The 56,958-nt window shown below is 37.8% G+C and overlaps 1 protein-coding gene and 3 long non-coding RNA genes across 4 annotated transcripts; 1 reads left to right on the top strand and 3 right to left on the bottom strand.

The window, feature by feature from the left end:
* Nucleotides 1-23,403: 23,403 nt before the first annotated feature.
* On the bottom strand, nucleotides 23,404-25,232 carry LOC118480572. The gene is made up of 2 exons (XR_004863334.1): nucleotides 23,898-25,232; nucleotides 23,404-23,723 (listed from the first exon to the last, which is right to left on the bottom strand). It is a non-coding gene; the product is annotated as an uncharacterized LOC118480572 (long non-coding RNA).
* Nucleotides 25,233-27,846: 2,614 nt separating this feature from the next.
* On the bottom strand, nucleotides 27,847-28,943 carry LOC118480571. Its single transcript, XR_004863333.1, has 3 exons — nucleotides 28,537-28,943; nucleotides 28,031-28,328; nucleotides 27,847-27,903 (listed from the first exon to the last, which is right to left on the bottom strand). It is a non-coding gene; the product is annotated as an uncharacterized LOC118480571 (long non-coding RNA).
* Nucleotides 28,944-39,560: 10,617 nt separating this feature from the next.
* LOC110867924 (probable LRR receptor-like serine/threonine-protein kinase At1g56140) lies at nucleotides 39,561-46,276 on the bottom strand. Its single transcript, XM_022116983.2, has 5 exons — nucleotides 45,960-46,276; nucleotides 45,635-45,840; nucleotides 40,267-40,292; nucleotides 40,016-40,169; nucleotides 39,561-39,898 (listed from the first exon to the last, which is right to left on the bottom strand). Exons 1-5 carry the CDS (start codon nucleotides 45,991-45,993, stop codon nucleotides 39,629-39,631), a joined length of 690 nt encoding a protein of 229 aa, XP_021972675.2. The 5' UTR covers nucleotides 45,994-46,276; the 3' UTR covers nucleotides 39,561-39,628.
* A 6,264-nt stretch (nucleotides 46,277-52,540) lies between these two features.
* LOC110867926 lies at nucleotides 52,541-53,131 on the top strand. The gene is made up of 3 exons (XR_002552017.2): nucleotides 52,541-52,569; nucleotides 52,779-52,832; nucleotides 52,913-53,131. It is a non-coding gene; the product is annotated as an uncharacterized LOC110867926 (long non-coding RNA).
* The last annotated feature ends 3,827 nt before the right edge of the window (nucleotides 53,132-56,958 follow it).

Raw genomic sequence — 56,958 nt, 5'->3', positions numbered from 1 at the left:
GGGACTTAATGAGATGATACAAATACACATGTAATAAATCCCCCATCCTTGGGAAGGAAATTAAATTACCAAGTATATACAAGGAACGGTTGTCTAACTGTTTCCCCAAAAATGTAAACTATAAAGCTAAGGCACGGCCGTCCGTCTAATAGAATTAGCACATGTAGGTCGTTGCACAGCAGTTGGATATTTGGAGTACTTGGTATAGCGACGCACTGACTGTGAGTTCATGTCCCCCTTTTCTCTTAACTGTTTTCAGTTTTCTAAACTGCGGGGGTGAAATACATATTACAATGGTTATGATTACTTTATACATGGTATGGTTAGCGTAAGGAGGGTTACTTTTAGATCATGTGAATGGGTAGGCGGAAACTTGAGGTCATTAATCCTCAGGATAGGACCGAGGGGCAGGAGCGGTAGATCTATTTGGGTGTAGCGAGCCCAGTCCCAGGTCCAGTATAACGGACCTTGGGATGACTTTGTTCCCGACGCATAAATTTGCTAGGTTTGAGCCTTCCTACTTGCATTTCACACATATCAATGGCCTTGCAAACCATTGGTGATCTCTTTTTCCTTATTTGCTACATACCAGGATTTTGATAAATACAAAGGTTTATTTACTCACTTTCGCATGAACTCGCTCAACATTATTGTTGATTTTTCAACTTACATGTATTTCAGGGAATTAAAGATCTGGCACGGTATGGCATGTTTTCCGCTGCATTAGTCACCGAGGTCATCCAGGGTTTGGGGAATGTGACTCTTTCCTGGACAAGTCACAGTCCTCGAATCATGTTATGTTGTGTTATGTTTAGGGTTGTAATGTTTGTGGGACAAGTTTATGGTTGATAGGGTGTTAACCCGTTAAGACAATGTTTTGATATTTTTATTTTAATGGATGATCTTGCATATTTTTAATTCATATAGCTTTGTTATGATTAAGCTATGGTATTAAGAAGTCACACCAAATTAACCACGCTTCCGCAAAGCCAGGGTGTGACAGCTTGGTATCAGAGCTCTGATCATAGCGAACTAGGATTCCTTCTTGAGTCTAGACTATGATCACTAGGGCTCTCACGAAAACATTTTTACTGCATACCACTTAAGTCCAGAACCAAAACCTTTTTATAAACAAATGTTGAGCGCATTTTATTTATTATTTTTAGGCTCAGTCTGAGAGGCTGAGGCTCGGTCTGGGAGGCCGAGGCTCGATCTAATGGATCGAGGTAGTTGTCTAGTGGGACTAGAGAGTCAGTCTGGGAGGCTGGGAGAATTGACTAGTGGGACTAGGGAGTCAGTCTGGGAGGCTGGGAGAATTTGCTAGTGGGATTAGGGAGTCAGTCTGGGAGGCTGGGAAAAATTGGCTAGTGGGACTAGGAAGGACAGTCTGGGAGGCTGGGATGCTAGTGGGACTAGGAGGATTATGTGATTATTATTTGGTAACTTATGTGATTACCTGATTTACTGATTATTTGCGCATATTTGTGTTTATGTTACTGACATCATGAGTCACCCGTGCCATGCGACATGTTTATGCGTATGTGATTCGGATACCACCGGACCTTTACCCATAGTATCTGACGACATTATATCCTCAGAGCACGAGGTGCATACCTCCGATTACACGAGCACTGATGACGATGACTTTCAGCCCTTCGCTCTGCCCGATGGCGCTGATGAGCATATCGATGACCCACCTGCTGAGTATCTTCCCTTGGTAGCGATTCCAACTCCCATACCCCTTGCTTCATATCCAGCATACGACTTGCTACCCGACGCCGAGGCTGACGGCGATATTGATCTCTTTGAGGACGAGCCTTTCGAGGATGAGATTCCTGATGCAGCCCTTCTTCCCGCTGGTGATCTTCTGATGATCGCTGACGCCCCTGCTGAGGACTCACCCGCACATTCACCGGTCCCAGACTCCTTTGAGTCTGTGGCATCTGCACCATCTCACGAGGTGAGCACGCAGCATTTTGTACACGACTCGGACCCCGATCAGGCATCTTCTGCCGCACCCATTCCGAGCTTTGTGTTCGAGCACGACGACATTGAGGATTCTGATCCCGTTTTTCCTCCAGGATTTGATCCTGACCACGATATTGAGTAGATTCCTATGGACCAACATATGGAGGACCCCGTTGATCCCGTTGATCCTGTTGATCCCTTTGATCCAGAGTTTGATTTTGATATGGCTTTTGATGACCATGAGCATGTCTTGGCTCCTGAGCAGGCAGCTGCTCTAGATCCTATGCCCGAGCATGACCCCGTACATGCTGGCATCCCAGTTGAGCCCGTTCTGGCTGACCCGCCCGTTGATGATCATCTGGAGGGTGATCATGTTGTTGCTATCGATCCTGTTGTTGATCCACTTTTTGTTGCTGATATACCGGTTGACCATCCTATTGCACCAGTTGACCCTGTCGTCGCTCCTCCATTTGATCCCATTCCACTCGAGCCTGAGCACGCACTATTTGCTGACCACATGGATCCACCCGATGAGGATGCTCAGCACGGTTGGATACCTGCTGACGAGGATGTTCCACCTTTGCCCCCTCAGATCCCTGTTACATGACCTGTTGATTTTACTTTTCAGGTTCCTCAGTTCGTACCTCCGGCGAGGCCTGGAGAGGGCTCTTCAGCCCATCCTTCTGGGCACGTACCGCTGTCTATTCCCTTCATGCCTCAGATGTCCTCTGTTCCACCCTCTACTTCACCATTTCATGTGGCACCATTCGACCCCACCAGTGAGCCCTTGCTTTGGCCGACGCCATCAGCCATGCCACCTACTGACCCATACCATTCGTTTCATGTTGGACACACTATAGAGGACGTTTTGATGTCCTTCGTTCATCAGCATGAGTCGCACACGCAGCGTCTCCAGGAGCTCGAGAGAGCTCAGCTGCCACCATGTTCATGCCATGGTCAGATACACTCCCCTCTTCAGCCATGTCGATCATTACCCCCAGATTTTGCTGCTCGTCTCTTTACACTAGAGCAGCAGGTTGCTTCTGTTATTCGCACTCAGCAGGCTATGGAGGAGGATTGGCTTCTGTTACGCCGCTTGCTTTACCCTCACTTTCCCCCTCCTCCCCCGCCATCCGCATAGAGCTCATCAGTGCTATATAGGTAGACGTTGGTGAGACGACAGCGATTGTGACTGCACAGCATTTTGGAGACCATCTGATGATACTGACTTTTGTTGACACTTATTTGATGTACTTGATGTATTTGACACTGACATGATATAGTTTTTGGATAGGGGTGATGTAGCCCCTAATCGATTGATGATTGTATGACATAGTGATGTACTGATACACTTACTACATTGTGGTCTCAATATATATGGCAATCGCAGTATTCTCACCATATCTGATTCACTTGATTGCTTATTTATATTTTTGTGACATGTGATGTTGTGACATGGGATGTTGTGTGTATAATAATCGTAACATGGGATGTTGTGTGTGATATATTGATAACATGAGATGTTATGTGCTATTACTATTACTATATACGTATGCTTACTATGGCCTGACCGACGTATACATCTTTAGAAGATGCCGCCAAGACGTCAACCTCAGCCAATGCCTACTACTCAGGACGAACTACAGCAAGTCATTGCTGCTGCTATTGCTCAATATGCTGCCTCTCAAGGAGGAATGAGTGGAAGCAACTCTGGCAACACGGGCAACAACAACAATCCACCGCGTGGGTGCACCTACAAACAGTTCTTGTACTGCAAGCCCGTAAACTTCGATGGCACAGGTGGTGCTGTTGCTTTCGTCCGCTGGGCTGAGAAAACCGAATCCGTACTTCGCATGAGCAAATGCGCGCTGGATCAACAAGTCACTTATATCTCAGGGCTATTTTTAGATGGAGCCCTATCATGGTGGAATCTACAAGTTCAAACACTTGGCGAAGCTGCTGCTTACGCACTGACGTGGACCGAGCTGAAAGAACTCATGCGCAAGAAGTATTGTTCTCGCGCTGAAATTCAGAGATTGGAGACCGAGTTCTGGCATTTGAAAATGGAAGGTCCTAAGATAGCAGAGTATGTTCAGAGGTTCCACGACTTGTCGCATGTGGTACCCTACATGGTTACACCTGAGTTCAAGAGAATTGAACGCTTCATTTGGGGATTGGCTCCTCAAATAATCAGCATGGTGACTTCCTCCAAACCTGCAACTATCACGGAAGCTATTGATTTGAGTGTGGCTCTCACCGAAGAGGCAATTCGGTTGAACAAGTTTGATGAAGCGGAGCCTAAGAAAAAGGAGACTCATGTGGAGTCGTCAGGTGGGAATAAACGGAAGTTTTCGAATTTCAAGCAGGGCACCGGGATGGTGGTTAAGAAAGGGGAATCGAATGCGCCAGCTCAAGATTCAGCTAGTGGTAGGAAGAAAGGTAAAGGATATATGGGTGCTCATCCCAAGTGTAGTTCTTGCCAACGCCATCACTCTGGTCGATGCGGGCCAAAAGTTTGTGAATCATGTGGGAAGACTGGTCATTCAAAGGATTCTTGTTGGGCTAATGCTGGCCGGGGAGGCCAAGGAGGATATGGGAATAGGAACAACCGTGGTGGTGCTGGGAACCGCCCACAAGGAAACCAGGGAGGTGATGGAAACCGTGCCAATCATGATAACCAAGCGGGCGCCATGAACCGTAATCAGGGAAACAACCAAGCGGGAAACAATGGTGGGAACGGGTAGAGGCCCGGATGTTTTAACTGCGGTGATGTTGGGCATTACAAAAGGAATTGCCCGGAATTGAACCAAGCCCGTGGAAGGGTTTTCAACATAGAAGCAAGGGAAGCGCGCCAGGATCCCAATGTTGTCACTGGTACGTTCCCTGTAAACCAACGCTATGCATCCGTTTTATTTGATACTGGCGCCGATTATAGCTTCGTATCGCTAGAATTTAAGAATATGCTTGGTTTAGCCGCTAGTAAATTAGATATTCCATACTCGATCGAATTAGCGAATGGGAAGTTAGTAGAGGCTAACGAGGTGATTCGAGGTTGCATAATCGAATTGGGAGAGCGTGAGTTCGCTCTGGATCTACTACCAGTCCAGTTGGGAAGCTTCGACGTGGTAGTAGGGATGGATTGGTTATCGAGTAACAAGGCCGAGATAGTTTGTCACGAGAAGATTATTCGTATCCCGACCGATGATGGTGAGACCATTGTTGTTCATGGGGAGAAGCGTGAAACGCCGTTAAGGATGATTAGCTGCCTGAAAGCGAGAAAGTGTTTGCAGAAAGGATGTGTTGCTTTTCTAGCACACATTGTGGATAAAAAGGCTGCTGAGCCGAAGATCGAAGACATCCCTGTCGTAAGGGAATATCCAGAAGTCTTTCCTGAAGACTTGCCTGGATTGCCGCCTCAAAGGCAAGTGGAGTTTCGCATTGACTTAGTTCCAGGCGCCGCGCCTGTGGCTAAGGCACCCTACAGACTTGCTCCGTCTGAGATGCAAGAACTGTCGACACAACTTCAAGAGTTGTTAGACAAGGGATTTATCCGACCAAGCTTCTCGCCTTGGGGAGCTCCAGTTTTGTTTGTGAAGAAGAAGGACGGTAGTTTCCGTATGTGCATTGACTACAGAGAGTTGAACAAGCTGACGATCAAGAATAGGTATCCCCTGCCAAGAATCGATGATCTGTTTGACCAACTTCAAGGTTCAAGCTTTTACTCAAAGATCGATCTTCGATCTGGATACCATCAGCTACGGATACAGGAGGAAAGTATCCCGAAGACAGCCTTCAGAACTCGATATGGACACTACGAGTTTCTCGTTATGCCGTTTGGTTTGACAAACGCACCTGCAGTGTTCATGGATTTGATGAATCGGGTTTGCAAGCCGTACTTGGATAAGTTCGTGATTGTATTCATCGATGATATTTTGATTTATTCAAAGACGAAGGCTGAGCACGAGCAGCATCTTAGAGCCATTCTGGAGCTGCTAAAGAAGGAACAGCTGTACGCCAAATTCTCTAAGTGCGAGTTTTGGCTAAGGGAAGTGCAATTCCTTGGGCACGTGGTGAACGGAGATGGAATCCACGTTGATCCCACCAAGATCGAGGCGATCAAAGATTGGGAAACGCCAAAGACGCCAACCGAGATTCAGCAATTCTTGGGTTTGGCTGGCTATTATCGAAGGTTCATCGAGAACTTTTCAAAGATCGCTCAACCATTAACGCTCCTCACGCAGAAGGACAAGAGTTTGATTGGGGAATCAAACAGGAAGAGGCGTTTCAGGTATTGAAGGATAAGCTTTGTAACGCGCCAATCTTAGCCCTACCGGAAGGTACAGATGATTTTGTGGTATACTGCGACGCATCGCGTCAAGGATTGGGTTGTGTGTTGATGCAACGTCAAAAGGTTATTGCCTACGCGTCACGCCAACTGAAGGTACACGAAAAGAACGATACCACTCATGATTTGGAGCTAGGCGCGGTGGTTTTCGCTTTGAAGATCTGGAGACACTACCTTTATGGTACGAAATGTACAATCTTCACAGATCACAAGAGCCTCCAACACATATTCAACCAGAAGGAGCTGAACATGAGGCAAAGGCGATGGGTTGAGCTGTTGAATGACTACGACTGCGAGATTAAGTATCACCCAGGGAAGGCAAATGTGGTCGCCGATGCCCTAAGTCGTAAGGAGAGGATCAAGCCCATAAGGGTTAGGGCTTTGGAAATGATTATTCAGACCAATCTTTCTTTGCGCATTCGGGCCGCGCAGAAAGAAGCTCTCAAGGAAAGAAACATTGAAGAAGAGTATCTCCGTGGGATGGAGAAGTTATTGGTACCAAACAGGGAAGGAACGTTGTGTTTTGAGAACAGGATTTGGGTTCCTTTGTTTGGTGGTTTAAGGAAGGTTATTTGCGATGAAGCTCACAAATCGCGGTACTCTATCCACCCTGGAGCGGATAAGATGTACCAGGATCTTAAAGATTATTATTGGTGGCCTAGGATGAAAGGCGATGTTGCAATTTACGTGAGCAAATGTTTGACATGCGCCAAGGTTAAGGCAGAATACCAGAAGCCTTCAGGACTTCTGCAACAACCAGAAATTCCCAAGTGGAAGTGGGAACAAATCTCAATGGATTTTGTTACAAAGTTGCCAAGAACGCCAAGAGGCCATGACACTATCTAGGTGATAGTGGATCGATTAACGAAGTCAGCACACTTCTTGCCTATCCGCGAGAAGGTTCATACATGCAAATTGGCTGAGATTTACATGAGAGAGATTGTTACACGCCATGGAGTACCTCTCTCGATTATCTCTGATAGAGACGGAAGGTTCGTGTCAAGGATATGGCAATCCTTCCAGGAAGCTTTTGGCTCCAAGTTGAATCTGAGCACAGCTTTTCACCCGCAGACCGACGGACAAAGCGAGCGGACGATTCAGACGCTAGAAGACATGCTGAGAGCATGTGTGATGGATTTGGGCGGTAGCTGGGATAAGCATTTACCCCTGGTTGAGTTTTCATACAACAACAGCTACCACACCAGTATTGGTGCCGCGCCGTTTGAAGCTTTATATGGGCGCAAGTGCAGATCGCCGCTTTGTTGGGCTGACGCAGGTGATAGACAATTGGTTGGTCCTGAAATGGTACAGGAAACCACAGATAAGATCGCACAGATACGGGACCGCATCAGTGCGGCTCGTGACAGGCAGAAAGCCTACGCGGATCGAAGCAGGAAACCTCTAGAGTTTGAGGTTGGTGAGATAGTTTTGTTGAAGGTATCACCCTGGAAGGGTGTGGCACGCTTTGGGAAACGTGGAAAGTTGAACCCGAGGTACATTGGACCATTCAAGATCTTGGAGAGAATCGGGTTAGTAGCTTACAAGTTGGATTTACCTGCCGAACTAAATGGTGTTCACGATACATTTCATGTATCCAATCTGAAGAAGAGTCCAACTCAAGATAACGTTGCCATTCCTACTGACGAAATTCATGTTGATGACACGCTCCACTTCGTTGAAGAACCTGTTGAGGTCACGGATTGGAAAGTGAACAAGACCCGCCGGAGCAGTGTCAAGCTCGTCAAAGTTCGTTGGAATGCTAGACATGGTCCTGAATTCACCTGGGAGCGTGAGGACCGAATGAAAGGGAAATACCCCCACTTATTTCCTGAGAACCCTGCTTCTACAAGCAGAACTTAAAATTTCGGGACGAAATTTTTCTAACGGGGGGAGAATGTGACAACCCTCACTAAACCAGGTATCCGTACGATTTAATTAACTATTAATTATTGCTTAATTACTGTGCTTAACTGAAATACTGATGAACTGCTACTTGACTGTTGATACTTGTACATATCTGCATCATACCTTGATTTCCGTCACTACATTATTTACTTACTGAACTCTAGTGACAAACATGATGCACAAAAGCACAGTAGCATTTGAACGGATAACCTATTGAACATGCTGATAAAGCCAGCATCAGGCAGACACTGCCTCTAAAGGCCTGTAAGAGCCAGAAATATTTTACTACACCCATAGTGTGTGTAGGGATACAAGGGTTGTATAACTGCGTCTCTAGGAATAAGATATAATGATTGGATGTGCCTAAAACGTACTCTAAGCACAAAACACAACACTTTTATCAACATACTAGCTTCTAGCTAACTAATAAAGTGCCAAAACATGAGGAAATATTCCTGACACTTTTGGAAATAAGATGTGTCACTAAAAATATCATTTACGACGCTTAAAAGATTACTTAAGCACTGTAACGGATTACTATCCAACCGAACAACCGGACTATACCCGGAACATAAAAATATTGCCAGAAATATTATTGGCCTTTTTCTGAGCCAGTTAGGGTCCCTGATTACCCTAACACTCGCTATATAACGCATCATACAACTAACGGAGTTAACCCCTAAAGTTAACCTACTTAACGTAACTAAGTCCTAACTAAACAACTGAAATCGAACCATAGGACCCCCCCCCCCTTGGGCCGGTTCTATCCCCATGTAACCAAGAGAGTACAATTGTGATTATTAAATTGATTTATGTTGGATATCAAGGTGACATAGGAACCATTGGATCAAGAACATGACTTTGTCTATAAATACCTTCACATAACACATGAGATTACACACACTTAATCACTCAACACACTCTACTCTCTCTTGCTCTTCCCACTCTCGGCCGAACATCCATCCATCCATCTACCCACTTTCGAGCTTTGATCAATCCATTCCAAGTATATACAAGCTTCACGGGTCACGTATCGGGAGTCTTGGAGCAAACGGAAGCGGAAGGACCTTTCTACTTAGCTTTTATCCACCTCATTTTCGCCTAGATTCTTCCCTAGCCCCAAGCTAGAGGTATAATGTTTAAAACTCACTCTCGTTAATATGATTTATAACGGTTAAAATGCGAAAACCCATCTTTTGAATCTTTAAAGTTCACTAAAACTTGAATTTTGTTGGATAAAAGATCATGACTTGTGTAAAAGTTGTAGAGTTTGAATATGTTGATTATTGAGGCCCGATCTACGTTGTGGTGGCTCTGATCATCGTTTAACCCGACTTTGTTAAGATCATAGATCTTGACATAAGCTTGTTTCTATCGGTACAAGGGTTAAAAGGTGAAACTCTACCACACGGAAGACATGAACTTGTGTAAAAGTATTTTGACTTGTAAAATAGTATTTAAAACTAGCGGATCTACGCATGTACAAGTGGTATATTCGTAGAACCAAGTGTCGAGAAAATCATGTTTTATAAAAGTCGGATGACACACTAACAAATATGACTTTTACAAACTACAAGTGTATAAACACTTGTGAAACGAAAGATTCGACAAAATATCAATCTTTGAGAAAGATGACGGGAAGTTGTAAAGGATGATTTGTTCTAAAAACGGGGTTTTTACAAGACTAAACTATTTTATACATAGATCCACTAAATATAAGGAGATCTACACAATAGTTTACAGAAAAACTACAAGTTCATGTAATAATGCGATTTTACATACTTGTCGGCTAGTTTGATGTGTTGAAAATTAGTTTGATGTGTTGGAAATTGATTGGTTGATTTAAAGAAGTGTTGAAGTGATTTTGTAAAAGAAAATGATACGCTTGAAAGCGTGGCCACCTCCAGTTACAGGGGAAACTCTGGCGAAATTTTTCTAAAATCTAACACTTAGAATCATTTACAAGTGTTAAACTATTTTTGACATATTTTCAAAAATAATTCGCCATGACTTTATTTACAAATATTCGGAGGTGGGATTTTCACAAAAACTAAACGTGATAAATATATATTCGGTAAATATATTTTTCACCACACTGTTTATGATTATTTTGTGAAAATATATAAATATTATTTTTAGAGTAAAAATAATATTTACAAACATTGACGAACCCAAAATAATACAAACGCTTACACGACAAACATATAAGTTACAACGGTGATTACTATTACCACTTAATCGTTAAAACGTAACTTACGCATTATGCGGAAATACTCATAAACGCGTATTTTGTCAACGTATTATTTTGGAAAATATTATGTGAAGAGAAAATATAATATTTTTGAGAAAAATATTTATATTTTGGAATGAGAAGTAAAAATATATTAAGTGGGACTTAATGAGATGATACATATACACATGTATTAAATCCCCCATCCTTGGGAAGGAAATTAAATTACCAAGTATATACAAGGAACGGTTGTCTAACTGTTTCCCCAAAAATGTAAACTATAAAGCTAAGGCACGGCCGTCCGTCTAATAGAATTAGCACATGTAGGTCGTTGCACAGCAGTTGGATATTTGGAGTACTTGGTATAGCGACGCACTGACTGTGAGTTCATGTCCCCCTTTTCTCTTAACTGTTTTCAGTTTTCTAAACTGCGGGGGTGAAATACATATTACAATGGTTATGATTACTTTATACATGGTATGGTTAGCGTAAGGAGGGTTACTTTTAGATCATGTGAATGGGTAGGCGGAAACTTGAGGTCATTAATCCTCAGGATAGGACCGAGGGGCAGGAGCGGTAGATCTATTTGGGTGTAGCGAGCCCAGTCCCAGGTCCAGCATAACGGACCTTGGGTATTGTTCCCGACACATAAATTTGCTAGGTTTGAGCCTTCCTACTTGCATTTCACACATATCAATGGCCTTGCAAACCATTGGTGATCTCTTTTTCCTTATTTGCTACATACCAGGATTTTGATAAATACAAAGGTTTATTTTCTCACTTTCGCATGAACTCGCTCAACATTATTGTTGATTTTTCAACTTACATGTATTTCAGGGAATTAAAGATCTGGCACGGTATGGCATGTTTTCCGCTGCATTAGTCACCGAGGTCATCCAGGGTTTGGGGAATGTGACTCTTTCCTGGACAAGTCACAATCCTCGAATCATGTTATGTTATGTTATGTTTAGGGTTGTAATGTTTGTGGGACAAGTTTATGGTTGATAGGGTGTTAACCCGTTAAGACAATGTTTTGATATTTTTATTTTAATGGATGATCTTGCATATTTTTAATTCATATAGCTTTGTTATGATTAAGCTATGGTATTAAGAAGTCACACCAAATTAACCACGCTTCCGCAAAGCCAGGGTGTGACAATGCTCTGGTCCTGACGCGAGCCAAGGGGGTTGTGTATTGCCTGATGTAGATCATGTATAGATCAAATTCAGAGATAACAGGAGTTGGCACCTCGTGCCTAAAAACCGCCTCTCTCAGAGGAACATTCACAACTATGAAGGCTCGTCAGTTTTCTTGATTGTAAGAAAGTGTGCTGGTAACATGTGTCCATCAACGATCATCCAGGTGATAATGCTTCCGTTTCGAGTTGTAAGTAGACCAATGATAAAATCCATGGAAGCCTGTTCCTATTTCCATATATGCATTTCTGGTTGCTAAATCCCACCTTGACTTTCCCACAAGTCAAACATCGTTCTCATGCGTTGCTATGTGGGCCTTCAGGCCCGGTCATCCGTACATAGTCGTCAGGTTTTAATTCATCCTATCAAAACTCAAATGAATAGGATATCGAAACCCGTGTGCTTTCCCTACACCAATTCCCTAAGATTGCTGTATCGTGAGGTCCATATTCGTTCCATGAAGTGGCAAATATCGTCCAGCCTGCCAAAGGTTGCTTCCCCATGACCCGCATGGGTCAATCTTGAGAACTCTCTTCCTTCAGTCCTTCAGTCTGAACAAGGCGGGTCTGATCAGGTATGTTAGAGTGGATAGCGAGCTGCAAAGCTCGTGCACTTCCACGTTTCACAGTCGCATTCATTCAAAAGTTCCATCCAGCGATGCTATTACATGTTTAGTTCTTCCGAAACAAAGGTACACGGAAGGCCCTTGTGTTCGGTCTAGGTAATGCATTTGGTACCGCCCAAGTAATGTCTCCATCTAAAATCCCAAGGCCACAGTTTTCACCGCCCGTTGTGTGTTGCGTCGGTGTGTAACTCCATCACGTAAGTCATCACTCTCTTGTGTTGCGTCGGTGTGTAACTGAGACTCTGATTTGGACCATCATGGTATACCACTAAATCACCCGCACCCTCGGGTAAAGACGATGCTTAGTGCATTGCAGAGTTGGAATTCGAAAGCTGAAAATATGTCCTCCTGTTTCGTCTTTCACGAACACAGCACCCTGCTGTGTTAAAGAGGTTTAAACTACACGGTCTTCGAAAATCCGGTGATGAAGCTACGATAGTGTCCAGCGAAACCAAGAAATCGCTGCATCCCAGAAGGAATCCTTGGTGTCGATCAGTTTCTAGCAAAATGGATCCTAGCAAGAACCTCGTGTATTCCCACTTCATTAGTTACATAATCAAAATGCATCTCTCGAATCTAGATGTTACGCTAAACAAGACTCCGCACGTAATGGCTCCTCTCTCATGAGTCCTAAAATAAAATACATATGTTCCTTTCTCCTGGAACTGATTCAACACGTTGTCAAAAAGCATAGTCGATTCATGTGATCCATGCAGCTGCCGGTGTGATGATTAGCCCAGAGGTTTTGGAATACAACGTTGCAATGGCCACCCTGCATCTGATATGCCGTTGTAGGAACATTCTCCCCTCTTGACCCCCCCATCGGATGATAGCTCATTCGTTAGTCATTCCTCGAATGGAAGCTTGACCATCGCACTGGTAGACAAGTTGCCAATACATGATCGAAACAAATGGTTCTGGACTGTCACCTTGATGAGTTCTCAATAGATAGTACACATATGAAAAGGCCCATCTTCCCTAATACAATTGGGGGCTCCCCCACAGCAAAGGACTAAGTCCAACAAAACTCCTGTCCAATGGTGCCTGTAGTTGATTAAACAGTTCTTGCAACCCTCCTGGTGCAAGATGGTACAAAGTATGAGTATTCAGAGCTACCCCGGTCGTGAAATCACTGAGATTCCGAATAATAGTTGTGAAAGTAAACCTGAAAGTTCCTCGAGTAGCACACCGAGAGGAGTCACGAACAATTGGTGGATCCCCGATCCTATTTTCCTTAGCCTGACAATCAGGAACAGTTGCTAACATAGCTGGGTAATCCCTCTGTAGATACTTCCGGGCTTTCGTTGCAGAACTGATGCTAACCTTTACACAACTCTGGTACTTTGGAACAGATCATGATTCTCCACTAGGGAGAGGGGTACGCAAAACTTTCTTCTCGCAGGGTATATCTGCGCGATGTATGGATAACCAATCCGTCCTGACTTCCGCATCAAATCATCGAGGATAGTAGAAAGAAGGTTGACATCGAACACTTGCCCCACAAGGTCGAGCTTACATCCCAATGGACACATAAGGTTTCATTTGACTTGCCATCAGTTGCTGCCACCACAGGTTCAGTTTCAAGAAGCATCAGGGTTAACCAAAACAGGGCTACTTATACAAGTTACCATGCTGCTATTATGCCTAGCGTCATCTACGCCAATCCTAAATGCCCTTCCGTAAGCCTCATTTCCAGTGTTGTTGTTTTCGTTGCGAGAATTCCTAGTACCGTACTTGTTTCCTTGGGTGTTGGCACTTTGACTTAACACAGTCAATCCTTGCCGAGGTCAACTTCGTTTCCATACTATAAGCTACGATTACGAGTTCCTTGATATTGTCGTCATTGTTGCCTCTACTGTCGTCCTAAGACACCACTCACTACGTGGGAAGTTACACATTCCGTGTCCCGGTTGATTCGTAAGAGTCGAATCCCATAAGTCGCTTACTAGGTTTAAGGATTCGGTTGAGGTCAGTTTACTGGAGTTCGTTTCCGGCAATCAGGGTCGTTCTAATACTGAGGTTGGTAAGGCACTACGCTCATCCTCTTGTCGATCGTTTCTTTTGCAAGTTGGCTGAGTAATACACGATATGGTTCCAGAGTGTTGCAGAAGTGATCGCACATCAGAGTCTAAGACGTCGTTACATAGAGTTCCAACCAATGAAAAGGAGTGAAATGGTATCGTCCAATCATTGGACGCTGCAATATCCAACTCGGGGATGTTCGTACAAGCACCTAACATTCTACCCAGTTCGCTAGGCGTTCAGGTAATACTCGATAGCATCGAAGTTCGAAGGGACCCAGAGAAAAATGAAAAGTTCACGTTCGAGTAGGGGGCAATCACTGCTATGACCCCCATAGGTTTGTTGTGTTTCACATCGATCAAATAATGAAATGGAACCCCTTTTTCACTTGTTAAGCCTCACTGGGACTCGCATGCACCCCACATTATTATTATGTGTGCACCCACAATAATATTGCGATTTGCATGCTCATCTCAGTTCCTCCTAACTTATGTCAAATGGTTCCTCAAACTCGAGTAGCAAACAAAGATCATCACAAATCATGAATCATGAATGTTTAGGGCAATACCGCACTAACAATCATCTAACACATGCAAGTAATACATGAATTCATACTGTTGTGCTAAACGTGCAATCCCATGCAATTTCATATGTAAGTGTCCACTAGTTATGTAGTGCAATGAGTAAACGAGAGACGAACCTTGCAATCTGGAGCTGAGTGTCATGGTCGATTTTCGAAGTTGTTCGGTTATAGTCTGGTTTTATAAAAACGTTCTAAAACCAAGTTCACTATAACCAGTGGCTCTGATACCAAACTGTCACACCCCCAAAATACCACCTAGGGAGTGTCCCTGTTAGGCGTGAGACAAACCATTAACGAGCCACTAATCATATTGAACCAAGCAAAAGTTGTCAAATAAGTTTAAATGAAAACCAACATGTTCAGCGGAAGCATATAAAAGAAATCATAGTTTAACTGTTCAAATCAATTGTATAAAATCAATAAGTCAATCACATCGAACCCTCCAGTCGACCCATGACCACTCTAGCTACTCCAGACAGCAAGTTCCTGATTCCAAGATACCTAACGACCTGCGAGCATGCAACAAGTGTATCAGACAACGGTGGTGAGTTCATAGTTTTACGAAAACGTTGGTTACTAGGTGTATGACAATCTCCTTAACTAATTACAGCTCGATACAAGTAGTGGGGTTCATCATCCCGTACACTAGTCTAATTAACTAACCATGTTGTATGACAATCTCCTTAACTAATTACAGCTCGATGAACACCTAGTTCAAACAATTTACCGGCCCAACTAAAACAAGTCCCACCCATTTAAACCGGGTCCAATCGAATGAACTCGTCACTTGGGCCACTCGGCCCAAACACAGCCTGGGTTGGATCGGGTGCGGCCCAACATGTACTAGCTTACGGTTTAGTGGACAGCCCACCCGAGTCCGGCCCAACCATTATACCGAATAGTTGCAAATTAAAACAGTCCACCCATTCCCTAACTAGCAACATATATGAATATATGTACACAAGATCCCATCTATTCAGTTCCTTCTTTACTAATTAATGGCCATTAACAATAGTTCACTACAAGGTTTGATTTTAACTCTCACATTCCTAGTTACCAGACAAAATCATGGCCATTATCATCTCAATTAATGAATTAACATAGTACTAGTGACCATTCCTGACAACATTGGTAGGATCACATGGTATTCCAATCATTACTAAAATATCTCTATGCTTTGATTTGATCAACACATGGGCCGCCATATCCCTATTCAAGTTATCCACTTTTATTCAGCCACATACATTAAATTCTATTGGCCTTTAAAACCGATTAGCATCAACATGGATTAGGATACACATCAAAATCATCATATAAAGTCTTAGTTTGTAATCAACATTCATACCACCGTAATCATACTGTTTCTAGCGACACTTTAAATCATGATTCTTCTTTTACTAATAACATATTGATCAACAATTATATTTTCAGCCAAGTGTATGAAGAATCAACTCTAGATATCAGTATTATACTAATCAGATTTATTATGGCCAACTCCGATTTCATGCAACCCTTATCACTATGTCACCTAATTAATCAACAACATTCTACCAACTAAATCATTATCAAACGAAGTTTGATGTCATACGCACATTAACACAAATCAACATATAGCTTCCTCAGTTAAAACATTAAAGAATGCAAACCAAAACGATGATGAGCGTACTAACCGGAGAAGTGTAGGGTGTAAGCTAGAACGGAAGAAGGATAGCCTGAGAGGAGAAGAGGGCAGTCGTAAATACTTGGGAGAGAAGGGAACAAAAGTAGGGTTTGTTATGGCTATGATTTGTGAGATATGGGAATCATGTACAAGGTGGTACGTATATGCGCACACCTATGTGGGTCGGCCCAGCTTGGGCTCAACGGGTTTTGGGCCAAGAATTTACGGGTGGAGTGGGAGTTTTTAACTTACCACATAACTTTACCCAAACTTATGATTATTAAGTTCATAAAAAAATACACAATCAAAACATACAATTGCATATAATATCGTGAAACGAAATAATACGAGGTTAAAGGTCATGAGGTTAGATGGCACTTACCCTTGAAAGTTCGGGTAGTCACAGCGTTTGCAGCCATTTAAAGGCCCATTTACGGCGGCAAATGTGCTGTTAAACGGCTGCGCATTTGCTGCCGTTTAATGGCGCATTTTTAGCCGTAAATGGGCCTTTAAATGGCTGTTGCCGGGTCGTTAAAGGGCTGCGAAATCGCTGCCATTTGCGGCTGAGTTTGCAGCCGTTTAAAGGCCCGTTTACGATGAAGTGGAATGTGATTTAGATGCGAAAAACATGACGGGTGGTATTAGGAGTGTGCTTATGAAGCGGTACTCTGACCGCAAGTACGAAGCTAAAAAAATATATAAGAGCAAGGGAGGTTACGAGGATATTGAGAGGGCAAGGGCATTCCATCCCGCGGATATTCCCTATGATAACTGGTTGAGAACCATCGAAGGTTTCCGGGACCAAAAATATATTAAAAGAAGCGAGGCCAACAAACAAGTACGCGAGAAACAACAATTCCCATACCGCGGGGGGACATCGTCGTACGGTAGCACCGCCTATAAAAATGTAATGTTTTATGTATGTGTGCGTGTGTGTAAGGTTTTGTTTATTTAATGTCTAATCTAAGTTTAATGTTAAACATGATATGGATTAGGTACCAACGTATGCTAAAACCCACACGGATAATCAAGGGAATTGGGTTGATCCAGTTGTTGCTGAACAAAATTACATAAGTATTTCTTTTAAGTATAATTTTCTATAACAAATATATATATATATATACATATATATATTTAATCATTTTCGTAAAATACAATAGAACTTACTGCAGGCCACAAACGAATGGAGCGGTGATGGTCCTCCAATTGGCCCGTATCAGGAAGTGTTGGGAGAGCGGCGAGGATGGTACTGGGGGATGGGGCCTAAACCTTCTTCCAACACGTTCTCGAACACGTCCTCGCACATGTCGTCTTCGCAAGCTCGGACACAAGAACCCTTTTCCGAGGTAAACTACACAATTTATAAAATGACAAACGAACGCATGTTTCCTTGTTAAATATATGTTGGTAGCGTTAATTAATATGCTAATATACGTTTTGATATCTATTATTGTAGGATTTTGTTAACAACTTGTTCCAAACCCCGTCCTTTTTGAACCAACTTAACAACTATCTTGCTTCACAAGGAAAAGGAAAAGGAAAGTCAAACGACTACGATTCTGATGACTTATTCGATAGAGATGATGAGGATGATTCCGACGAGTGACTTGTTGTTTTTAATGTAGGATTTTATTAAACATTGTAGGATTATAATGTAGGACTTAAACGTAGTTTCTAATTATATTACCTTTAGTATATGTTCATGGCGTATGTTTGCGTTGTTTGAATTAGGCAGGTTTTGTTTTTCGGCCGTAAAACTGGCTGGGTGCAGCTATATACAGCTGTTGTTTAAAAAAAATGACTTTTAGCGGCGACACATGTCGCCGCTATTGCCCTTTGCCTTTACCGACCCTTTAGCGGCCACATGTCGTCGCTAAAAGTCTAAGACTAATAGCGGCGACAGTTACTTTTAGCAGCGACAACCAGGCCAATACCGACCCATCAATACCGGCGACCCTTTAGCGGCGACATGTCGCCGCTAAAAGTCATTACCGGCGACAACTGTCGCCGCTAAAGGTGTTCCATTCTTGTAGTGACGTGACAAACTTATACGCTACAATTATCACCTTACACCGCAATTCCCCATCTTTGAAAAACTTAGACTGTGATTCTAATAAGGTATTCATCTAATATCTGACTTTCTTCATGGATCATTTCTATGCATATTAATTGTCACTATCTACGTCTGTTGATTCTCTTCTTGGTAAGTATGTGATCCATTTTATTGGTAACTTATTGCTTTGTTGTTTCATTGAATTGCATGCCGTTTATATTTGATTCAAGACACTCGTGTTGATTTTATGTTGAAATTGTTGCAAATCAAGAGGTTACTATTGATGCTTATGAAACTCTAACTTAGTTTTTAGTTTTTTATTAAGTGTTATGTTAAACAATTGATAAACTTCAAGAAAATTTTGGTGATTTTGTGTTGAAATTGTTGTAATTAAGGTGTTATTGTAGTTGTTTTTATATTTGTATCAAAATTACAGATTTTGCATGGTGCCAGCATCTATAATGCCATCACCTGGTTGTCCTAATAACCTTTCTACCATTGGATGTTTGAGATCAAGGGTCCCATGTGTCAGTTTTCTGACCTATTCGAAAAACATTATGCTCAGTTTTTAATCCAGTTTTCACACATGGATGATTGTTTGTGGCTTTGTTAAGAATTAAACGCAGAGACGGAGTTAAACAACTAAAATTAGATAAAGATGATAGCGTGACGAATATAACAACAAATGTTGTATACAAAGAAATATTTAGACATTTATGAATTACTATTACATTTTTTTTACCTTTGTAAGTATTAATTCGAATTACAATTTTGTATTTTTTTAATCAATGTTTCATGTAGTACTATTCAAAACATATATTTACATAAAATATTAGTTCATCTTGTATATCACACGGGTAACTAACCTACCTAATTCACTTGGGAATAGTCTATCCTAATATATTATTTATTTTCAATTCCCATGGTGTGCAAGTTTAGTCATTAAAAATGATTATCCTAGTCTATATAATATAACAAATGAACATGATTTGGGACACTTGACATGTTGTGATGGAACCTCAAGGTGATTTGGGAGGGAATTCATATCCTTCATTTAAACTATTTTTATGTGGGATCCATATAAGTTCGGGTCATCTATTACCCAAGATAACGCATCCATATATAATGTTATAGTTCAATTATTGAGATCACATTCTCCACCTACTTTTCTCTCTAAACCCTAACCGACACACATCTTCATCTCTTTCTTTATTCCTCAGTTCATCAAACAAAATCAGTGGTGTGTTTCAATGTTTAGAAGTTTATGGATGTTCCTATTTTAATCGAATTTATTCAATTGGAAACCCTAACTACTCGATTTATTCAATTGGTGGTTCCTTGAATGATGATTCTTCAATCTTTAAGAAAGGTATGTTGAATCTTTTATTGTTTATGTATTTGTATATGTTAATCCAAGTTAGTAATGGTTTGTTTGTTTTTGGTTTTGGTTTTTAAATTGTAATCCCGATACTCAATGTATACAACTTGTGCTACTTTTCACTCTGATTCTTCAATCTAAACAAAAGGTATGGGATCTTTCATTATTTTCATATTTTATGATTAACATTGTCTTAAATATGTGTGTTGTTTTTTATTTGACATTAGTTCTTTGGATATCGATTCATACGCTTCCCTGTTCATCACCTAGAAAGTGATCATCGATACATGTATTTTTTATTGTATTTGTGTATATGTTTTTTTTCTGTATTGTGTTATATTAAGATTTAAGATTAAACAAAAATTTTGAAATATTTGGTTTTGTTAACAATTGTTGGTTGTAATCCATGTTTGAAAAGAATGGTATCGAGTATGAAAAAGATTTGATTCTTGGATTATGCAGATTTTTTACGAATATATTTAAATAGATTTTCTAAATAATGAGATGTTCTAGGTTTTATTATACAAAAAGTGCAAATATTTGAGTTGAATTATAAAAAGACTTATGAGTAAGGTTTAAACTATTAACTTTATCGGTTTATGTTTGTGATCCATCTTTGAAAATAAAGATGATTTTAATAAAAAAAGTTTTTGGCTTATAGATTGTTCAATTGTATAGATATTTTTTGAAAGAGGGTCGTATCTAGTAAAAAAGAATTTCTTTGATGTTTCACATTTTTGTTCGCACTTATTCAAAAAGAAGTGAAAAATTATAAATTGAATTTTGTTATCTGTTAGATGAATTTTTCTGTTAATTAAAAGATTTTTGTCTTGGAATTTACTTCGTTTTCTGTTATGACATGTTCAATTATCGAAAAAAACATTCGCATTATTTCCACATTAATTGATAGACTTTCATTTCTATTGATATTGTTTTACATTTGTATTTTAAATTTAAATAGTTTCTTAAAATAAGCTTTACTAAATCTTAACATCATATTATTTTAATATTTTTATTATTTAAACTGAATTACCATTTAATAATACTATATATAGATATCTATAATTTTGAAAATATGTTTATTTATAACTGATTTCATCAATTGTAAATCAGTTTCAATCATTCTTTCATATCTATTTATCATTTATTAACTTCAAAATTTAAGAAACTTACAACACTAACTTATTTGACTAATTTTGAATCTATAAGTTGTAATCAAGGAGCTAATTTAATTAAGGAGCTAATAAATACCAATTAAATTATTATACTCATAATAATATTCAATTGTACTGTTTGAAATTTGTACTTAAAACATAAATAGAATCCAAAAATAAGTTATCCATAGTCTTAGTATTCCAAAATTATTTATTATTTTTTTTAACTAAATCGAATGACCATTTAACAATACCATATTTAGTTATGTATATTTTTAACTAGTCTAAGTACTCGTGTGTTACACGGGTGGCTAATAAGAAAAATATCTACTTTAACATTGTTGACGTAAATATTTTAATTATATATACGCTGAAACATTAACGGAAATGATAGAAATTACACCAAATAATTGAAATACATGAATACAAAAAAAAATCACAACTCATTGAAGATCCCTTTATAAACAACATTAGTTGTTTTATTTGTAGGTTTGCCGTCGTTGTCAAGTATTAATAGCCTCCATCTTGTGTTTTAACCCTTGATAAAGCTACATACAATTGACCCAAACAAAATGATAGATTAAATTATGTGTATATCCTAAGCCTCCATATCCATCTTATATATATTAACCTTAATACTTTTCATTTAAAAGATCAAAAATTAACTGTCTTAAACAAAGGCTAACAAAATGATTTCCTGAATTTGTTTAAAACTTGCGCCTCTACATCCTAGGGATGACCTCGATACCAACCGGTACCTAAAATCCCAAAAAAGGTACCACTATTCGTACTGAAACTACCCGGTACAGTGCGGTTCAGTACCAGTACAAACCAATATTTGAAGGTACCGTACTATATCGGTACCGAAAACGCTAAATGTCGTTACCAAAAATTAAGTTGGTTCAAAAAATTCGGTACCGGTACCCCGAGACTATTTGCTCATCCCTAAGTGTATCGAATAGCATATACATACCAACCAATACCATACCGAGGTGACCGTTTTTGTCCCCGTTGACTTAAAATCTTGGATCTCTCACAGGGTGGCGGAGATTAATGGAGGCAGCACTACCCTAGTAGCGTTTAATTGTTGACGCGTTTTATTATCTCAAGTTTATATAGTAGTGCAATCGAAATAACTTAGAATTCACAGAAACATACCAGGAAAGTATATACCAAACATGCTTCTATAGTTAAGATGTAAATGCATGTTGTTATGCAAAGTGTAAATGAGCCTAATTGCTAGCTTTACACTGAAGATTGAAGCCCAATAACACCTGCTAGATTACAATGCTAAAAAAACATCACTGTTCCTCTCAAGAATATTCATATATACAGTTTAATGATAAGCAGTTGATCTAAATCATCTTTGAAGACGATTGATTATCTGAGATTCTGATCGGTTTAACCAAGATTACTGATGAGAACATAAAGTGACCCGGACCACGATATGTATTTTCAATAGAACGATTTTAGAAATTATCCAGGTTCATCTTTATATTGTTAGCATAAGTGAAAAGAGACTGGGGCAAATTAGTAAATTTGCACAACCTACTATAGCACCAGCATTTCCTGTTGTCTTGCTAAGTTGATGATTACATGCAGCATGAAAATCACAACATATTACTAAATGGATAGTTGATGAATAACGGATATTAGTCAAATCCCTAAAATACATTAAATAGCTTCATATGGTAGGTATTACTTCAAAACTTACATAAAAATGAAATCTTGCATAAACCACATGCATGTATACATGCATGTATACTGAAGATCACCTGCAGATAAACAATTGATCCAACTGTTATTATTACCAATTCAAGCACAAAGTATGTTCCTTCGTTCACTTTGAGGCTCGTCACCCCCGCCTCACGCCAGGCATAATCCCACACCAGCAGGGCAACGCTAGCCCGGTGTGGTCTAGCCAGCGTATTTCGTGGGTGGCTTAACACAAACATTCTATTATTTAACAGTGTTACATAAACTTTTAAAAGGTTATTTTTTTTATTTCTTGTTTGTAATTTCTTTTTTATTCTAGTTTTATGGTCATTTTTGTCTTAATTGTTTTTTTTAATTATGTTATTTTGTTATAAATTTATTATTCTAAAAACAAAATTAAATTAAAATAATTGATTAATTAATTATGACATGGGTTTTATCCCACAACAAGCCAGTTAGCAATGGGCCCCTTGTACAATTGCCGTTGACGTGGCGTGCTAAAGCCCCTAGGGGCTTTATTCCACACTACCCATCCTAAATGAAAGGCGCTACTGAATGGCACAAAAGTTCACAAATGTGGCAACAATTAACTAACTAAAAATAGTTATTTACAGTTGAACTCAACTATAAAAGCCTTGTTTGAGTTCTTTCGATCTCATAATCTCATTGCTTTTAAATAACATATTCCTTACTCTGCCTCTTATCACCTAAAACTCTTGTTCCGTAGCGAAATTTATACTTTCCAAGTCACTACTTATCCTAAGTTTATTAGCAACATATTACTGGAAACATACTTTCTTTTAGCATATTGCCCAAAAGAATGAATAACCACCAATCCCTACGAATAAAATTAGTTTGGGAAGATAATGCTTTCGGGCCGTTATTACCTGTCCATGGTTAAACTATCATGAAAAATGTCATCAAACATGGTGTTGTGTGAAGTGGTTAAAACACAAAGCTAATACTGAAGAATTACTACAAAAAAAAAAAAAAAAATACTAAGTGAAACCAAAATGTCCAATTCTGATTACAAAAATTCTAATAATCTCTAAATTACTTACATGCTCCTTAACGTCGAGTTTATGAGTTTCGTGACCACACGAATACTGGAAAGCTCAGCAACTAAAGTTGTGGGAACAATCATCTGATCGAGTACACTTGTTCAAATATCGGCCTTATATACATTGTGATGATCCCATCAGTTGGTTTAATCACCACCACCAGATCCATCATCCAACCAAGTTTCTTAGATGTATCATTCCCAATATCACATGCCAATTGCTGCAACAGTGATAGCAGTACCCCTTGACTGAAAGGAACAAAATTACATAAGATTACCACAAACCGATAAGTGATAAAAGGAGGGGGGGTAAAAAATTGATCTATATGTATTATTAACGCACAAGACCTAAAATCATGTTACTCTTTTTTTTTGAACGGCGAATTTTCTATTTACTCCTTGTAGGACTTGAACCCATGACCTCCCCAATTTAGGTGGTCCTAAAAGTTTTGCTTCTCCCATTGGGCCAGCAACCCCAATGGTTAAAATCAAGTTACTTAAAAAAATCAGATTGTTATCAAAATCATAAAATCTCTGTAAGCATATTATCTTAGTTTTTTGTTTAGAAGAAATTTGAAGAAATAATGATTCTGGTCAGCCTCCTAGTTTGACTCGTTAAACGTACTTGGGAGCATAACCAAGAAACAATGCGAACATGACTTCTACATAAATATATTTTGTATAGCTATGTACTTTTACGTTAGAACTTACCCTAGATTGGAACCAAATTTGAAATAGTTTAAAATACTATCATTTGTGCCAACATCAGCATCGAGAACTAATAATGAAAATAACACACTAAAGAATAGGGGAAACGAAATCACCTATTAAGATGTCCATTAGTTATCATCAACTATTCTAATTCTCCATGACTAAGATCTTGGTGTTAAAAAAGAGTGTGGCGCCCCAGTGTGTTTTGATCGCATAGGCCTATATGTTATGTGTGCGCATCATGTATGCAAGGCTATCTTTATCATAAAATTATTTATGAATAAAATTCTTTTATTTGTTAACTTTTGAACACAAAAATAATGGATGTTCTCCTCATTAGAGATGAATAAATGGTACTGGTATCAAATTTCTCAAACTGACTCGATTTTTGGTACCGATTCGGTACTGAAATTTAGTGTTTCATGTACCGGTTTTTACCTTCAAATATCAGTCAATACCGGGTATTTTCATTACCAATACCCGTTTTTTTTGGATTTTTGGTATTGGTTGGTACAAAGCTCAATCCTGCTCGCCATCTCTAGTAAGATTTGTCCAATCGATGGTCTAAGTTTTCCATATCGGTTCGGTACCGGTTTTACCTTCAAATACCGCTACATACCGGTACCGAACCAGACTGTACCGGTACCCTTTTTTGGGATTTTCAGTAGCGATTGGTACAGAGCTCATCGCTACTCATCATCTCTAGTAAGATTTGTTCAACCATTGGTCTAATTTTTTCATATACTCAAACCCATTTGTTAAATCAACAGTCTAATTTGTTCAAATCATGTGCGCTTCTGATGCATGCATTTTAAAACCAAGATTAAGATTATAATATACAAAAGTAAATCTAAATCACCTCAAGTATTGTTTTCACAGAAGGATCACAGGTATCGAAGAGTAATAATATGAACTCAGCTCCTTTGCTTGTACAAAGTTGTTTTCTTTGGAGATAACCGAATGTGTACCTGAATATGATTCATAAATCATAAGTTTAATAGTACTACCAAATAAGATACTTATGGATTTGTGAAGGGTTTCTAGTACCTGCATCACCAGTAGCATGTTCAGTTATATATTTCTCCAAACATTCAAGTACCCGTATGGCGCATGAAGTCTAGTAGCATCAATACTGGTGGCACTAATCGTTTTTGTCACAAACAACGCAACCTAGCCTGCACCATTTCTTGGTGTGTTTTCCAAGGTCTTCTCTAACAGTAATCAACCTACACTTTTATTCAATGATTGACCTTTATCTATTTGATAAACAATAACATATGAAAGCCAAAGCATAAGTTGTTGCTGGTTAACTAATTAAATTAAAATCTAATTATGTTGGTACTTACGTTCCATCAACCAGTTTTTTGAAGCGAAGATGCTCGGGAACACTTAATTCCTCAACCAAGAGGGCATTCACATTGACTCTGAAATATTCCCAAACACAATGCCCGAGACGAATAATAATAATAATATAATAATAATAATAATAATAATATAATAATAATAATAATAATAATAATAATAATAATAATAATAATAATAATAATAATAGTAATAATAACAACAACAATAATATTAATCACACAGGTCACTTCACTGGAGACTTACCAGATATAGTTCATAATATCGATCAGCCTATGTTTCTCAATTATAAGTGTCAAGTTGAAAGTTCTAGCCCCCCTTTCCATTCTGCACCATATCGATCAGCCTGTGAAAGACCATTAAAAAACAAAATCACTACGAAAGAGAATGAATCTGTAGTTACTTGAAGAGTAACATTGTTCTTTTGACTTTGATAGTTTGACCCGAACAAATTCCCAATTTGCCCCAAAGAGATACATTATATACCCAAATCGACCCACTTATAAAAGGCATAAAGATACGGTTTTTTGAGCATAGTGTCTGTTCAGTGAAATAGGTAAAACCACCTAAACGCTTTTATTTAAAAAATAAGATCATCATCGTAATTTAACTTGCCAAACACACCCATTTTACAATGCCAGTTTTGACCCAAAACCCAATGTGAACGACAACCAAACTTGCCTAACACACCAATTTTGCAATGCCTAAAGATAAAAAAAATACATGACGAACACCTTGAAGCAGAAAAAACTCTGTTTGGTTCTTTATCGGTCCATCCAATGCATCAAGTTGAGACGCAACCCTCTTTATGCATTTCATAGCCACTTGTACAGACGGCAACATTATATGCAATTGAAAAGATAATGTTTATTCTTCAAATCTATAACTTAAGACAACCATACCTTGACTACTACTCCAGAATCCTGCAATCAGTTGAGTGGGATGCCAATTTCTTTATCACTGTTCTCAAGTCCACTATGAAAAATAACAATTTATAGATTTGTGTGATTAGAAAAAAATAGAAAAAAAAAGATATTAAAATATAAATATTAAGTGTTTTGATAGCAACTTGTACATTTTTTCTTCAAAGCCTACAATACTTTTGATCACTACCCCATACATGTTTATGTAGTGTACTCCTTGAACCATTTCTATATTTGACTGAGTTCATTTAATGATTAATAATATAATAATTCACAATCATAAACTTAATTTCACCATACACAAAAAAAAAAAAAAAAAATAGAAGTGAATACCTTTAGTGGCTTAAATTTAAAGAGCATTAGTAATAGCATTTTCATTGTAGGTTGTCATAGCAAACATCCAACCTACTAAATACTGCACTTAGTATAAAAATCATGTTTAGATCACCTCAAATAAAAATATAAGAAGAATAAGCAAAGCCAAAAATCTAGAAATAGGTTTGAGTAAATACTTTTAGTAGACTTTGAAGGTGATTTTGCTGTTATGAACACCAAAATTTTTTAACATGTTCTAGCAAATTTTAATGGCATAAAAAAGCTCTAAAAGAAAACAAAAAAGAATTGTTTGTAGAGTTTATTGCCACCCTTACCTTAAGATTATAAATAATGGCATGCCAACCCGCCAAATTCAAATAAAAAATTTCAAATGACACGCCAACCTGCAACCCGCCAACTCAACACGATTACCACCCCTACGTGAGACTATAATTAATGAAATTGTGTAGTTTAAATGTCTTAAAGCTCTGAGACTGAACAATAACCCAAAATTCAACTTATATATAGTTTGCATCAAAGGAAGTGTATTAAACTTATCATAACTTAACCATCCATTTGAGTAAGCAATAGTTTCACCAAAAAAAGAACTAATAGCATCTCATTAACATAAAACAACAGTCTAACTCAAAACAGTATCCACGTTGATGCTCCATGACACTATATCTGTACTATACCCTGATGCACAAAATCAAATTCGCAATGGTTATTCGAATAAGAGAAGGTGAAGCATAAAAGCAGATCTGAAATCAGGAAATCAATTCCCAAATGTATGTGCCGAGAGGGAAGGATGGAGAGGACTTACGATTAGGCTGAAATCGAATGGTCGTGTTAAATCATTGCAGAATTGAGATTTCAAAGACAATCATGATTCAAGAACTTCAAACACCAATACACCCTTTGAGATTTCAGAGACAATTCAATACTTTAAACATTAAATAGATGAACTTATAAGAAAAACATCAAACATGAATTAAGATTTCAGATGAACATTAAAGATAGAGAAAAAATCCTTAGTTGTAGAAGACAGGCAGAGAATTAGGGTTCTTGATCATCACTTATCGAAGCCTCTAAACACCAATAACGTAATCAGTACACACAAACTGAGATGGAAATCCAAACAATAATATCAATATCAATCAATAGACAATAAATCAACAGCGGTAGGGTCTGTCGGAGATCATAGATACAAATACAAAATAAGGAAATACGAAATACAGATCGGAGAAGAAAATCATACGAATAAATTAGAATACAGATAAACATCATTATACAAAAGCCCTTCACGATTGAGAGAAGCGCTATACATACCTAATCCAGATCCTCCGGTTATGATTTGGGGTTAAATAATCCCTTCCATGATTTAGGCTTGAATAATCATAGACAGATTGATCGAAAGAAAACACCTGTCACCACCACTAACACCATGATTTTGAGATCTGAAAACGTTTTTCCAGCCGGATCTGCACCACCACAACCCCACGTTTCCTTCATCGATTTTGATTGCCAGTGTTCAATCGAATATGGTGACAGATTGGAGATAAGATGAATGATACGTAACATTTATGGTCTTTCTATTAGAAATACATTTGAGAAAGGAAAGTATTGAATAATTTTGACAGAATTGATTGGAGAGAGAAGCTATGTTTTGTGAAGCTGTATAGCAATTGCCGCTCGTGAAAGTGAAGGAGGATTGAGGAAAAGGAAATTGGCGCCTAAAACACAATTATCTGGCCAAAGATCATTGCCACATCATGGTCAAATGGTCAACCTTTATTTTGCTTTAGTATAATAGATAGATTTGAAATATGTTTTTATGACCAATTTCTAAATCAACATCAATCATTTTTTTAATTTGTATGTTTCATTTATTAACTTACTAATTTAAAAACCTTATAACCTAAACTTATTTTATTTCTTTATGGCTGAATATAAAATATGTGTAACTATGGTGGTAATATATTATGGACGAGATTAACACCAATCAAGTTATTATTTTACAAACTTTTAATTTTAAAGCGTGGATGTTATATTATTTTAATTTATTTTTATTAAAAAATTTTGAATTTGGTAAGCATCTTTTATTTTGTATAGTAGAAAAATCTTTTAATTGAAATATCTTTTCCTAAATTACCATTTTAATAGATTCTAAATACATTTTGTATTTCAAAATTATTGTTACTCAAAATGTTTTAATTTCCTAAATTAAATTTATATATGTTTTAAAAATAAAATTTTTATATTTTATTCCTATATAAAAGATGTATAATATATGTTATTTTTTCATTTCCCTACACTATTTGGAATTTTCGATAGGTGTTTACAAAATGCAAAATATGTACATTTTGATATTTTATGTATTTTGATTTTACTCACGTATTGTACGTTTTGAATTCTTGAGGGATTCTCAAATCATATCCGGAGACGTTTGACATCTTGGTTGGCAAAAAAAAAAATGTTTTCCCAATAAATGTGTCAACATTTAACATTGAGCATCAGTTAACAATTATGGCATTTCTATGATAACAAGTGATCCGGAAATAATATTTGCTCTTTATACTAAATTTAATATTCATCATGTAAAATATTAGATTTACAAATATGTTTTCTAATGATGAATATAATTTCTCTATTTGTATTATTTTAGCATGTACAATCAGAATCATTTGGTGTTCCTATGTCGGAACTTCAATCTAATCCTCATGAACTTTCGAAGTTTAGATCAAATAAATTTTTGATAATTTTTTTATAGTTTTGGTTACCATTTTTAAAACTATGTTTATGTATTTGTTTGTATGATGAAATATCTTATACTTGAGATAATTCAACGCCTATATCTAATGTTATTCAAAGTAATCCAAAATTATCATCTTTTAGTGAAGTTAATCATAACCTTCATGAAGTCTATGAGGTAATAGACTCACTAAATTGTTCTTCAACAAAACGCCGGATTGGAGATGAAAAAGATTAAGTGGAGGCTGATGGAGTTGTCACACTTTTGATTCCAAAGATGGCGAACTACTGTGTTTCGTTAGATTTCATTTTGATGAATTGTTTTTTAATACATTTTGGTGTTTATCTTTCACATTGTGGTGCATTTTAATGTTTTTGTTGATTTATTATGTTCTTGACATAATAAAATGTTTGGAATAATTTGGGTTATGCGTTTATTAGTGATATTTACTTTTAACATTATTCATACAAATATGTAGATAAATTTAAGTTAATAGTCAAACCTAACATTTATAATGTAGTATTTAAACATATTGATATTTTATTGAATCAGACATTGCAAAATAATGTATTTGAGTTTTATTTAAAAATGTTACAAATTCGAATGAAACTATTTTTACCATTTACAAAACTTATTAAAAAATGTTACATGAACAAATCCAAATTAGTAAAAAATGTTTGAAGAATCATCTAATTCTGGGATTAAGTTATGTTATTTTATGACATTTTATTAACTTAACAAATTACTTCTATTTATAAAATTTCATTAAATTGCTAAATGATATTAAACAAAACAAATTAATCAAAATACTTTTTATCTTTTAAAATTATTTATTTTCTTTGGTTATATGTTTTTTAAATCAATTACAATCTCTTAAGCTATTGTCATGATTGTTTTTTAGTAGTCATGTTAAAAATAACAATATTAATCAATTTTAATTGGACATATTGTATTATAATATATGGGTTTTCAATTCAATCTAATTATTTAATCTTAAATAAGAATCATTATGTAAAATATTTATATATTTGATAGATTTTATGTTCTATTGTATTTTAATAAGTGTGTGTACAAATTATTATGTCTACAAACCGCATACAGATTGATTGTCATTTTCCTACCAGTGTTGCTTTTATTAACATTGGCGATGTTTGGGAGATAATGGAGGTAACCTCATTTCTTTTAATTTTTATTCAATCTATTTATAAATAAACTTAACAGAATTGTTTCTAATGATTATAGCCAAAATCTGTGATTATGTTGGGTACTGTCAAAGCCATTGGAAAAGGTTTTGGTTGGCACTATATGTGGTACCCTACATATACACTCGAGGTGGAATTAGATACATTGAAGTCTCTGCACAAGATGATTTTGTTGATTTTAGGTTCTTTGATGAATACGTGTGTTTTAATAAGAATTGTCATTAACATGTTGTTGAGCCTCAACCTAGGTTTAAGATCAAGATTTATGTTGAGGACACCAATGATTCGATATTAGTTATCTTATGTCATTGATCAAGCTTCTCAGATTATTAAAAAAATCTTCAAAGCACTTGCTAGAGGAGAACACATTGGTTGTGTGCATTTTTTTAAATACATTTACTTTTAATTTTTCTTTAATATTATTAATTTAAAATTATGATATTTAACAATTTATTACAATGTTTACAGGAAGGTGTCGTGACATCAACATCAACTGAACTCATTAATTGGAAAACTTTTTTGCTTTTAAGATTGATGTTATCGACTATAATTTCAAACATTAGATGAAGTGTATTGGATTACCCATAAATCTGATGATGAATCTATTTTTTGTGACCTTAAAAATAAGTTTAAGATTGAACATATAATTATAACATTTCAAAGAATATCCTATATATCATAATTTTAAAATGTGTTATTTTTATACTAATTTGTATTTCAATCATAACATTCTAACCTTTTGTTTATGTATTTACAGGAACATAAACCTAAATCTCTTAAATGAAATCTTTATGAAGTCTCTAACACCGATTCCTCTTTAGCTTGCTCTTCAACCAAACGTCGGATTAGTGATGAAAAAGACGATGTGGATTCTACCTGAAGTTGCGGCTTTTATGATTCCAAAAAATATATACTATTTGTTTAATTCATGTTATTAATAGCACTTTTGATTCATATATTTCAAATGGTTTTGAAGATGTATTATTTATTTTAAATCATTGTGATTCTATTGTTTGATTTAATTTTGTTTCTTTGTTATTAGACTTTTAACAATAGAAATAATTATTGTAAAGATAAATTTATATTTATTTCATGTATTAATTTTATTGGAGTTTAGATAAGCATATAATTAATTTTCATCATAGTATTGAAACCGAAATTTGGTTTAATATTGTTTTTTTATATAAATTTAGAATATCCTAGTTATTATGTTGATTGTTCTTAATTACCTCCTAAAATTGGTTAATCACCATCTTCATTTATATTAAAAGAATAATCTCACCAAATTTTTCCATCGATTTGTTTTGATTATTTGTGTTCTGCATAAGGTTTTGTTCAGCTCCTAAGCCTCATATGGTTTCATTTTTCTGAATCCATTTTGTGTTCCTTTCGGCCTTGTTCAATATTTTTTTATAATAATCTAATAACCCATTTTGTTATAGGTACATGTTATTTAATATAGTTGTTCTTAGTTAATTATGAAAGTCAGTATTGAAGAACTTTCTTATCCAATCTTTAGTTTAGCTGCTTAGAATTTCAGCACCCTTATCTACCAATGGTCAATTTTTAAAGATTTATATGTTCACGTGTTAAACAATACCAAAGTTTCTGGATTATCAAACCATAGATTAGTTTTAAAGTTGGGTGTTCCACTAATGCTTTTAAGAAACATTGATCAACATAATGGTTTATGTCACACGTCTTGTAAACGGGTTATCAAAGACATTAACGTTTAATTAATTTACCTTATTCTTCACGCATTATTCATTTTTTTTAAATATATATACTGTTGTGTTTAATAAACTTAAATATCTGAATTCGTGAGTATTCACGGGTGATAACATATATGTATTATATATGTTTATTTGTTGGTTGATTTAAATACGAAAAATCTAACACAATTGATTTGAATTTAATAATAGATTAATGCCATAGAACTTTTGGTGAAACCATTTAATGAATTCTAAAATTTATCACAAGGCTCTTCCATTTCTAAAACGGCGTATCATTGTGGGATTATCAAATCAACATTTGCAAATCTCTTAACGTATTAAAAATCGACTATAAGTGACATCATTTTTTTGAGTTGAAACGGTTTACCTTGTTGCAAATCTCTTAACGTATTAATCCCGATAACACCATCAAACGAACTTTTGAGTGAAAAAGGGTCGTGATCGCTTCATCGCAACACACCAACAGCACGTCTCTATGTTGATGCTTAATCTTGTTTTAAGGTAATTTTTTAGTTCGATAATCAATGCCATCGTTCAATCTTTGTAAGTCGAAAATAGATGGCTGGGAATTTGGGAATTTTGGGTGGTGACGGCGACCCTAACTAAGGTTATTTTGGGGAGAAGATTATCCATTCGGATCTTTTAGGTCTCGACTTCAGCTAGAAGGTTTGGTCGGTATTGATATAAAATTAAGGGGTTGTTTGTTTTTTTCAAGAAGAGCTTCATCACCTCTTATGTCTGCTCGCGCAGGCCACGTGTAGACTTTTGTGTCTGAAGACTGTTTGTTTTCTAGAATACCTTTCATTAAAAAAGGTCTGTGCGTCCTCTTCTTGGGGCAGACGTGGACTCATGTCTTCAAACCTCTTCTCATTCTTTCTTTTTTCCCAACTCAAGCACAATCACCCCCAAAAAACCCTAGCTCCTTCTCCATATCCTCCCTTCTCCCCTCCACACAGCCATCGCTCCCCTCCTCCTTCCCTCCACGCGCCGCCGAAACCCTGTCGTTGCTGCCCTAAGTTATTGTGTTTTAGTTGTTGTGAGTTATGCTTATTTGCTTTCTGATTTCCCTGAGTTATTACTTGTTGATTCTTGATTTGGGGAACTGAACTGAAGGTATTGTTTGCTTTCTGATTTCCACTATATCTTGTTTTCCATTTCAAAGAAATCTCATTTAAAAAAAGATGCAAAAAAGATAAGGTAGAAAAGGAATGCTAAAGTTGAATCGCTGTAAGCACTGATCGAGTTCCAATTATTTAATTTCATAATTGCAATTGTTTGTGCTTTATGGGTTTAATTTAATTTTTGATGTGTTATTAGTTTGTGTGAAAGTAACAATCAGATATAGATTTGGTTTTAACCTTTTTTTTTGTTGAATTTAATGAAATGTAAGTTGAATTGTGTTTAGTTTGAGATCTTTGTGTGTTGCTAAATTGTAAGGGATGATTTGATGTTAATTTTGTGGTTTCGTGTGATCAGATTGGTTTAAATCGAGTGTTGTGTATGAATATTATTTCAGTATTGTATAAGTTAAAAAAACAAACAGTCTTCTTCTTGCAGACTACAGAGGTTTGGTCCCCCTCTTCAGCTACAGATGTCTGCAGATGTGGTCCACAGACTGCAGATGTTTTACCTCTGAAAAAACAAACAACACCTAAATCTTTATGGGATCCATCACCCTACTCCTGATTCTTAAAATCTTTTTATTAACTTTTAGTCAAATAAACAATAACTTAATAGATTAATCGAGCTCCCTACACATAATTATAATATTGTTCACACTGTTTGTTCATAGTCTAGTGGTAAAACCTTCCCTTTATCATTCGTTTTATTAGAGAAAAGTGCCCGAATAATCCCTGTAGTTTGCCCATTTTTCACCTTTAGTCCCTAACTTTCTAAAATTACAGCTATGATCCCTAACTTTTGCAATTTCGTTCTCAGATAGTCCCTGACATGGATGGGGGTTAGTTTTCTTAGTTAAGTTGGTGTGAAATTATAACAACTCTCCTAAAAATTATTAAGACACCCCTATATATATGTGCAAAGATATCTAAATACAGGTAGGCAAATAGAGATAACAACAAATCTAACAAAATTAAAGCCACGTACTTCCTTCAGTTACCACCATAGATAACATCTTTCCTGGAACCCTTAACGTGACCCTAAACATTCCCAAATACATCCCATACGTGAAAAACAGACCCGAGATACCTTCTTACTTGTGGAAATCAAGAAAAACAAGATTTTCGCTTCGCTTGCGGGCCACGACAGACGAAGACAAGGCTGTCGCGGGGCGTGACAGCCGGTTGCTTGGCTGACACCCTGAATGCCACGTGTCAGGACACGTGTCAACCTCACCGGTGACTCAGCAAACCCTAAACCCCTTTTAAGGCCCACGAGGGGCGCGAAAGATGAAGAGGAGTCTGTCACGGGGCGCAACAGACTGTCCGAACAGCTATATAAGGGGCAGAAGTAGGCATTTGCAAATTGTTCAGTTTTCTATTTCACTCTCTCAACTCTCTGAATAGCTAAAACTCTCGGGAAATAATACCCCCTAAGAAGCGAAGCTCTGCCTGGTTGTAAGTATTATAACCCTGCTATTACCCTACACGATTGATCTAGGATTCCGTAATGCATGTCGGCTCTGCCCGACTCAGTCATTGGAATTCTGTCTCGTGTGTACACCCAATTGATTTAGGACTCCGTAATGCATGTCAAGGCATTGCCTGACTCAGTCATTGAAGTTCTGTCTCGAGTTGTACAGTTAATGCAGTTTGGGTTATTTTACTAACACATATGCAATGTTTAACTTAACCAGGAAACTATATTATTATCAGGAAGCCATAATATTACCAGAAAGCCTGTAGAAACACCTAAATTTATCAATGTGAGTACATCTTGTTTTCTCTCACTATTTGTGAGTAATCCTCTTTTTGTGAAATCTTTTTGTAAATTGTTTTTACAAAACCTCAATTGTTCTAAATTATAATTAACAGTGATTGAGTATTTGTATGCTACAATTATCGTAGATATGTTGGGGTTTTGTATATAAAATTTGTTACTAACTGTGAGTAGTAACATGACCACCAGTCATGGATTGACAGTACCGTGGGTGGTAATTAAAGTAGAAATATAAACAAATGTAATTGCGAGATCCCCCTCAATGCTGTAAAATGAATAAACCTGTTTTGATTAAATGGGATGCACTCACCGGTATTTCTTGCTGATAAAATGTTTTAAACACGTGTTACAGGTAACTTAGTGTGAAGGCTATAAAAGCCAGCTGGAGATGAGCACTAAAGGCTTAGAAAAGTGGCTATAAAAGTTACCTAAATAAAAAGAAGAATTATTTTCAATAATTAGAAATCGGGTTTTGTCCCATTTATCTATTTTAAACATTTTGGTGTTTAACTCTGATAAAAAATATTTCCTAACTACGGTCCTGATGAAACTTTCCGCTGCCAAATTAATAAACACCGATGCCATCTGACTGGCTCACGGCTCCCGCTCCTGGGGAGGGGTCGGAGGCTATGACAGAAATAGCCTAAATACCCTTCTTGTTATAATAAATACATGAGACCCAGACACATCTCTCTCTACTCTCTCTCCTTTAAAAAACCACCACCACAACCACCTCTATCACCACTCAGCCACCATCGCCATCACCATCACCATCACCACTACCACTGCCACAAACACCCTCCGCCATCATCACCACTGCCACTGCCGCAACCACCCTCCGCCATCATCACCCCTGCCAAAACCACCACCGCCGCCATCATCACCACAGCCACAACCACCCTCCGCTATTCTATCTGCTTTTGGTCTTCTCCAGTGCGTCTACTATCTAACAATGTTGGTTTATAAACACCCGCACCCCTGTGTTGGGGTTATGCAAAATGTAAGAACCTCTCCTGTTAAAAAAAACCCTTTTCCAAATTGGCACGTTGCCGGTTAACATTTTATTTGATACATTTACCAAATCAACAGGTATGCACAAATTTTCAAATAATTATTGCATCGTTCTTTTAAAAAAGAAAAGAAAAGCTAACAATAAAATGATACAGAGTGATGATTGAAACTGTTTTATTAGTAAACCAATACACCTATGGCATATCTTTATTTTTCAAAATCTTAGAAGTGCAGAGCAATTTAAAGCTATAAAATCATCAAGCTGAAATCGAACTGTATAGATGCAGTGATGTAGGTAAAAGGATTAAATTAGTGGTTACCTCTTTGATTGGGTTTCTTCAATGTGATGTAGGTAAAACGATTTCTTGATTTGCTGTTGTTTCTGTTGGCTATCAAACCAAGAATCGAACAAAAAATTATAAACACGGGATCTTGTAGTGGGCAAGAAGCAGAGAGAAAGAAAGAGAGAAGAGGGTAGGGGTGGGTTTGTTTTTTATTTGATTTTTATGTTTTATTTATTAGTAAGGGCATTTTGGTCATTTCACACCCACTTAACACCAAAAGTTAACCCCTATCTGTGCCAGGGACTATCCGAGAACGAAATTGAAAAAGTTACGGACTATAACTGTAATTTTAGAAAGTTTGGGACTAAAGGTGAAAAATGGGCAAACCACATGGACTATCCGAGCATTTTTCTCGTTTTATTAATTGCAACTCCAAAACCAGCCTCCTCCCATGTCGTCTGTTGGCACCTGCCTGCCACGAACACAAGCTTCGGTTGATATAAGCTATGTTCTTCTTGGACAACCCTTACGTCATGGAAGTTGGGATTCTCAATCGAAGTGGTATCCTTTTGGTTGTAAAGCACCGGTATCCGCACACCACATGATTTGAACAACATTTCCTTGATTTTCTAGAATAAACACATCAATACTCTCAACATGCATGATATGAACTCCTAACCTTTTTAGTTGTAGTGAGCACACCACTTAACCAACACTCCACCAGGATGTCCCCTTAAGGCTACATGGTGACGTCCCATTTTCCCTAGTAGGTTTAGGTGAGAAACTAGAGAGTTGTTGTGGTAAAATGATAGAAATGGAATTGGTATTTAAAGGGTTTAGAAGTTAAGGTTTTTGAATTTTTTTTACCAATATTACCGTTAATTTTTAAATATTTAACTTTCCTCATTTTTCCCCGTTGTCCGGTGCTAAGTCACCGATGATCGGTGGAAACGAAACCTCGAAATAGGGGTGTTCCCACCCGGGGCTGGACCACCCCAACCCCTCCCCGAGCTCCACACCGAGCACCCTAAGGACTAGCTAAATACAAATTCACTTCCTAAATATGTGTATAAATTACAAAAATCAAATACTCACACGTTTAACATATAAAAGAAAATAAGTTAACATTACACTAAACTTTGAAACCGTTTATTTCATAATTTGGGCTCTAGGTGTTGGAATATTGGTTTAAGACGAATCATTTATGGTTGTTGCCACATGATCTGGCTTGCCGATAACTTTTAGTAGATTACTTATTGGCCTGTTATTCCAAATGTATCCAAATTATGCTTTTTTAAGTTATGTCATGTTTTGCCTCGTTTACGTGTATTCCAAGTATGAGTGTAGTAAGTTTTGGATCAATATCTATTATTTAGTTTTTTATTTATTGGCAAACAAAATTTTATTGGGCCGATAGACCCAAAAATAAGGGAGAACTAATAAGATTTTTTTTAAAGAAAACTCTGTTATTTAAGGGTAAATTAGAAGATTTTTCCTATTTGTTTATATCTATTTTCAGGCGTCGTCCTTTAGTGTTAAAATTGACGTGTTTTGTACTTAATGTTTTGAAATCTTGCATGTTATATCCTTTAGTACTAATCTAGATAATTTTTATGGTTAAGCAGGTTACACAATGGTCGTTTGGTCTTTTTGCCAATTTATTTAATATAAGAAAAACACTTTTATAAGAAAAAAAACTGTTATATATATATATCTTTTTCTCTCTCCCTCTCAGCTTTCATACGTCACCATCATATGTCACCACCACCAACCCCAACCCGCCACCAGCCACCAACCCCAACCCGCCACCAGCCACCCTACACCACCTGAAAGCAACCACCACCAAACAGTGGCGGATCTAGAAAATCCGCCAAGCCGTAACGTTTTATAAATAAGCCGTAACGAAATCGAAAAAACCTCAAATTTTTCCAAAATTTACACTAATTTTTCCAAATTTTTCCGCACCAAGCCGTAGCGGGCGTTGCCCCCCGGCATAAGGTAGCTCCGCCCCTACCACCAAAGAGGCATAAAAATCACCACTTGCCTTGCATTCTAAGGCTTTGTGGTGTAGTGATGTTCCTAATCACAGCCACCACCCTCCACATAGGCGCCACACGAGCTTTGCCCTCATCCACCACCATATATTATTTTTTTTGTGTTATTTATTAATATAATTTTTAAGTTAAATAGTAATTAGTAATAAGACTAAACTACACTAAATTAACAATAAAACTTAACTGAGTTAGGGCCAAATGACGTACAATGCAAAATTTTAAAACGTTATGTACAAAATTCATCAATTTTAACGCCAAAGGATATCGCTTGAAATTTGGTATAAAATGAAGGACAGCATTTGTAATTTACCCAATGTTTAATAAGGGAAAACTACAGGGATGTGCAACGTATTAGTGACCCAATAGACCCAAATTTGAACGTGCAGCTTATTGGTGACCCCATAGACCCTCAATGTAGATTTGCTAAATGACATTGGATACATAATCTATATAAGAGATCAATATAATTTTTATACATTTATATGTATTACTTATACTTTGACTGATTTGCACTAAAGTGGATGACTCTACGAGAATCAATGAAACTAGGCTTTACTAGTTTTCTTGGTCCCATAGATAGCCCACTTGACAACATCACAACAACTTCTGACATGGTTGGTCTCAAAGAAGCTGGCGACTGAGTGCACATTAGAGCAATCTCAATGGTCTTCGTCACATTGGCTTTATGGTGTTCTTCTATACCTAATTCTTGATCAATCAACTCTATTTGCATGCCTCTCTCATACAATTGCCATGCCTATTCAACAAAATTATGTTTATCATACAAATGTTCCGCAAGAGTTTAATTTGCATATGGAATAATCATTTTTGATCACTTATTGAAGAAGAAAAGATTAAGGAGGTTGTATATTACGTGTTCAAGAAGGTGAGATGTGTCAGGTCCACTAAAATTTTCATCATTACATCTTCGACCGCTGATGATTTCAAGGATCACGATACCAAAGCTGTAGGTGTCAACCTTCTCTGATAAATGTCCAATTGTTGCATATTCTGGCGCCATGTATCCTCTATATCAATTATGCCATTAAAATGTTGTCATGATAAAATTAGGGTATTTGAATCCGGATCAAATTATATATCAAAGGGGTGATTTCACTAACTTACAGTGTGCCAACTAGATTTGTGCTAACATGGTGATGTGGGCCCAAGTGTGGAGGAACGGGCTATTTTGTACTTGGAGGCCCAAGACCGCGTAAGAAAAGGGCCTTCACTAAAATGGCTCTAACTTGGGCTACGAGGGTCCGTTTGGGACGTGCGACCAGGCGATTCGAAGGCGAGAACGAGCTCCAACTTGCTGCAAACAGCCTACGGCGGTTTGGGTCATCGTCCGGCCCAAAAAAACGCTTATTTCTATTACTTATTTGCAGTTTTATGTTTTTTGAACTATTTTGGGCTTTTTGTTTTAGGCCGTGTGTTTGGCCCGTTATCTTTTTTAGGCCCGTTTCGAATTTCAGTCTTTATTTATATGTTGCTAAAGCTAATGAAAAGTTCAGAATTGAATTTTGAGAAAACTGATTTTTCACTTCAAATTCCGTGGCCTTTGGGGTTACAATTTGGGGTTGGGGAAGAGCTACACGGGTATTCGTAGAATCAACGTGTAATCTTCATTTTTTTCGTTTCACGCGCTGCATCAGTTGGTATCAGAGCCGAATTCCTGGCTCAAAATGCCTCCGAGGAGAAACAACAACAGGCCTCTCGATGAAGTGTATGAACGAGAGTTGGAGCAGCGCCTTATGGCGAGGATGGATGAACGGTTGGATCAAGTGGTCAATCAGTTGACTGATCGGATGGCCGATTTGATCAATCGTAGGAGGCAGGGACCCAATGACGGGTATGGTTCTGATTTTAGTAACCCATTTGGTGACGGTTCGGCTTCCGAAGACGAACAGGAAGGGCGACCAAGGGTTGAACGTGGAGGGGGTAACAGGCGTTGGGATTCTGGGATTAGAGTTGATATTCCAGAATTTGATGGGTCTAGTTTGAATCCGGAGGGGTTCATCGATTGGTTGGCTACCGTAGAGGAGGTGTTCGAGTACAAGGAGGTGCCTGAAAACAAGCGGGTGGCCTTGATCGCTACCAGGTTACGTGGTAGGGCCTCTGCGTGGTGGCAACAATTGAAGTTAACACGAAACCGGCTCGGGAAGTCAAGGATTGTGACATGGACCAAGATGAAAAAGTGCTTGCGGTCCAATTTTTTGCCTCATAATTTTCAGAGGTTGATGTACCAGCGACTGCAGAATTTGAAACAGGGGGCTAAATCGGTTGATGATTATACCACAGAGTTTTACCAGTTGATTGCGAGGAATGATATTCAAGAACCGGAGGAGCAACTTGTTTCTCGGTATATTGGGGGTCTAAGGGTTCAAATCATGGAGGCCGTGAATCTTTTTGATCCGTTAACCATTCCTGAGGCACACCAACGGGCGTTGGCCTTTGAGAAGCAAAACCGTTGGGTGGGCGGTTCATTTACCCCTGCTGGGGGAAACGTTGGGTCTGGCAGTGGGGCGCCTCGTGGCGGGCCGAGTCAACAGAAGCCGGGGGGTAGCAATACCGGGCCTACTTCTAAGGGGGCTAGTAGTAGTGGTCCAAGATGTTTCAATTGTGGTGAGACGGGCCATCGTCAGGCGGAGTGCAAAAGGGCTGGCAAAAGGCACTTGTTTGCTGAGTCTGAGGACGAACAATATGAAGAGTATGAAAACAATCCAGTGTACGATGAAGAAACCGAGTACGAAGAAGAGGTTGTGACCGGTGATGTTGGGGTGAATTTGGTGGTTACACGTTCTTGCTATACACCAAAGGCAGATGGGGATGACTGGCTGAAACATAACATCTTCCACTCAACATGTACTATTTTGGGAAAGGTTTGCACGTTCGTCATCGATTCCGGAAGTTGTGACAATCTGATTTCTGAAGAGGCAGTTCAAAAGTTGGCCTTGAAGACAGAGAGTCACCCGAAACCGTACAAGCTTCAATGGCTGAAAAAGGGAGGTGAAGTGACGGTATCTAAAAGGGCACTCGTTTCAATTTCCATTGGGTCCACGTACAAGGATGATGTCGTGTGTGATGTGGTCCCTATGGACGCGTGTCACTTATTGTTGGACAGACCTTGGGAGTACGAGCGTAATATAGAGCATAACGGGCGGTCAAATACTTATAGTTTTCTGTTTGGTGGTGTGAAGATCACTCTTGTTCCTAGCAAGCCCAAGCAGTTAGCCGCAAAACAGTCGGGTACTTTGTTGACCATCAGTCAGTTTCAAGATGAGTTGGAGGATACAGACAGTGTTTTCGTTTTGATAGGGAAGGCAGTGCCCGAGGAAGTCGAAATTCCTGATGCTATGGTTCCTTTGCTTGAGGAATTTTCTGATGTTTTCCCTGTTGAGTTGCCTGATGGATTGCCACCTTTGCGTGACATCCAACATCATATTGATTTGGAGCCTGGGTCACAGTTACCCAACAGACCACATTACAGGATGAGCCCTGCTGAGCATGAAGAGTTGCGAAGGCAGGTGGAGGAGTTAATTTCTAAGGGCCACGTTCGTGAAAGTATGAGCCCTTGTGCTGTTCCGGCTTTATTGACTCCAAAAAAAGATGGCACTTGGCGTATGTGTGTTGATAGTCGAGCAATCAACAAGATTACTGTGAGGTACAGATTTCCTATTCCTCGACTTGATGATTTGCTTGATCAACTTAGTGGTGCTATTATTTTTACGAAGTTAGATTTGAAGAGTGGTTATTACCAGATTCGTCTTAGACCGGGTGACGAGTGGAAGACTGCCTTCAAGACTCGCGAAGGATTGTATGAGTGGTTGGTGATGCCATTTGGTTTATCAAACGCACCTAGTACTTTTATGCGTGTGATGAATCAGTTGCTTAGGCCTTTTATTGGGAAGTTCGTGGTTGTGTATTTTGATGACATTCTCATTTATAGTGCTTCTTTCAGTGACCATGTTGTGCATGTGAGGCAGGTTTTGGCCCTACTTCGCAGGGACCGTTTTTATGCAGCCACCAAGAAGTGTGTGTTCATGACCCCTAAAGTGTTATTCTTGGGGTATGTTATTTCTGGTGATGGGATACAGGTTGATGAATCCAAAGTGGCGGCTGTTCAAAATTGGCCAACTCCTACTACCATTACGGAAGTTCGTAGCTTTCATGGGCTTGATTCTTTTTACAGACGGTTTATTCCACACTTCAGTTCTATTATGGCCCCAGTGACAGATTGTATGAAGGGGAAGACGTTTGTATGGACAGATGAGGCAGAGTTGGCTTTTCAAGTTGTGAAAGAGAAGCTCACTACAGCACCAATTCTGGTATTGCCTAATTTTTCTCAAGTTTTTGAACTTCATACTGATGCCTCAAAGGTTGGGATTGGTGGGGTTCTTAGTCAGGGTGGTCGACCTGTTGCTTATTTTAGTGAGAAGTTAACTGGGCCTAAGTTGAGGTACAGTACTTATGACCTAGAGTTTTATGCAGTGGTCCAAGCTGTAAAGCATTGGCGCCATTACTTGTTTCACAAGGAGTTTGTTTTATTCACTGATCATGATTCCCTAAGGCACATTCGTACTCAAGATAAGGTATCTCACAAGCATGGGCGATGGTTGGCCTTTCTTGAGAAATTTACGTTTGTGGTCAAACACAAGACTGGTGTTTCAAATAGGGTTGCTGATGCGTTAAGCAGGAGGAGTAATCTGCTTATATCTATGAGGGTTGATGTGCCGGGTTTGGAGGTCATTCGTGAGCAGTTAGCCATTGACCCTTATTTCTCAGTTATTTTGCAGGATGTGGAAAGTGGGCAAAAGTCAGACTTTCTCTTGCATGATGGTTTTCTGTTCAAGGGGAATCAACTATGTATTCCCGATTCTAGTCTTCGCTTAAAGATTATTAAGGAGTTACATGGTGAAGGGCATGTTGGTCGTGATCGTACTTTACAATTGGTTCAAGCTTCTTATTATTGGCCAACTATGAGAAAAGAGGTGGATCGCTATGTGAAGAGGTGCCGTGTATGTCAGATTTCCAAGGGCACGGCTACCAATGCGGGTCTCTATATGCCTTTGCCAATTCCCTCACAGCCATGGGTTGATATTAGTATGGATTTCGTGTTGGGGTTACCTCGTACTCAGAGAGGTAATGATTCAATCTTTGTTGTGGTGGATCGGTTTTCCAAGATGGTCCATTTTATTCCCTGCAAGAAGACGACTGATGCTGTTAATGTAGCCCAACTCTTCTTTCGTGATGTGTACCGTTTGCATGGGCTACCTTCTTCTATCGTGTCTGATCGGGATACCCGATTCCTGAGTCATTTTTGGCGTAGCTTGTGGAAGATGGTGAATACTCAACTTAACTTCAGTAGTGCTTATCACCCACAAACTGATGGGCAAACTGAAGTTGTTAATCGGTCACTTGGGAATTTGTTGAGGTGTTTGGTTGGTGATCATGTGAAGGCATGGGATCAAAAGTTGTGCCAAGCTGAGTTTGCACATAATCATGCTGTCAATCGAAGCACTGGATATAGCCCATTTCAGATAGTTTATTCATCTCAGCCTCGGGGACCACTTGATTTGATGTCTCTTCCTGTTTCTGGATCTGTTCCAAAGAAAGTTCAGGATTTTGTAGAGGGTCTACATGAAGTTCATAATGCTGTGTATGATCATTTGACCCGAGCTAATCTGAAGTATAAGCAAGCTGCTGATCAGAAGCGTAGGCATGTTGAGTTCGAGGAAGGTGACTTTGTTTGGGCTGTTTTGACTAAAGATCGCTTTACAGTTGGGGAATACAACAAGTTATCAGCGAAGAAGATTGGCCCAGTTGAAATCGTGGAGAAGATCAATCCAAATGCATATCGTCTAAAACTGCCTAGTCACATTCGTTGTGCTGACGTGTTTAACGTGAAGCATCTGTTGCCTTATTATGGAGAGTCTTCTGATGATGAAACTGCTGGTAATTCGAGGGCGAATTTTGTCTATCCAGGGGGGAATGATGTGGGCCCAAGTGTGGAGGAACGGGCTATTTTGTACTTGGAGGCCCAAGACCGCGTAAGAAAAGGGCCTTCACTAAAATGGCTCTAACTTGGGCTACGAGGGTCCGTTTGGGACGTGCGACCAGGCGATTCGAAGGCGAGAACGAGCTCCAACTTGCTGCAAACAGCCTATGGCGGTTTGGGTCATCGTCCGGCCCAAAAAAACGCTTATTTCTATTACTTATTTGCAGTTTTATGTTTTTTGAACTATTTTGGGCTTTTTGTTTTAGGCCGTGTGTTTGGCCCGTTATCTTTTTTAGGCCCGTTTCGAATTTCAGTCTTTATTTATATGTTGCTAAAGCTAATGAAAAGTTCAGAATTGAATTTTGAGAAAACTGATTTTTCACTTCAAATTCCGTGGCCTTTGGGGTTACAATTTGGGGTTGGGGAAGAGCTACACGGGTATTCGTAGAATCAACGTGTAATCTTCATTTTTTTTCGTTTCACGCGCTGCATCACATGGGTTTGATCCTCTGGTTGTAGTCTCGCCAACCCAAAATCGCAAATTTTGGGTTGAAAATCATCGTCCACGAGAATATTACTTAGTTTTATATCTCTGTGAATTATTTTAACATGGAATTCATTATGAAGATGGGCAACGCCCCTAGCAACCCCAAAGATAATGTCAAACCGTTTCTCCCAATTCAGAGTGCCTTTTCTTTCACCTGCCCGCAATGAAATTATTAAGTACATGTTTATCTCAAACGTTTTATTGATGTAAATTTTGTTTTCTATTTATTTCTCCAAAAATCAAGGCTATAAACAATACTTGTGCAAAACTTACCCCATAAAAAGTTGTCAAGGCTGCCTTGTGGCATGTATTCTAGGACAAGAAGCAACTCAGATCCTTCAATGCACCAACCTAGTTGTCGTAGTAGATTCCGATGTTGAACATTACTTATAAGCTTCACTTCATTTTCAAATTCTAATTTTGCTCTGGCATAGCCAACGTGAAGTCTCTTCACTGCTACTACATTCTCATCATCAATAATTGCCTATAGAAGGAATAAACTATTATTTTCAAATCCAATATTATAAGTCAAGTATACCAGGAATCAATAATAGCATACTACAATTTCGTCAATTGGAAAAGAACTCCATATCGCCTAACTTTCTTACTGTTTGCCTTTTAAGCTTTGCTGTAAAAATAAAATACCATTATTTATGTTAACACTACAAGAAATACTCCTCAATTGTGGCGACAGACTATATGTCGCCGCTATTGGTCCATCCGGAACGCGGTGTCCCACAACAAACCCCAACCACTCATTACTTATCCTGATCCAATGGCTAGGGTTTATTCTCAGCAATAGCAATGACAGAAGACCCAATAGCAGCGACACGTTGTCGCTGCTAATACCCAAATCTCTTCTCTTATACCGACGAGAACACCCCACAATCGAGAAAATCGGTTAGGTTATGTTAAATTTCTTCTTTAATTTATTATATATATGTTATCCTCTTTAGTTTTTGTGTGTATGTAGGTGTATGTATGTGTGTATGTTAGAATGTATAGTTGTATAAAGTATGTAAATGTGTGCATGTAATTATGTATAAGTTATGTGTTTTTGTGAAAACGTGTGTATGTACCTATGTATGTTAGGATATAAGTATGTATATCTGTGTTAGTAAATATGTATGTGTATAAAGTATGTAAATGTGTGTATGTAAGTATGTGTAAAATATATATTCATGTGTGCATGTATGTATGGTAGTATGTATGTGTGTATGTGTATGTAAGTATGTAAATGTGTGTATGTTAGTTTGATAATTTCTATGTTTAGTGTGGTCCATGACCCTACCATCATTCACCATCCTCCCCCACCAATCAAATTCCCCCAGTTAATTCAAGGAGGCTCATGGATTGAGGAAGGGGGGGGGGGTACACTATGCATGGATTGAGGAAGGGGGTGTACCTTACGAATCAAGTCCCATCTGGCACCCCATGACCTAAACCAATTATCTAACTCACATTTATATATGAGATAAAGTGTTCAAAAAGTGGGTTTATTACCCTACCCTTGTCTTATAAGCCCTAAATTAAATTATGTTTCAGTTGCATAATGCCTATCGATAAAAAAAGTTGGATTGATTTTTCACGTCAATCACCTCACCACAAGCAAGGACTCGAATCTTTTTTCGACATTTGTGAAGGATTGTATGGAAACATAGAGAAGTTAGATGTCTATGTAAGAAATGTAAAAATTATGGCTTAATATCCATGATAAAAATGAAATACCATTTGCAAGTTCTCGGTTTTTGGAATGCTAACACGAAGTGGAACTATCACTATGAAACGCCTAGGCCTCCAGTTGTAGAAGTAGAAGACATTGCACCACCGGCTGATATGGAAAACGTTATTGAAGAAGTTAGGGGGGAGCGTATGGAAGAAGATACAGACCTTGACCAATAGAACTCGGGTGGAGATAGTAGCATTGTTGGTGATGATTTTGAAGCCTTGGTAGAGGAAGTTGAAACAAAATTATATCTCGGTTGTAAAACGTTTTCTTCCCTTTACTTTTTGCAAAGCTTATGAATCTGAAGGAGATACACCATTGGACTAATATTTCATTTGATCATCCCCTCGCGTTGTTGCAAATTGCAATGCTAGAAGGCAACAAGATTCTCTCTTCACATTATGTAGCTAAGAAGACATTTAAGAAGATTGGTTTGGAGTATGAGATATCTATTTGGAGTATGAGATGATAGATACATACATTTAAGAAGATTGGAAAGAACACCAGTCGTTTCAACATTGTCCCATTTTTAATTAGAGTCGATTGGTCGATAAAGACACAAAAGGCACAGATGTAGCTCACAAGGTATTATGATACTCTCCTTTGATGCCTAAAAAACGACGCTTGTATTGTTCAAGGCACACGACAAACGATATGATTTGGCATTGTACCAGACAATTAGAAGATGTGTATACACGTCATCCAGTTGATGGATCTTCATGGCATGACTTTGATAGAAAGTACCCAAACTGTAGGATCGTGTAGATGACCTGAACGAGTCGTTCAGAGAGGTTTTGATCTATTTCAGGTGCGGAAAACAAGAAATAGACTTAGATACAGCAAGTACTTTACTTTAAACAGCTTGTATATTGATTTAACAATGATTACAAGCAAACGTCACACCGGCAACACCTCAGTATGGAAATCAGCAACAGTTACAACTAATTTCGCTTCTAGGCTGTTTATACAAGTCTTGCTTCCGCTTGAAAGGAACAAGAAACAGTTGGAGCAGAATCACAAGATGTTGATTTCGCTTGAAACCGTTTCAAGCGGAATCACTTACATATGCTCATTCAAGCGAAATCAGCTATATAAACACCTATTTTCTCGATCTACGAGCCCTGATCTATACAATCTAATCTAAGACTCGATACAAGACGAAGTCGACAGATGCATGCACTAACAGACTCCCCCTCAGATGTTGACGAGTCGTACGTGTCGAGTCTTCGCATCTTCAATCTTGATCAGTCTCTGGGCTTCACTCTATCAATCAGCATCAACAGACTCCCCCTTGCAATGTGTTGGCATTCCTTAAGTTCATCAGGATCATCTGCTTCAGGATCGTAGTCTGGTTCATACCCAAGATCACCTAGCTCTATTCTTCAATTTAGAATCCTCAGGTATCGGAAACCTGGCTCTCTAAACACAAGCTTCTTAGGATCGATCAGCCTGGTTTCAAGATCGTAACCTGGCTCACATTCTGCTCAAGTTATCTTCACAATCTCTACCTCAAAGTAAATCTTTACACATTTCAAATATAGATGAGATGAATGCACTAACTCAGACTCCCTACTCACTACATGCATGATGAACCACTTGTTTGATTTACACAAAAACATATTTCATTAAGCATAGACTTCCCCTTTCTTCATGATCATTATGTTTAGCACTTGGAATTTTGAAAATCAGCTTTCCAATATTAATTGTCGAAAATCTTTTTGAGTTTTTCAAATATTTATGCTAAAACACACTAAAATCTTTTTGGATTTTTGAAAATAATGAAATGCAGTAAAGAAATATTTACAAACAATATTTTTGTGAGTTTGTGTAAGAGAATCATATCAGTTTCTGAGACAATATCACCAACACCGTTAAGCTTCATTTCATTTTAAGTTTTAAACAATTCACTTATATTGTCAGTATATTGGTCCACTTTAAATTTTCACACAAAGTTCAACTGATCCGAGATACGATATTAATGTCTTAAGAACTTAAACCTAATCACGTGTCCCACTACTTGAATATACTCCCGTATCCAGATCCCAATATTCAGTCTTACAGGTGAGTATACCTAGATGATATCTGTAAGGGGTTAGATGCGAAACCGTGAGCGCTTAGGTCAGAACTTCCGTTCAGCAGAGAGATGACGGTTCGACTTTAGGTGTGTTCCCTTTAGAGGATCTTTTTTACAACAGCAATGCCTATCAATTTTATTGTTTCATCAATTTGCTGAGGGCGGCGCTATGTTTCAAGCATTTGCAGAAAGTATTATACGGGGACTAGGTCAGAATTTCCATTCAGCAGAAGTCCCGTGATAATACCCCAGATATCACTGAGTATAAAGACCTAGTATCTCAGGAAGAGGGATCTTTCAAACAAGATTTCGGGGGTTACCCATATATCCAAGAAGTTGTTCCCCACGAGATAAGCAAGTTTGAATTTTAGGTTTATATCTCGTCACAATTTACTAAATGAGCAAAAACCTACTGGCACATCATCAGTGAGATTGTTTATCACAATTTAACTTTCCATTTCTTAAGCATGTTGTGACCGTCCACTGATGTACTATCATTTCCTCTTTTTGACAACAAAAACTCATTTTTGATTTTATCATGTTTTTGGATTTTCAAATTTTCTAATGTTTTTGGATTTTCTGAAATTTTCTACTCCCCCTAAAATGCAAACACATTTTAAAGAAAGTTTGAAAACAAAATGAGCTCTCGACCCACTTGGTAGAAAGAAATTTGAAAACAAACTATACAAGAAGTTGACAACCGATATCAAATTGCTTCAATTCGCCATCCACTTGGCATAAACAATCAGAACTCCCCCTATCAACAAACAAATTATTTTCTCATTATGATTTCAAAACACTTAAGTTTGTTTTAATCAAAATGATTTTTTCCGGAAAATAAGTTTGTTTTAATCACTTGTAGGGACTGGTTCATCATATTGTTCATTTTTAACCATTTGTAGTAAATCAAGTACAATTTAATGTCCCTGATTTACCACTTGCACATTAGCACCATCAACCTCTGTATCACTTGTAAATGTATATCCAAAACATATAACCACATGTAGGAATAAAACATCTACACAAACCAATTTACCAATAAGGATGCCGATTCCTGCTTCGCACTTACCAACCTGGAAGCTCCGGCATAGTCCTTTACCTGTAAAAATTTCAACAATTTTAAACTCTTTTATACAAAACTTGTTTTAAAAAAAAATATGAATGATGCCGATTCCTGATCCACGATTACAAACTTGGGATCTCCGGCATGGTCCTGATTTTCAGGGAAAGAGAATTTCCACCCAGGTCTTACCATCCCTGGATGTTTTCAACTCTTGTTCAGTAGGATTATATGTTGCCTTTTTAGTCGCATAAAAATCTTTAATCCCTTTTACTTTCCCATCAAGCATTTTCCCAAAAATTTTCTTAACATTCCCATTGAATGTTTTCTCGACATCAAACTCAGTTTTCTCATAATAAAACTGATCTGAGATTTCAACTTTACCAACTTTCTGTTTAACTTTCTCAAACTCCAATGATGGAAATTCATCATCATTCACTGAATCTTTTACCTCAACCTGTGGCTCTTCTGGCTTTGTGGAACCAGATTCATCGCCGATTGTCTCACCAACCTTCTTAACAACCCACACTTGGTTGTCTTTTGCTTTCTTTTTGTAAAAATTTTTCTTTGAACACTCACCAACTTCATAAGTAGAATTTTCAAAAATTTTGAAGTTTTCAGTTGATGGTTCAACATCAACAACTTTTTCTTTGAGTTTTTCAGAAACTCCCTGTTTTGTCTTGATATTCTTTGGACAATTTGGTGCAATGTGACCAGCTTCATTGCATTTGAAACAGGTTCGAGTTTCATTTGGATGAAACACTCCAGTTCCATTCCTTTTCTTCTCAGTAAGAAACTCCTGGTTTGATTGTTTCCAGAACGGTTTCTTCTGTTCTTCTTCTGCACTTCCACCTGAAACAAATTCTGTTTTTTGTTTTAGAATTTTTCCCATTTCTATAATTTTCTGGTGGAACAAATCCTAAACCTTTCTTTTTGTAGCTACCACTATGGTTTGGTTGCTTTTGAAAGACAGAACCAGAATTGTAACCCTTTTTCTTGTTCAATCGTTGTTGAACTCTTGAAGTGTATTTTTTAGGTTTTCCAGTAAGATTTAAATCTTTTATTTCAGAAATATTAATTTCTATCATTTTAAGAACCTTTTTAATCATTTCAAAACGAACACTTCTTATTGGAAATTCTTTGTCAGAATATAATTTGTCAGAATCATTTAAAGTGTATGCCACTTCAAATGTTTCATCATCCAAATTTGACTTTGATAACAAAAACACTTTACTATAAGCCTTTTTAACCGTTGGTTTGGGACTGTTGACTGACGAACTTGAACCTCCAGACTCAGATTTTGACTCAGACTCCTCATCAGTATCTAAAACCTGATCGACCACCTTTTTGATTAACTCAGACTCATGATCAGTGTCAGACGAGGTGAATGTGACGTCAATGTTTTCTGGTAATTCAACAGTTGTATCAGTTTTTAACTTTATATTGACTGCTTTTTGAACTTGCTCCTCGTTTGGTTTTCTGGGAGAATAACCATCCAAGATTGGAGGCGGACACTTGTTATAATTAATAAACAAGCCAAACTTGAGTAGAGCTCGAACTTGAAAAATTATCTACGACTTGAGCTCGAGTTTTCATAAGTTAAAACGAGCTCGAGCCTATACTCGTTTGAAGTAGACTATTATCAGTGCTCATATTCATCTCATCATCAGGTATGATAGATTAGCTGTGAGCAAATTAGTTACCAGCTAAACAAGGGGTACAGTGCGTTAACCTTTTGTTCAATGGTTGTTGATTCGTTACACCAGTCAGGCATTGTTATTCTTATCATTCAATATATTTTTTTAAACTAAGGTACAGGTTGGCTAAGTTCTTACTCACTGTCATTTGTGTGATACATTTTATAGGCTAATCAGAGAATCAAGTATGAATAATCAAAGTGGGGACCGCTCATTTTTTGACTATCTAGAAGGTTGTCTCCGCCACAAAGAAGAGATGTTATATTTGAAGCCACAAAGCAGAGATGTTATATCTGAAGCGGCCAGGGCAATAACGGAACTAAAAGGTGTTATAAACATAAAGATTCCTTTGTCTAATATGCTTGTTAGATCAATTTTCCCAGCCTCTATAATTCAACAAACTTCACTACTTCTTACATATACATACATTGATAGTATTTGTTATAAATGTTATAATGTTTTTAACAAAGGGTTGCTCTTATAATATATCAATTAATTTGCTAACGTTGATCTTTGTTTTTGATCTATATGACAGGTAACAGAATATTCTAAATAAAAGAATCCTTGATTCCTCTTGGTGACAACTCAGGTAATGTTACCATTCATAAGCAAATGGGTCAAACAACAACTTTTACCAAGATTTCAGTTTACTTTCTTTTACTATTTCAGGCTCTTCAAGCATCTCACTTAAGGATGACATTTCCGGTTGGGTTTATTTAGTTGGCTCTTATAGTATATCATTTGTTTTCAGTCTGGTTAGTCAAAGGTCTCTAACATTCTTGTTATTGATTTCTGTACTAATATATGTATGCACATGTTTTAGTATTACACACCGTTCAGGTGTAAATAATAGAATATCTAATGGCATTGATGGCAGCAGTTAAAAACTTACCCCACCGTGAAGTGCGGGTGATTTTATATATATACAAAACTTACATATGATTGTTTTATCATTTTAAGATTTGAATTATATTCTTGCCTTGTACTGTCGACTCCGCCGCAACGCGCGGGTTTCCCTCTAGAGTTCATTGCTTCGGAAATAGAGTAGGCAAATAGAAGTCATAACGAAAATACTTTATATGAAATATTAATTGCAGCAACTTGATGAACATTCACTATTACATACTTCAAATGCTAATTTTTTTTCTTATTTTGCTAAATGTTTTTTTTTAATTTTGATGATTTATATAGATTTATTTGAGTTTGCATATATATATATATATATATATATATATATATATATATATATATATATATATATATATATACTAGTCACTTACCCGCGCGATGCGGCGGGAGTGGTATCACTTAAGTTGGTGAGTTTAGGGCTATCTACGGGGATGTAGTTTCCAATGTGGCTTGTGACGACGATGGTGGTAGTGTAGCAGAATGTGATGGTCGGTTGAGGCCTTCTTCAGCGGCGAGAATCAGCGATTTGCGGCGATTGGTGGTTTCGTGATGGCGTTTGGTGGTTATTGTGCGACTCAGGAGAAAACAAAGAAAATTGCTTGATTCTAGTTATGTTACCTGAAATAGACGGACTACCTAGGCTTTTGTTGGTTCAAATTGTGATACAAATTCACAAATAACTAACATTAACTACTATATTGTAAGATGTACAAAACATAGTCAAAAATTTCCCAAACAGTCTTAGGTTTGTAAGAGTCCTTAATCTTGAATTCCTAAGGTTTGGAACTGAAATTTGTCACAAAATAAAGGATTTCCTTCAATTAGTTTCTTAAGTTCAACCAGCATCATACCTCGAGCAGATTTAGTATCTCCATATTTGGATAATTGTTCATTCTCCCTAAAGTAGTGATCTATAAAAGTCAGTCAGCAAAGGCGCGATAGATGATGCTTAATACAAAAATTAAAGTAAGATAAATAAGTTCGTTTACAGACAAATGGTTACAAACAAATCAATCGAGTCGTTAATCAAACGATTAAACGCATAAACAAAACAATAAATATGAATTTGTACATTCTGATACATATCTACTTAGAGGTGGCAGTTTTTTTATTTTTTTATTAGCCATGCCGCTGCGCTCGTTGCGGCTGCCCTCACCGCGCTGCTGCGGCTGCACTTGTTGCGCTCGCATGCTCACTGCACTGATCAAATTTTAGTAAAGTACACGGATGGTAAGCCAGAGACAACTGAGGTGATGGCACCAAGCAAGAATGACACAGTGCTGAACACTGCTGTTCCCTATTACCCTGCATATACCAAACAAACTTGCGATTAGTTTATGCACAGCTATTCATAATCATTTTATCATGAAATAAGGATACCTGAACAAATGTCTCGCTCGACCAATAGTTTCCCTTGACGCATTATGCAAGGTTCGCTCGGTCCAACAACTCAAGCAAATGTTTTCTATGTTTTTTAGGGGGAAGATGGGTGCTTCTCTCCACAGGGCATACAAGACACAGGTTGTTGGCGGAAGCCCGCCAAATTTAACATATAAAGTTTTTTTATATGTTAAATATGGCGGGTTGCCGCCAATAACCTGTGTTTTGTATGCCCTGGGAGAGAAGCACACATGTTCCCCCTAAAATGCAAAGAAAACATTTGCTTGAGTTGTTGGACCGAGCGAACCTTGCACAGGCTCAGTTTTTGCATCACAGCCTCAAACACTTTCAGTTCAGATAGATTACACAGGCTCAGTTTTTGCATCACAGCCTCAAAACACTTTTACTTCAGACAGATTAAGAACACAAGCTCAGCTTATGCATCATAGACTCAACACTTTTAGTTCAGACAGATTAAGAACACAAGCTCAGCTTTCGCATCACAGCCTCAAACACTTTCAGTTCAGACAGATTAAGAACACAAAATCCGGAGTACACAACAAGAGTAATTTGCCACTAAACTTAAACAACCTTTAAAGCATGATGTACACATGTTTTAAGCACAAGAAACAAATATGTAACCTGACAGACTCAGCTTATGCATCATAGCCTCAAACACTTTCAGTTCAGACATATTAAGAACACAAGCTCCGTTAGTTCTCGCAAAGTCAACCATCATAAAAAGAAATCAAGTATTAGTAAAGATTTGATATTAGTTATAACCAGTACACTATTAACTTAAAATAAATTTAATATAAATCACATTTTGTCAAGTTGCAAATATAAAAACCTTTATTCTAATGAAGCAGCGTTCATCGTCACTAAAGCCGATTCCGAGACTCTCCAAGCAGATACACTTTCTCCGGCTGCCAGAAGATCGGAGTGAGCTTGTTCTGTAATAATAGTGATCGTGACAGTCGTTAACCAAAGGTATAACTAATTAAATTCAGTTCAGGAAAAAGCAACACTTTAATTTTGTGTGAAAGACAGCTTGCTTGCTGCAGTCTCTATAATATATCAACACTCTTCCATACACTGTTTGAAAGACACCATGCTTGAAAGACAGCATGCTTGCTTCAGTCTCTATAAATAATTCAGAGATATCTACACTCTACTCACACTTTACAAACTCTCAACTACACTCAACTGAAAGACTCAGACATGTAATTGAGAGATGAACACAACTACGGGTAAAGCCATGGCTGCAACACACGGTTGCAAAGTGAGAACTATGCAACCTGGATATTGCCCCGCCAAGATGCTACTCGGATCTTCTATGTACCCTCAAAATACAATCATCATCACAGTCTATTGTGTTATGTAACCCCGCTTTAAAGCATGATGTACAAGAGTAATTTTCCACTAAACTTAAACAACCTTTAAAGCATGATGTACAAGTGTTTTAAGCACAAGAAACACATATGTAACCTCACAGGCTCAGCTTATGCATCATAGCCTTAACAGTTTCAGTTCAGACATATTAAGAACAAAGCTCAGCTTATGCATCATAGAGTCGACAGGCTCAGCTTATGCATCATAGCCTCACAGGCTCAGCTTATGCATCATAGCCTCACAGGCTCAGCTTATGCATCATAGAACACTTGGGAAATGAAAAAGTATATCAAAACATCCCACAGAACAAACTAAAATCAAAAGTACATAACAATCTATCTTTTCACTATTCCATATCTAAAATTGACCTAACTATCATAATTTTCATTGAACTACAACACTTATCATCCCCAAAAATGACCTAAATATCATAATTATCACAAAACCATGACACTTATCAGTCCCAAAATTAAAGGAAAAGATCAAAATATAACAGAACAAAGTAAAATCAAAACTACAAAAACAATTTATCCTTTCACTATGTCATATCTGAAATTAACCTAACTATCATCACCAAAAATACAAATTCAAATATCACAAAACTTTCAACCTAATTTGAAATAACCGCATCTACTAACAAATCCACATCAAGATTAAAGATAAATCAACATTTAGAACCTAACCTGAGTCGATTCATCACAAAACACATGCGAAAATCCTTCGTAAACCTCAGCTTTCGTCCTTCGAACATCCGTCAAACATATGTGAAGGACAAGATGGTAATTGAACAAGGTGTTGAAAAAACACTTAATGCACAATGTACAACTGTTAAGGCACAAGAAAACACAAACCCTTTTACCCTTTACAAGGGTATACATCTGCCGTCCAAATGTTTTACTTTCTCACACGGATAAATTGAGAGATGAACACAACTACGGGTAAAGCCATGGCTGCAACACACGGTTGCAAAGTGAGAACTATGCAACCTGGATATTGCCCCGCCAAGATGCTACTCGGATCTTCTATGTACCCTC

This window comes from Helianthus annuus, chromosome 7 (assembly GCF_002127325.2).
Source record: "Helianthus annuus cultivar XRQ/B chromosome 7, HanXRQr2.0-SUNRISE, whole genome shotgun sequence".
In the NCBI taxonomy this organism is placed as follows: domain Eukaryota; kingdom Viridiplantae; phylum Streptophyta; class Magnoliopsida; order Asterales; family Asteraceae; genus Helianthus; species Helianthus annuus.
This window is presented reverse-complemented; position numbering and strand designations above follow the sequence as displayed.

Coding starts and splice junctions, on each gene's coding strand:
- LOC110867924 (XM_022116983.2), bottom strand. CDS start 45,993: ATGCCACAAGGCAGCCTTGACAACTTTTTATGGG. Junction 40,293..45,634: donor AACCAGAGGATCAAACCCAT/GTGATGCAGCGC, acceptor CCACATCACCAT/GTTAGCACAAATCTAGTTGG. Junction 39,899..40,015: donor CATCTCACCTTCTTGAACAC/GTAATATACAAC, acceptor TTTGTTGAATAG/GCATGGCAATTGTATGAGAG.